The sequence below is a fragment of the Lichenostomus cassidix genome, chromosome 6 (assembly GCF_008360975.1).
Source record: "Lichenostomus cassidix isolate B80296 chromosome 6, HeHo_3.0, whole genome shotgun sequence".
Classification (NCBI taxonomy): Eukaryota; Metazoa; Chordata; class Aves; order Passeriformes; family Meliphagidae; genus Lichenostomus; species Lichenostomus cassidix.
In genome coordinates, this window is record NC_139487.1 from 8,931,679 (window position 1) to 9,003,767 (window position 72,089).

General features: G+C 39.9%; 1 protein-coding gene across 5 annotated transcripts; it reads left to right on the top strand.

Moving 5' to 3' along the window:
* Positions 1–20,789: 20,789 nt before the first annotated feature.
* On the top strand, positions 20,790–51,407 carry GPAM (glycerol-3-phosphate acyltransferase, mitochondrial). Of its 5 annotated transcripts, none has more exons than XM_085064857.1 (22): positions 20,790–21,020; positions 21,761–21,870; positions 23,287–23,417; positions 25,296–25,418; positions 28,383–28,456; positions 31,296–31,409; positions 32,654–32,803; positions 33,565–33,661; positions 34,687–34,823; positions 36,092–36,191; positions 36,903–37,115; positions 37,492–37,605; positions 39,532–39,617; positions 40,557–40,672; positions 41,465–41,535; positions 42,462–42,726; positions 43,225–43,367; positions 44,707–44,784; positions 45,572–45,712; positions 46,483–46,672; positions 46,782–46,840; positions 48,009–51,407. In XM_085064857.1, exons 1-22 carry the CDS (start codon positions 20,809–20,811, stop codon positions 48,123–48,125), a joined length of 2,841 nt encoding a protein of 946 aa, XP_084920983.1. In that variant the 5' UTR covers positions 20,790–20,808; the 3' UTR covers positions 48,126–51,407. The 5 variants fall into 5 exon arrangements, with proteins under 5 accessions (XP_084920983.1, XP_084920984.1, XP_084920985.1 ...); XM_085064858.1 differs by having other exon boundaries at positions 45,575–45,712; XM_085064859.1 differs by having other exon boundaries at positions 21,764–21,870.
* Positions 51,408–72,089: the final 20,682 nt, after the last annotated feature.

Genomic DNA, 72,089 nt, shown 5'->3' on the forward strand with positions numbered 1-72,089 from the left:
CCAAATAAATCTATTGCATTTTGATTTCACTCAGAAAAAACTTTTAAAAAATAACTCCGATTCTAACTCCTAGAAGAGCCTCCAGCACTTCTGAGGGCATCTTAGAGCTATTTTCCTGAGCATATTGGCAGAGAGGGACATTTGGAAAAGTAGTGTTCACTCTGAAGAGGATCTGTTGCCCTTAAGTTATTTAAAAATGAGAACTGAGGAGTAAGGAGATAATGCTCCACCCTGTCAGGAAAGTATATCTTTAGGATATATCCATATTTCTATAGAATTCATTTCAATTTTTCAACCAAATTCAACAGAGAATAAATGTGGATGTATTGTTGTGCTCTTCAGGATCGAAAGTCTGGTATTTGATCAGTTGTGCTTACATTTCTCGTTTTGGTAAAGTTTGGTAAAACTTTGGTAAAGTTTTCTGTCTCACAGAATTCTCTGAAGCAGAAGTCTTTTATCCCAGGAATAATACAGACTGAATTTTTTTATTCAGGAAGGGTGGAGGAAAACACCTACTTATTCAGTATGTGTCTTTTAAAAGAATGCTCTTTAAGAAATTGAAAATGCCTGAGTGTGTTCATGAAAATGTGTTTGAATACAAAAGACAGTTAATGCAGAATTGGAAATTTGTGTATGGGAATGTAAAGAAGCAGCAAATAGGCAGTTGTGGATTGGGTACACACATATATGGAATCCTAAGGAAAACAGCAGAAAAATTCAGGAAATATTTAATCAGTGGTTTGACCATACCTTTGGCTCAAGCTTGGTAAATATGTGACTACTCAAGGTAAGGATGCCAGAACAGGAACATTTTTAACAGGTCACTGACAACTGTGACCTGTTAAAAAGTCCATTTTAAAACAGTCCATTTTAAATGGACTCGTAGCTTCGTGGCTCTGTTAGATACAATGTTAAGAAATTCCTTGTGTGGAATGGCATCATGTTTTGTTGAAATATTTTATTATTTTTACCCGGCTGAGAAATCTTCTGATTGCAATTTAATTTAATTTAATTGCTACTAGTAGGATACCCTTCAGGAGCTTACTATCCTCATTCTTGCTGGAATTTCTGTTGCTGTAGTGATGATGTTTTTCAAACATTGTTTTGGAAAAAGAAATCTAGGGTTATCATTAATGTATAATTATGATAATGAATTATGATCGCTTCAGTTTGCCTTCCTGTAACACTCTGTGTGTATCTACAATAAGATAAGAGTCTTTAGGTAGCACTTACCTTAATTATATTAATTAGATATGTTGTTAGGGTAGTATTACTACTTTATAGCCCCACACTAACTATTTTGACCATCCATGTGCAAGGACAATGCTTCCTCTAATTTTGGTGGATAAGGACTATCACAGCTACCCAGGAAGAGGATTGTGCTTGTGCTTTGCAATTGTAACATTTCTCATTTTGCTTTTTTACAGTTTATCTTATAGTGCTCATACTTATTGAATTTGATAGTGTTAATTGTATCCATTTAGACAGAAATGAAAGTGAGGAGTCCTCTTGTTTTTCCATGGTATTGATAAGTTCTTTTTGTCACTGTGATGGAGGGTCTGGGTAGATATCTACATGGAAAATACATTATAATTTTGGAAGACGGAATTAATCTATTTTTTTATTCATTTCCCTCTTAGTGTTAAAAAGACTGCAGGATTAGCATAAACACTGCAGCTGATTGAATGGCCTTGGTGACTGAAGTGTCACCAAGGCCAGTCACCACGTTAAAACAGATTCTGTTACATGAAAGGCCAAGGAAAGGAAATTACAGTGCCTGGTTGAGTGAAGGATTTAAGAATGATACATGTATGCATGAAGAATTAGGGTGCCAAAGCAAGCTGGAGAATTCTGGAGTGGTCTGGTCAGCTCCAAGGCAGAACTGAATTCAACAGCTGTGTGCAGATCCTGATAGCTCAAAAAAATCCCTTTTTAAAATTATACAAAAAAGGTATGGTTTCCTTTAATCATTGTAGAAGGCTCTGAGAGGCAGAGGTGAAAAGGGGCAGGCTGATCAGTCCAGGCACTAATTAGGGCCAAGGTCTCTTTTGGAAGTTAATGAGTGTCTAAATAGCCAACTAGCAGCTGATAGGGAGTGGAAGAATGCTCAGCCTCTGCATCCTGCTTTGATTTCTGCCCTAAATTGAGAGATACCTTTAGGAGATACAGACAGTGTTTTGTGGTCAAAAGTCTTCCATAGGAAATAGCTGCTTCTCATGAGAAAATCTTTTTCTTACACAAAGCGAGGGAAAATTTCAATAAATTTTTAGTCTCCTGAGATTTGGAATTATTTATATGAGTATTTCTTGAGCCTTACTGCAGTGCTCAGCATAGGAATTGAGTGATTTTAACTGTTCTGGTCTCTGTGACCCTGCCTTTGGCTATGCTTCTGAATGTGTCTGACATAAGTGCTCTTGTTTGCACTTCTCCCCCATCCTTGCATGCCAGATAGCTTTTGCCATCTTCCTGACCTTGCCAGGTAAACATTGCACTAACACAGCTTTTGCATGGCATTCCTTTGATTTTGAAAAACATGGAAAGGCAAAAGAAATGCAAGCAGGTAAGTGAAGACAAAAGAAGATGGGAGACCGAGTGAGCACAAAGCAGTGGGGGGATCTGCTCTTAGGGCAGACCAGAGAGGGTTGTAAGGGTGTTACTTCAGTGTGAACATGGCTGTGCAGGCAGATTTTCCTGAGCCCAGCCTGAGTTGCAGCCTGGTGTGTGTGTTGAGCTGTGGGTGTGATACACCCTTAGCCAAGCACCCAGCTGTGGGTATGTGAATCAACTTGCAGAGCCACTGAGGATTTGCTCACTCGGGTTCTCAGCCTAGAAGGGTCTGGTCTTCTGACCTGCTTGCATGGCAGACCTAACTTCATCAATTTTTTTCCCCCACAAGACTCTCTGCTACTCATGCCTAATAGATATTTAACAACATGCATGAGTTAAGTAGAATATATTTTTATCTGCTCAAAGAATCCCTTTCATTTTCACCACCTTACCACTTGGTGGATCTGCATCAGGATAGACCAGTGCATTTCTTTCCAGTTTGAAATACTTGTCATTCCTGTGGTGGCTCTTTTCTGAGTCACACCTTTTCTAATCACTATAGAAGTAACACTAATATAGCAACAAGTAATTAAAAAAACCTGGAATCTATTTGGCTCACACTACCATTGAGTATGATTCCACAGCTGTAATTAACTAGGCAGTGTATGAAAGTGTGTTGCATCCACCACCTGCCTCCCCTGTGCTAAAGTTCTACTCCCAGTGCTGCTCCTACAAAGACTAATGCAAAACAAGGCTTGGAAGAGAGACATTTCTTGATTGAATGTTGTGGAAGCCAGGAATCCTCCTGTGATGTGTTGGAATGTCTTGTGCTGTTCTTGTTGAACCAACCCATGGTGGTAGCTTAAGTCTTGTGATCTTAACACTGAAGGCACTCAGCATTTCCAAAAAAAATTGCCTGCCACCTTCTTTTTGAAAAAAATTAATTCTCTCACATCTGTAAAACAGGTAGCTGTTAATTCACCAAAGGTCATAGTCTGCTTTTACAAGATAACTCTTGTTTTTCACAGATGTAATGGCCTAAAGATACAGCTTTACCTGTGCCATGCCCATCCTTCTCTGGTAACTGCTTTTGGTTAACAATCTTAGGCTCAGGACTCGGGTTAGTGGACAGTATACCTCACAGCCAACACTTATACAAACTGGTTATCTGAACAGGATATAGCTGTCTGTATGGGCAGAACTGGATCAACTTCTATATCGTTCGCTTTAAATTGGCATCTGAAAGGGAATTGCCAATGAGTCATGTGCTGCTCGCAGATTAGTGCTATCCAGAACCTGGTGCCAAGGAAACTGATTTATTCCCTGTTATTGCTTTGTTATTCATTGCATTGTGCAATACATCAATTGCAACCATAAATACATTGTGTAGTCCATGGATAGGAATAAATCCTGTTATGTTCAAGTACGTACATGCTAGGTGCTAGCCCTGGCACAGGGAATCACATGTATTGGGCAGTTCCTTTGGATTTTTCATATTCTGTTAGTAGTACTTTCATGCTTTTTTTAAAATTTTTTTTTTTGGCTGTTTCATTTTTGATACTAACTTTGAAGGAATGATTTGAACAGAATATTTCTGTTTCTGGACTTTGTTCTGGAACTCAGTGCTCACTGAGGGTCCCTTGTGTATTTTTGAACTCTGGGTGTCTGAGACTTGCAGAATCTTTTGGGAGGATGTAATTTCCTCTTGACTTTCCCACCAGGATCCTGCAGCTAAGGTATGTTTGTTTGTATGGTTTTTTGTATTGGTTTAAGGTTTGTTAGGTGTGGAAGACAGAAAGACTGTGTGGTATTATGTAGAACATATTCCTGGTTTTTACATCTCCTTGTGTTCAGACTGGAAGCTCTTGGGCAACTTTGGGGTAGCACAAAGCCTCCTTTCAGATCTGTGTGTCCAGTTCAGTAAGGACTGCTGCTTTGCCTTGGATCTGTCCTAAGACTCACTCCTGATTTGTGCCATGGTTTCTGTAAAACAACTTTCAGATCCAGTTGGAGACTTCTCATAATCCACTCCCACTGCTGGTTCCATCAGCCCTCGGTCGGTGCTGGTGGGATCAGTCATTTAACAGCAGATTTTGCCAGCTGTGCTCTTGCACTGAGGTGATCTTTGGCTTCCTGTTAACTTAACGACAGTGAAAGACATCACTCCATGCAACACTTCTTTTCTCTACAATCTCTAGAGGCTTTTTTCATTTGTACTGTCGTGCTCTGGGATGTATTTAAGCAGTGCTGAGGGGACAGAGAGCAGGCCCTGGGCACAGGCCAGCTGTGTGATCACAGACATGGAATATCACCCTGTGCCTTTGGCTGCCCTTCAGCCTCTGCCTTGTATTTTTAGCTTACAGTCTCCTTACTGGAAGAATTCTCTCTTCTTACAACATTCGTAGCACACTGGGTGGATTAGCAGTTCTCCTCCTCTGGTCTCTAGTATAAAGCAAATATTCAAAAATTATTCCTTAATTTTGATTAAGGAATAATCATTGGCATGACAAAGCATCCTTGTTTGAGGGAATTTGTTGGAACTGACATCCAAGCTTGGATGTCTCTGTCACACAGCAGGTGATTCAGATCACTAATCTCCTGCAGTCCAAGCTGGTGTTTATTCCTGTCCACTCTCAGATCCTTTTGCTTGGCATAGCAGAGCATACCATGCACCCCACAAATTGTGCTAGTGAGCATATTTAATTGTAAATCAGCAGATTACCTATAATTAGCTCCATCACAGTGAGATCCTTGGAGATCCTCAGTGGGAGGATTAACGTCTTCTCCTGGGAAGAAGCAACCCTGCAGGGAAGATGGAGCTGCAAAGTTCTGCTGGAGGAGATTAAGAGATTAAAGCCTTTGATGATCAATTTGAAGTTGTTTATAGTTTCATGTTTCAAAGTCCAGGCTTTGACTTCCTTGAGCTGTAGCACTGGATAACTGCAAATATCTTGGGGCTTCCTATCAGTCCTGTGCATCTAGATAAACTCTTCATTGATTTGCTTTAAAACTGGATTGTCAAATTGTCAGCTGAGATGGAGTTTGCCATCACTGGAAGTCAGTGGTTTGTCTATATTTGGAATAGTCAAACAAATTTTGTATTCAGTGTAGAGAAACTGGGTACTTCAGAGCCTGTTATGAGCAATTCATCTGGATGCTTGAGGCACCTGCTCGGGGATCAGAAGGACTGTGCCCTAGAAATGAATGTTTCTTTCTAGTGTGAGAGACAGATATAAATATCTAGGCTTAGCTGCATGGAGCTCACCCAGTGCTCTTGGGTCCTTCTGTCCAGTTCATCTTTTCCTTAGCCTCTCAGTAATCTGTCAGTATTAGCAGGACTCAGCAGGACTTAGGACAATTTTTCTAGGTTGCAGAAGGCAGAGAGAAAGCAGACAGAAGAGCAAGGTGTGGCAAATCATTTATGTAACTTGTTTAGACCTGTAAATTCACTACAGTTTTGAGTTAATAATGCTTTTTTTTCCAAAAAACTCCCAATTATCATCCTTTCTGACTATACTAGAATTCCTCCTCCTACCTTGTAGACCTTGTGGGTCTCACAGTTGCCCAGAGAGACAGAACCACAGCTTCTCTCAGGCTAGAGCTGGGACCACAATTGTGGTCAGTATTGCCTCAGATGGTTAACTCCTCTAGATTAAAAACCCACAATGGTTTTCTGTGTTGCTATTTCAGACTTTCCCACTTGATTAGCTCCAAGTCTGTTTTCACTCATCTGAATATCTACTAGATATATCAGCAACTGGATTTTCCTAGGTATTGGTATATAAATATCTAATTTCTTATAGGGATATATTTAAGAAAACTAAATAATGAATCTTCTAATTTGGAGTGAGCTGTGTTTGATTGCCATTGCACCTTCAATCTTATTCTTTCCAAAATGAATATCCAGGGGTTGAAATGGAAATTTTGAAGGCGTGTTATGAACACTTAGACATGCTGATGCAAAAATGTGAGAACTCCTCACAGTTTTTATCCTGCCCTGTTTCCTCTCCATGGAAAGTGTTGGTTTGAATGGCAACAGCAGCAGCCATCAGTTGATCCCAGTTTCTGTGGAGAGGTGTCTGCTTCAGTGCATTGCTGTTACACTGGTGCTGAATGGCTGTAGGGTTTGTTACTCCCACTGCTACACAGTTTAAATGTGTGTATCTGCGTGAGCCACTAAAGTACTGAAACCATGCATGCATAATGAGCTGGAAGTGAATTTCCAGTCTTGCACCACTGCTCCCATGAGTAACACATACACCACAGGCCTCTTCAGCACCACTGAGATTCCCCTCCTGAGAGGGAGCTGCTCAGCTTAACAAGTGTTTGAGGGTCAGGACTTTAATTTGTGTCAATATTATCTATTAGTGCTTCTCTGCCTCAAACTGCCCTGCATGTCCAAACTTACTGGAAATATTGCCATGTATGTTTGCAATACTGTCCATGTAAACAGAACAGAGAAATTGTAAGTCTGTGATCACAGATTTGTCCATAGATTTCAAAAAGAGAAAACGGAAAAGTTTTTCTATTCAGAAATATCACTGCAAAAACCTGGGGAGATGCATTATGGTGCATGAACTTCTATATCAGATAAAATCTCTCAAGATGCATTATACCAGGGCAGATATTACAGAACATACAACCTAGGCAAAGATTCTGGCATGGAGAGGAGAATGAAGGCAGGAAGCTGCCTTTGGACAGCATCTCTCCTGAAACACAATGACATTGTTGATATTAAAATATCACTATTAAACTGTGAGCTCATTCTCTCTCTCCATAAGTGTTGCAGTATTTCTAAGCTGACATCTTCATTTTTCAGCAAGTGACTGGGACAAAATTGCTCTTATTTTTAGATTAAATGAGAGATGATTAACAACAAAAATTCCCATAAAGACTATATGCAAAAATATCCAACCAGCTCGAGTGCAAGATGCTATTAAAACCTGTTAAGAACATTTTAGATTTGGTTGACTCCTACCTCTGACTGCACCATATTAAGGTTAATGTATTAAATTAGTCTTAAAGCTCACATTGGTTATACCTGAAATAGACAAGATATTTCATCATGAAGATATGAAAGATGGAGCCCACAGCTTTCCAGAGCCATCTGAACAGGTGCACTGTGTGAAACTCTCTAGCATTGTTGAAATCAGTTCCAGTCCAACCCCTCTGGTTTTTATTAACCTTGAATTGTCACCAGTAGCAGTTAAAATGTATTAAAGACATGCTGAAAACATCCTCCATTACATTGCTGCAATGGTGCTGCTGCAGACTTTGTCTTTGGCATCTGGAACTTCATGATATTTGTTCTTGTATGCATTTTCCTTGGTACATTTATTGGTTGCAGGTTTTCTGTCTTGAGGATTTTGTCTAGGCAGCTACAATATATCCTTGTGATTTTAGAATCAAGAATAAAAAATATAAGTTTGCTTAGAAAGTAAAATGATTTAAATAAATTATCATGAAATCTGAAGAAAATTCCTGCTGCCTAAGCTTATTGAGCATGAACTTATATTGGCATCAAGAAAGTCATTGAATCAGAGAATAGTTTGAGTTGGAAGGGACCTTTAAAAGCCATCTAGTCCAGCTTCCAAAAGATGGGCAATACCATAATCCATTGTGCTAGAAATATGGTACTGGATGAAAAATGTTTAGGTGAAACTGTAAGATGAGGTATTTTAATGGAAAATATGTCAACATACGGAACACATTACTTTTCATTGACAGGTGTTGTCCAAACCCATTATTAATTTTGAGCAATCCAGCCTTGCTTGTCTCTTGCTGTAAAGGCTGCACAGGTGATGACATACGTGTGTGTTAAGCAAGTGTGAATGGATCACATATTTCCCTCTCTTGCAGGACTTAACATTCATCAGTCTAAGAGCATCTCCAAATAACAGTTAATTACCCTTCCCAACATCCTACCAGGTTGGTAAGTATTTTGCTATTTTGCAGATAAAGACAATTATAAAAATATTAATAATTTCTGACTGTATGGCATCCTATGGGAATCCAACAATTTCATAAAGTACATTATCCCTCCACATGTGGCAAAGCACATGTATAGAATTTAAGGACCAATGTGTTACTCATCCCACCAGCAATAGGTACCTCTACAGGAGAAGAGCTACCTCTACCTCTACCTCTACCTGTGTCCCATGCAGAAATGTCACTGCTGGCTTCAGTAAATTAACAAGATCATATTCACATATTTATACTTTGGGGATAACTTCTTCATGTATGTAAACAGGGATGTTTTGCTTCCAAATCAGTTTCAGGTATAATGCTGCCTTAAAGTATGAGCTGATAGTCAAACTGTGAAAACCTAAAGGCATGAGTAGCTTAACGACATCTTCATCTAATAGAAATTAACTCAATTTTGTGACCACGTGGGGTCATATAGTCTTACTAAGCACTCTATGATTAAAATGATTGACTGAAATAGAGATTTAGAAACTTTGTTATGGAATATATTTACCTTGACAACCACAGCTAAAGAGCAGTCATTGTGCACTAAAAGAAGTTGCTACAAGTCACCTCAGCCATTGGTTCATGTCCCATAAAACCTCCAAGATGGGACTTCTTGACTCTTTTAGCATGAATGCTTGAGAAACACTTGGATGCTTTGGGAATGAGGCTAGGGAATGATTTATATAGGAATGGTCAATAAACACCTTCTACCCATCGAGAGCATGTGGAGCTTGAGCAATGATCTTCTTCAGCCTTCTGACCTGGGATAACCCATGGAATCTGTCCACCCCATTTGAGTGTTGTAAGAACAGCTGTATGTCCTTATATATTCTGGCATCACAGTAATGGGAGACATGTAAATGCCTCAGCAGGACAGATAAAATAGCAGGGGACAGAGATCATCTCTGGCACCTCTCCTGGGTACCTCCTCTCTACATATGAATCATTCTTTATCCAGGTAGATTTTATTTATGTCCTTGCTCATTACCACATATGTGGCAGGATTGGCAGGTCCTGGTATTACACTGGTTATTTTGCTGTATTTTTTGCATAAAAGAAAATACAATTAGAGGTGTCCATACAGCTCATAAGTGCTCAGGATACTTACAGGCTGGAAAATAAGTGTTTCTCACGTGTCTTAGAATGGAGAAATATGCAAAGCAAAGCAGCTTAATTTCTTTCAGAATCACTGCCTGTTTGAGTTATCTTTTTATGTGTTCCTTTATTGTTATTTTTTAATTGAGCATGAGAAATCTCTGGTTAAAAATAAGTGTGTGGAATGATGGTTGTATGTACCTGTCAGTTAAAGCAATACAATTAGAATGTTGTAGATGACAGACAGTTCTGGAATGACCAGTACAAGGAAACATTTCAAAAATTAAGATACAAAGGTCAGAAGATGATACATAAATGCTTCATCACATTTCCCAGATTTTTCTGTACTTATGGATGCTTCAGTTTGTATGTAGAGGTGTTAACTGAGCATATAGAGGTAAAAAGGCAGTTTGCCAGTAGTAGGCAAGAAAAGCAGCTATCCTATATGGCAGTTTGGTTTCCAAACTGTAGGTGGTAGAAACCATTTTGGAAACCTATTTCATTAAGAGAAGAATGATGTTCCTGTCCAACAGAATTAAAATGTTCTCAAGCACAGCTGAATTGGATGTAACTTGCAGCAATACTTGAGGAAAACACCTTGATCAAGAAAAGAATGCTTTGGTGATTAATCCCATTGACATTATTGTGGCCTAAAGGGCTCTGACAAATGTAATGTAGTTTTAATTAGGGAATTAATACAAATGTATTCTGGTTAATTGAATTCTTGGCATGCAAACAAACTGGATTATTATTTTTTTTAGTATGGGAATTTAAATGAGAGAAAAGGTATGTTATCAGTATTTAAGTTATTTTCCTTTTTTTACTCCCAGAAAACAAAATTAAGCCCCAACATGGATAACCATGTAAAGGATGTATTTTTAAGGCCGCGATTTGACCTCATTCTCCATCAAGTCTGTTTTCATTCTGGGGCTCTCCCTCCTCCATGTTTATGCTTTCCTTCAACAACAGGAAACGATGCTATTCCTCATGTGGATGTGACTGACTGAGCACAGCTCCACAGACACTTTAATGGCTCTGCTACTCTGCACAGCTCCTGCCCCTCCCTCACTTATTCCTCACACCCTTCCGCTGCCTCTATGGCTGGACCTGTGTGATAGTTTCAATGAGAACTTCTTTTTCAGGTGGAGCATTTCCCCTCTCTAGCTCACTGCACACCTCCCTGATGAGGGATATATTTTGCCACTAGCAGGTTTTAACCAAAAAATCCCACAGGAAAGGTGTGCTTTCTTTCTGTTGAGGGAGATGGGAAAAAAATGGGAAAGGTGAACCAGGAAGAGTCAGGTCTTCAGGTGATTCTTAAACCTGGTCTTTGGACTTTGTTGGGTAGACTTTTCAGGGACTGAGTGTATTTATTTCAGTATTTCCAAGTGACTGTGTTTGGAGAGATGGAAGACTAAAACAGGATACTCGACAGGGGAAACAGACTGGTGGGTTAGAAGCAAAGTTGGATGGGTGGATTCTTACCAGGCTGTGGAAAACATAAACTCCTGTTTTCCTTGATGCAGCCCGACTCCATCTGCCTTAGTTATCCAGTATTCCTATTTTATTGCTGTTCGAATATATTTCATTCAAAAATATTAACTCTTAATCCGTTATGAACATATCAGTCAAGGAAGAAAACAATGCCATAGACTAAAAAAAAACCACCTGTGTCTTATTTCAGGCCTGATGATGTTTTAAATACTTGAGTGTTTTCTAAAGATGTCATGTAGTTAAACTGTGATAAACTACTCATCTTTCAAATAGAATTTCTGACCACACAGATATATCTTGCAATCCATGTGCATCTTGGCTGAGAAAAACCAAAATTCTACTTTTTTATGCCAGTGGAAATTTGGAATCATCCCAATGTCTATTGATGTGAAAGGGGCCAGAGTCTGTCCCATATAGTACTTTGTACAGCACATCAACCTCTGCACTATAAAGTATCTAAAGTGGGTCTTGGAATACTCCTTTCATTAAAAATGAAACACATTTATCGAGAAATTACATCAACTTCAGAAATATTCTGAAGGTAGTACAAAGATAATAGGATATAATTTCTTCAATTTAGAACAGATGTTCTGTGGATAGCCATAAATGCTTGAATTTAGGCATACCCTGTAACCTAAGTTAACCCCTGAGATAAAAGGATTCCCTGAATTAACAGTTTTAATTAAAGGACACTAATAAACTTTGTGCACTGAAAACCAGAGTATGATCTTCACCTGTACTAAATCTGAGGAACTTGCAGTCCCCTGGGATCATGAAGACAGAGTCAGACACCAAACTCTAAGTGTCTGAACAGTGAGTGTAAAACAGGACGACAGGAGGACAGAGGCCCAAGTAACCTCAGTGCACAAAAGTACCTGTTTGCTAATGACCTGTTTGTTTTAGACCAAAAGTTTATTATTGCAGTCAGTAAAGATATGAGTTGAATTGCACACACATTTTCTGGTGGCATTAGCCAAAACTTGTATTAACAGGTTTTGAAGGATAAAAACTTTAAAATGAAAACGCACTTTGTGGCAGACTGTTAAGGCTACCAGCAGCAGAACTTCAGAGCATCCCAGGAAATATATTTAACATGAAAAAATGTTTTCTGCAGGTAGAATTTGCTTTCTGGCACTGCTTTGATGATTACCCAAGCTCCTGTCTGTGCCATGGATTTTCATCTGCCGGTGGTGTTTGCATTAAGTTGTGTAACTGCTCCTTAATGCCTGTTACGTAAGGATGCATAGATTGCAGCTCCATGAGGTGTCCTGCACAAATCACAACTGATAGTGTCAGCGTGGTTTCAAAGGTTACTCTCGGTTGAATAAATTTTATATTCATTAAGTCCTCCCCCTGTAAGTTAAATGCTTGGTTAATACAGAAGTGTAGAGTATAAGCTCAAGTAGGGCTCAGAAAGTAGATAGCTGTGGTTGTCCTGTAATATGGGATAGAAATTTTATGATATTTGTACCACACACCACTGTGATGCAGCTTTTCTGCTCAGGGTAGGAGATTTGCCATTTGCTATGATTTTACCCCTAGGATCTCAGGCTATATGAGCTAAAACACAATATGTAGACAGAGAAGACATCAGAAGACAAAGTCAACATTCACAAGAAGGATTGTTTAATTCATTGTATACTAACTTTTGTTTTAGTCCTTTTTCTTTTATTTAATTTGAATTAGGCTAAGTCAGGATCTGTACTGAGGAAAAAGAGTCTAAAGATGTCTTGGATGTTGCACTAAGTACAGAATTTAGCCTGAAATGGAAGAGAATAGAGATGAGAAAAGGAATCTCAGTTTTGCAAAAGTGAAACAAATTTTTAGGTCTAAATCAGGAGGACTGTATACACAGTTGGAATTTGAAATGTTTTAGCCATAACATTACCTCCTTTCCTCCTCTAACATTAATTTAACCTTTCTATATGATTCATTTGAATTCCCATAACAAACACCACAAGTTAGATTTAAAGCATTGCTTCACTGGAGGGCTCCACCAGAATAGTGTGGTCCTCTGAAAATGCACACCTTGCTTTGTATGGAGCCTTTTCAAATCCTGAATATCAACTGACTACAGAGATTTCACATATATCTACGGTCAGGAAACATCTCACATAGAGTTCCCAGAAGAACAGAAAAAGCAGAGAAGCAAAGACAGTGGATTATGCTACTGACCACAAAGTTGCAAAATGGCATACAGACTCTGTGCATCTTTCTGCTTCCAAATATTCTAAGTACAGATAGGATGACTTTTTCTCCACATCTGCTGACCCGGGTTTTATTTAACAATGCCTAAATTAGAAAATAAATTATATTTCAAAATATACTGGCTCTCATTTTGAGGGCGGATCAGAACCAGATAAGATATCTACACCAGTCCTTGAAGTATTAGTTAAAATATAGTAACCAAGTTATTTTTAGTAACAGGTATTGCTTGGGTAAACAAGCTATGAAATTTTGTTCCATGTTTCATCATACTGGGTAGGATTACTAATGGTACCTCCCAGCCCATCCATACTAATGATCTACCAGAGGAGCTGAAACTGAATGAGGAATGGTCAAAAATGTCAGATGATGCCATGATGTAGGTTGGACTTGGGGCTGATACTTGCAACATAATTCTCTTGGAAGACTGTTTCAGAAATTGCCTCTTAGGTGCACAGGAGCCTCCTCCAGTTTCCAATCTGACCAGTGTTTCCCAAGTGTTTTTTATCCATTAACTTAATGAGCACATTCTAAACATGTGTTATGTAAAAAATACTAAATACTAACTATCCACAAAAATGTATCTGAGAAATGTCACAAGTGAAAATGCACAGAAAGTTCTTTTGTGAAAAAAGCTGGTGGGGAAACACAACTGAGCTTGGTTGGGGAAGCTCAGTTTGATCTCAGATACACTGCAGTAGCACAGGTAGAAAATGAGAAGAAAACTTTTTGCAAGGATGAGCCTGAGACAGATGCATGCACAGTATATTCTGACCATTAGAGCAGATTTCTGAATGCTCATTCAAAGTGCACCGATCTGCTCATTACTTTTTATATTTCATGATATATTTGTTATTTAACACTTATAATTTATATTCTCATAATAATAATTATATAATCATAATATTAAAAAACTGAAAGAGGGGAAACTCTGGCTAGATATTAGGAAAAAATTCTTTACTGTGAGGGTGGTGAGATAGTGGAACAGGTTGCTAAAGGAGGTTGTGAATGCCCCAGTCCTGGAAGTGTCCAATGCCAGGCTGGATAAGGCCTTAAGAAATTTAGTCTACTGGGAAGTGTCCCTGCCCATGGCAGGGGGATTTGGGACTAGATGATCTTTAAGACTCTTAAGATTCTATTCTACTTAAGATCCTTAAGATTCTATGATAAAATCACACCAGGATAATCAATCCATAACATTAACAATTAAAAAGTTCAGTCAGAAAATGCAGAGGTGGTTATCTGCAGTTTGCTAGTGTTTTTCCTCAGAAGAAATAAGACACTTGCTTCAAGAGGCTTCTCATCTTTCAGCCTGAGTTTTATCACCTGTTAACACCAATTCTAGTTTACCTGAGCTACTGTGACACTTGCAGTAAATTTTGCTGATAAGTAGGTGATCAAATTTTTATGTTGGATGAAATGTTTATTCTTTGCAACTTTATGACTCTGAAAGACAGGGCTCTTAATGCCAAAATCTGACTTAATCTTCTCTTGTACCTCAGGTTAAGTTGATGAGGTTCTAATGAAAAGCACCAATCACTTCTCTTCCTCAAAAGACCTGGCTCAAAACATCCCTGTCCTACAGCCTGGGGTACTTTGCTTCAGGGAATATTTAGTCTCTCTTTGTAGGTAAAGGTAAAATAAACAAGAACTGTCCAGAAACCACTATTGCTTTATTCATCCTGTGGAAATAATGAAAGGGGAAAGTGTAGTAAGAATAAACAAGGCAGGTATGACCCTTCATTATCCTAAATCTGTAAGAGCTGTGGGATGACTTAGCCCATGAGCAACTTTATGAATCCAGCCTGTCATGCTGTGACCTGTGTAATTTTCCTGAAGCTAAATGTGTGAAATACCAAAGTAGTAATATGTTCTGTTCTTTTATAAAGGGAAAGACAGGACCTGCAAAAAGATCATCTCCTAGAAAGAGATTATATCCTTTTCAAGGCCTCTGCCATTTCAGGCGAATATCCTGGAATAACTAGGCAATTTAAGAGTTTAGGGTATACAAATAAAAAGAGTTCTGCTCTCATGAAGGTATAAGGTGTTTGTGAAAGTATTATGTTATGCCTCAAACAGTGAAAAAAACCCTATGTGAGATTTTATCATGTTATGAGTTGAATATCTGTAATTTAGTAACTGAAAAAGTATGCTTTTGCTGGTTCAATTGGAATCGTTTTGGTCAAATGATCACCCATAGTTTTTGAAATCTAGCACTGCAGTACAATGGTTGGCTGGATCTGAGGACTTAAGGACATTTTTCTGCAGTCCCAGATGCAAGAGGCACATAAGTGGGAGTGGGAAAAAATGCCTTTGTTTGGGAAACACACTGTGGGAAAATTGCTCAATGTGATTTGAGTGTCAGAATTGGAATGTAACAACTGGTGTAGCCAGATTAGTGCAGAGAGAAGGCCAAGAGCAAAACTGCTTTTTGTCAGGGCTCTCAGTTAATTTTGCCATGCTGAGACAAAATTTATAGTTTACTCGTTGATTGTGTTTATAGATAAAATTTCAGTTACATGAAATTAATTATATATATCTACAGTAAACTAAAGCCTGGAGAACTTCTATTTTTTTGCGACACTGATTTACAAAAAGGAAATATATCTAGACATCTATGAGGATTTTTAGTTCTTATGTACTTTTTGCAGAGCCAGAAATCAGCAAATCCATTTTGTTTGCTTGGATAAACTGGGGAGCAGGGAGTGTTGCCTTTTGGAGGTGTCTCTCTGTTCTTCTATATAAGAGATAATCACATAGGGGATTGGAAGATAGTGGGATTGGAAGATAGTGGGAGTGTAAAGCCTGCATTGGAATATATGGCAGACTGCATCAGGACCATTGCATCAGAGCAGAACAGATGCCCAGACACTTTCCTAACTCTCCCAAGGTGTTTCAAAAGAAGTCTCCAAATTCTGAGATGATTTCCCAACCAAAGATCCCTTGTCTTTCACATCAAAAGCATTAAGACTCTTCTAGTGTCCCACCCAGCAGTGCCTTGATTATGATCCCAAATACCTGAAAATGAGGGGAGGGAGTGAGATATCATGTGATTCAACACCTGGGTCACACAATCTCTTGCAAAGCCTCTTGTGCACTATTGTTGAAAGAGCCATCTGTAATCCCGACTTCCAACATCTACAGTAGTTTACAAGATGTGAAAAGTCCTTCTAAAGCCAACAGCTGCTCAACAGAGCAAACCTGAGCAGTGAAAAGTGCCTCCTTTTGAGAAACTGATTACACACTTGCCTAGAACCTCATAATAATTAGGGATTTCATTATTCCAGAACAACTTGCAGTTCTGTGACTCAAGGATGAGTCACAGCAAATTTGGTAAGATCATGATTTTGTGGTTTTTCTATGAGATGCGATTTTTTCAAAATTGCCCATACTGCCCTTAGCTCTCAGATTTTTCTACTTTCCATTATATTCCTTGGTTTCTTTTTTGGAAGGGTAGAAAGCAGTTCTGGATTCCTGGAGGGGGAACTAGATGAGAAGAAAGTCTTTGCTTTCTGCATAGAAGTTGATTAGTAGACATTTATTTGGCTTGACAATATTGTTAGTGAAACTTGAAATACCTGCAAATGCAATGTATCCCTTACACACCGGAGTCCCTCACACATACTAACTTTTATTTACAAATGGATAATACCTTTGCGTACCCAGCAGTATTTAGGGACTATATGCAGTAAATTAGTTACTTCATCAGTTGTTTTTCAGAAAAAAAATCAGCTCTTGGCTAGAATGTCAGCTTTGCAAATACCCTCAAGAAACAGAAGTGGAGAACTGAACTAACCACCCTTACAACATGTCCCCCTTGCTCACAGCAGGCACGGGGAAGCTTGCATTGTTATGGCAGATAATTGCTCAAGGCACGAGTATGGGAGAATCTTGTTCCAAATTCTGCCATACCATATTACTAAATTAAAAATGCTGGCAAATTTCTTTGGATAGTTAGGATTTTCTGATTTGTGCAAAATGCCTGTGTGCAATTTCTTGATAGAAAAATAGTGCTAAGTTTGGAAGTGTAGAAGTTAGTTATACTGGGTTTAAACCAGTTAGTTATACTGGTTTCTTCTGTTAGAACAAAAGCCTTTTTTGTACTAATGTGAGTAACAAGTTCAAGGGAAAAGTAGGAACAGCTTAGGCTGAAATGCCCTTATCTTTTCAAAATTACAGAAACACGATATGCTATATTACATTGGAGAGAGTCACTGTACTCTTAATGAATTTTGTATTTGTTCTCAAGATAAGGGGGATGAAATTGAAGAGAAAAAAATCATTTGTATTGGAAGGAGATATAAAGTATACCCAAACCATTTCTACACACAATATCATCAGCCCATTTTGTGGCCACTTGCCACTCTCAGATGCTCTTAACATATTGTATACCAAAGGCAATTTTGCTGACACTGAGTTCTGCCACTGCCAAACTGCATATTCATTATTGTTCATAGTCATGTGAGGTCACGTTCGGTCACTGCAAACAAAGAATCTTTGTCTGGATCTTTACTCTCTCCTCACACAGTTTTTGGTTTCCCAACTTTTGTAGCACTCCCCAAGTTGAAAGTTTCTTTCTAAAGAGGATGCTGTGTACTCTTTTGTAAACATGTCTCCATCACTAAAAGTGACATCATGGGAATCGCTGGAAATGAGCTCGGACAACAGACCCAGGGTAGAGGCGATGTAAAAAGAAATCCTTTTGTCCCTTCTCCCTCCTCCTCCCCACAGCATGGTCCAGCAAACAGGTACTTTGTTGAACTCCACTGGAAGCTTCATGAGGAATTTAAACATAGGCAGGACTAATCATTATTTTAGAAAAAAGAGTCCTGCCAGCTCTTTCTCCTCTGCAGGCTGCTATGCACGAATGTGGTCAGCAGCTTATTCACACAAAGCCAGGGCTCTGCTCATTTGCCATCATATGCAAATCACCTCCCTGGACTCATTGGCACAGTAAACACTTCGGTTTAAGGACTTTAAAAAGATGGATTGCAAAACTCAGGCATGCTCCTGCTCCTACTGAGATCAGTGGCAAGCCTCCCATTGGCTTCAATGGAAGCAGGATAGAATCTCCCTTTTCTGGAAGCAAAACCCAGCGGTATTTGAGCTTTTTGGAGCACATGCAGCTCTGAAAGTCTGTTCCTCTGGGGCATTCCAAAATTTTTCCCATTTGCTTGATTCCATGGCAACACAACATCCCTACCAAGCTTTGAATACTGAAATGAGATTTTACTACTAAGCCTGAGGATTTATACAAGTGTAAAAAGATCTTGCTAAGCTGCCATTCCCATTAGACTAATTCAGGATCCTTTTTGAATGAGTGACGAAACTATCTCTGGATTTATTTTTACAAAAAGCCAAGAATTTTTTAAGGTTAGAAAAACAAGAAAATCGCTCTATAATCATACAAGAAACATTCTTTTATTACTACACAGAATCATTATGTTTGAGTAAAACACTGTATCTATTTACTATCCTTTTCAAAACAGTCTAAGGAATAGCCTAAGTAGTTTTCTCATAAATGATACTAAAATCTGACTCCAGAGACTGCATAAAATTATGATAAAGCCATTGAGGCTTTTCTTCTTATTTTTGTATTACCTATATCACAGAAATAACTGTTTTGCAACCAGAAAAAATAAGCCAGTATAAAAGTGTACAATAAAAAAACATGGCAAAAACTCCATATTAGCTTCTAAATGTACTATAGCTCATCTTTTATAGAGGGAAACAAAACAGATAACTGGCTTTACACTCAGAGGCTGAGAGTTTAGTCTGAGTTACATAGCACACTGAAATCGAATGCCCTCTTTGATCCCCTATTTTTCTGAGAGGAAAGGGAAAAAAATCAAAGTGATTCCGTACCTAGAGAAGGTTGCGTGTGAGCAGCATTGAAGGTCTTTTATAAAGTATCTACTAAGAAGTTCCCAAATAACAATACCCAGTGAAACAAATGAATTATTCAACGTTAGTAAGAATTTTAACTGCCCTAAGTTTAATGCATTTCTTAGGCTCGATAGACAAACGTTCATTACTATCTCTGTTATATTCAGTTTTCATGTAATCCAGCTGTCGAATCATCTCTTCCAATGTGACTTCTAAGATGATTCAAGCTCTGACTTCCCTTATTGCATGTAGACTCAAGCTGGAAGCAATGATCAGGATGTGGGCTGCAGCATTTTATTGGGACTTTGACTATTTCTGTGATCTGCTCCTTATACAAAGAGAGTTACAAAAACACATGATGTAACACTGGATTTCGCTTTTCTGAGTGGAGCTCAGAGCTTCCCCTTTCGATGCTTCCAACACCCCTGGGTTGAACACCACGCAACCCTGAGTGTGGGATGTGGCCCTGCTGCGGGTCACAGGATCAAAGACAGGCATTTCCTCCTCTGGCCTCCACTGAGGCAATGAGCTGCTCATTGAGCAAGCAAAGCCGAGGTGAGGATGCAGTGACAGAGAGCTCACATGTGACAGTGGCACTGTGACTCTCGGTGAAACATAGCCTCCTGGCTCGGCTGTGATTAGCAAAGCAGCTACAAATCCTCTTAGCTGCAGCAGAGCCAGCTGAAAGCAGAATCTGCCCCCTCTTTCCCAACTGACCTTCAACAAATCAGTCCAAGAAAAAGTTGACATCAAGTCAAAAGCTTTTTTATAAAGCTGGACAGCTACAGGCTTGTGTTTCAGAAGTGGCCAGAGATTCTGGGTACTTTTCTTTTCAAGACCAAAACTCCAAAGTGGGTGTTTGGCACTACTTCACCAAAACGGACAAATTTGAAATTCCTGGCCCAGATTATGAGAAAACTGGGCGAAAACTTTAGTATGTGAATGTGCTCTAAGAAATACAATTAGAGATTGTCCTTTCTTTATACAAAATGTAATGCTTTAGAAAACTATTTGCTATATGCAAATACTGCACTGCTTACTACACAGAAATACAGACCTTATATGAATTGTACATTTCACTAGCTCATATCTTACTGTATTTTTAATTTGCAAAGTGGTGTCTTTCATCGCTAAAGGAGGAAAACTCAGACTCAATATCCCCGCTGACCCACAAACTGCAGAATGCTTTGTAAACTATCAGCTCTAATACTCCAGTGGTATTCCCTGGAGGCACTCAGCTGTGGGAACTAGGGCAGTTCCCTTATGGATGCAGCACTTAGGTTTTAGTCTATCACATCTTATGCATTTCTTTTGCCTGTGAAAGGCAGATGTAACTCTTACAATTCTCATTTGCAATAATTTCAAAACAACATCTAGAAGGAAGCACCTCGTGCTGCTTAAATTTGTATGCAGAGTATTTGCATTAGAATAAAAGGTATCTTGAATTTTGTCACTTTATTCCTGCATTGTACTGCTGTGATTCGGACATTCAAATACGAAATGTGGACACGAGCCTTTCTACTGGCCTGTTAACTCACGCCACAGAGAAACTGTCTTTAAATAGCCCAAGAATGCCAAAGCCAAAAAATACTCTCGCCCTTGTTTGGTTACATGCAGCAATCTCAATCAACATTTACTTTTGCACTCAGTAAAAGGCAAACTGGCACTGCCGCAAGGCCGGGCAGGCAGATCGATACCTGTCCCGAAATTTCTGCAACTCTCAGAGGCAACTCTGAGTCGCTGCAAACCCATTTAAACACCATTTCACATCACTTTTCCAGCGTTTTCCCGTTTTGCAGCTCAGATTGGAAAGCGAAACAGCCGTGAGTCGCTGCTCTGGCTGGGCTGGGGAAGGGGCCGGGGAAGCGGCTGTTGAACCATGCGGCGGCTGCAGCAGAGCGGGGGCGGCCGGAGCGGCTCGGGGCTGGGCACGGCGTGAGGGCAGCGGCGGGGCTGGGCTGGGCTGGGCACGGCGTGAGGGCAGCGGCGGGGCCCTGCGGCCGGGGGTGCCGGGGCCGAGCAGGGCCGCGCCGCGAGCCGGGCGCTCAGGAAGTCGCGTCAGGCGCGGCGCCGCCGCTATGAGCCCGGCGGGCGGGCTGGGGCAGCCGCGGAGCCCGCGGTGCGTGCGGAGGCTCAGCGGGGCCGGGGCCGAGGGCGGTGCGGTGCGCACGGGGCTGGCGGCAGCCGGGCCGGGCCGGGCGGGCGGTGCTGCCCCCGGCGGCGGGGCGGGGCAGCGCAGCGGCTGCCGCGTGGCGGAGGGGCGGTGCGGCCCCGGCAGCGCGGGCAGCGCGGGGCAGCCGGCGGAGCGGCGGAGCAGCGGTGCGGGGAGCGTGGGGCGGCTGAGGGGAAGCTGAGGGGAGGCTGAGGGGCAGTGCGGGCCGCGCGGCGGGCGCGGGGCCGGGTGGCTGCGGGGAGCCCCGGCCGGTGCCGCGGCGCTCCGGGGGCAGCTGCCGGCGCCCGCCCCTCGCGGCGGCCGGGGAGGCGCGGGGCGGCCCCTTGGCAGCGGCGGTGCCCGGGGCGCTGCGCATCCGCACCGCGCTCAGCGCCGCGGTTTTATTTATAGCAGGTCTGGTGAGCGGCGGGGCTGGAGCTCGGAGCGCTGCGGAGCCCTGCTGAGGGAGCCTGGTGAGCCCGGAGCGCTGCTGGAGCCGCGGGGATGGCGGTGGCCGGCAGGTGAACAGCGCCAGCGCCGCAGCGGGCAGCGGGCGCTCGGGGGGCGGGTTGGCTCACAGGTACGTATGCGGCGCTGCTGCTGCTCAGATGGGCTTTTAATTGCGTATTTTTAAAAGTTCCTCTTTTGTATATACCGGTGCAGCCAAGGTCACCTTGAGCACGAGGGGGACGCATTTCGCTTCCAGCGTTTAGAGGTTTACGGGCATTTTTTTTTTTGTATGCACTGTGAGGGTTAGATAGTAATTTGCCTGAGGACTAATTTAAATAAAAGGCGGATTGAATGTAAAAGCCGGCAAAGACAAAGGGATGACTTAGGTACTTAGGCTTGCAAGGATATGCATGGTCTGCGTGGTGATACTGGCTCAGCCTCCAGTTTGTGTTGGGAGCTCCCTCCGAGGAGGTATCACTGAATGGGTTTGTGGCAGCTTGGGGAAGACACTAAGAAAGGCAAAAACGTTAGACTGAAGTTTTAGGTCTTGCTGTTGCAGATGTTAGCTTAGTATACGGGGTGGGTACAGTCTCATTCCTGATGGCCGCAGCTTGGCCAAGATAGAAGTTTCCTTGTAGTGACAGATGGGACAGGAGGTGTAGCGTCTTTACAGTTTTTCTTGGTGAAAATGCTGGGATTCCTATTTCAGTGGCTCTCAATAACAAAGCAGCTTAATTTGTAGTCTTTTGCAAATACACAGTACAGCACTAAGTTGTTTTATTATGTTTGCTCTTCCTTTTTTCTTTGGCCAAGGGAGAATTATTTACTGTGCTCGTTATATGAGCTACGAAACTTCCATTTAAAAATAATAATGCAAGTTTAGATTTCTTTGCTGCTCTTTAATCCCACAAGACTGAAATGTCGCTTGTCAGCAACGTGTTCACATTTAGGGGTGTGCTTTTTTATAGAGCACTCCTTCTTCCCGAGGAATTTGCAAACTGGTTTGACTACAGCTAGACTAGACACATAAAATATACTGTGAGATAGGATTAGGTGAGAACATTAATGACAGATTTTCTAGATCATAGGTGTCCTTGAGAAGCAAATTATGAAAGAGTGAGGTCACAGAGTGCAAGTGAATAGTAAACTTCTGAAAGTGTCTGACGTGTGTCCTTATGGCTGCATGGTTTAAACCATGCAGTAAAGAACAGTGGAAAATTACAAAGGGGCTATAGTGACCTGTAATGGGAAGAAGAGCAGGGAGAGAAAAGCATGCAGGAAGCTGATTGGTGTGCTCTGCTTAGGGAAGTCAAATGTGCTGGGGTTTTTAGCATATTAAAATCATGCTGATTTCTAGCTGCAGTGAAGCTTCTTTGGAGCTGAACTTTTGCTGAAGGGTGAAAAAACACCAGCATGCTGATTTATTGCTAGATGCCCATCCCTGAATTAGCTGTGTATGTATATACATATATGTTATTATTTTGCAGTTTGTGATCTTCAGTTCAACTCCTGTGTCATGGATGAAACTGCTTTGTCCCTTGGAACAATAGATGTTTCCTATTTGTCTGCCTCAGCAGACTGCAGCATCAGTAGATGTAAGCATTCCAGTGAAGAGTGGGTAAGTAAAAATTGTGAATGTTACCAGACATATTTATCTTATTATTTCTTCAACCTGAAGGTGGACTTTTTATTGTTATGAAGAATGAAGATAAGGCTATTACCGGTCTCATGCATGATACAGTTTGGTTTTAATTTAACTTGACATGTAAGGAGGAACCAACAGTTCAGTTCTGTGCCAAAGAATAATGTTGCTAGAAAAGAAAAATCCTGTCAAACCTTACTGATAGTCTTACAGTCCTCTGGTGTAATGTTGCTAATCATTTTATATAGCAGTTAATGTACAGAATCCATTGTGGAGTAGCCAGAATCAAAGTCAAAGAGGAAGCTTGTTGCTCTTCTGAGAGATGCAGTTTAAAATGTGCAGGTGAAAAGGAGAGTGATGCTGAAGTTGCACAGTCACATAGGCATTGAAGCTGGAGCTTTCCATGCAGTCCAGGGGGCAGAAAAAAATTGGTGGATATAAATAAGGAGCCTATTAAAAGTCTGTGTCCTCTGTTAAGTGAGTCTTGGGATTTGGAGGGGACAAAGGAGGCAGTGAACAGAGCGGTCTGGGTGGAGCCTAGAGAGCCACATGGGGACTGAGGTGGTGGTAGTTGGTTTAGCAGCATAGGTCAGGAAGAATTAGACATGGATCTGGAGAGGAGGAGTTTGAACTTGATACAGAAGAAGAATTGGAGACATGGTCAGAGTTGAGGGAAAGGACAGATGTCCTGGCAGCTGGGATTTCTATCTAGCTAGATCTAAGTTACACGGAACAGCAAGCTGCAATAACCAAGAGGTCTGTGAGAAAGTGGAAAAGGCAAGAAAAAAAAGATAAAAAGGAGGTTTTGTAAGAAAATGCTGGAGAGTTAAGTCAGGGGCTGGAGGCAAGGAGAAGGAATATGGTATAGTTACAAAGTTAGTTTGTTTTGGAGTTAGCATTAAAGAAGGTGATAGAGGAGGGATTAGCCTTGGAATATTTACCATTTCATGCTGCTTGCCAAATGTGGTATATGCACCGTTTAGTTTTTAAGTATCTTTAGCATTGCTTTTGACTGTCGTTTCTCACTGGGCTGAGTATGTGATGATCTGTTGTGTCTTCCAACCCTTATGGTTGTTTAAGGTATCAGTTCTGTCCTGCTACTCTTTCACTGAAAAGTGCTATTTTAAACTTTTAGTTTGGCTTTGGATTGTTTCTGTAACTTTTTTTTTCCATACTGAAAGTAACTTCCCTCTCAATAAAATACATGGTCTAAAAATGGCAAACCACCTCTCATTCTCAGGCAAGCAATAATTCAGTAGACTTTAATGGAAACAATCAATGTCTTTGAAAATATACTTAACTACAATTTTTACATTATGTCCTAACATGGAGAATGTTACAATACTTCTGTGAATGCAGTCTCTCTGGGTTTTTTTGGTCTGTAATCTTCAGTTAGACAATGTAACTGGGGAAAGCACGGGGGTTCCTTTGTCGTATCACTCTGCATTGAACTGCTGAAAGTGCCTACAGAGTCGATGGAGTTAATGTTTTGGATACATTGAGTCTTCTTGCAATTTTACAGGGCAATTTTCAAGCACCTTTACATGATTGAGAATGTGGTGTATTGTTAATTCCTTTCACTTTTCTCAGCTGGCAGTTTTGTTGGTGTTTCTTAATTACAGTGTCAGCACATGCAGCAGTGCTTAGGTACATAAGTACAACACTGAGATTTTGCTTTTATTTTTTTAAATTTTAGAAAAATCTTGGAAAATGTTGTGCTTTATACGACTGAGGGGTAATTTTTGTGTGTGTGTGTGTGTGTGTGTGTGTGTGTGTATGGCAACCTCAAAGTTTTCCCATACACAATAAAACACATATTTCTGCATATTTACATAGAGGTCTTTTGTTCTGCAGGGAGAATGTAACTCTCGTCCCACTCTCTTCCGATCTGCCACTTTAAAATGGAAGGAGGCTCTGCTGAGCAGGAAAAGGCCGTTTGTGGGACGATGTTGCTATGTATGCACTCCCCAGAGCCGGGTAAGAAGATTATGGAATGGATTATGTTTGACAATAATGCATAGTTGCAGCGTAATGAAGTTGCAGTAGTTTGCTTACTTTCAGAATTGAGGTCACAATGTTTTTACTTCATAAAGTACTATAGTTTTTCACTGTTGTTTCTGGGTTATATTTAGTCTTGGAATTAAAGGATGGCACACAGCTTTTGTGATGATTAGTCTTCTACCTTTCAGTGCAGACTTACTCCTTGCACAAAACTTTCCAACTCCTCAGAATTATCACTAGGAGATGGAATAGCAAAATTATCTGGTCTGTTAGATGAATAATGGGAATTTGGTGCATATGAAAGTGTGAAAGTTTGCTTTTAGGATGCTTTAATTCTCTATCCACAGAATAAATACAGTTTTGAAGCTAAGCAGTATGCTTCCTTTCCAAGTTGCTCAGTCCTGGACTCGAGAGAACAAGTTAATTTTCTACACCTGGCTGATTCCTTGCCTCTTGGCTTGGCCTGGAAACAAGGACTGCCAGTTGTGATAGTGGGGATATTTGTCTGCTGGGAACAGTGACAAGATGGTGGCTCTAGAGGGGTTGCGCAAGCTGATTTAAAATGTGAGCTTTATTGAACTGCATTGGGCAGGCTTTCTGTAAGCTCAAGATGCAAAATACTGATAAATGGCATAATACAGTTTGCAACCAGTTCATCATGTAATTTGACTACGTGTACACTCTGGGCTTTAGATTGCACTCAGTTACACCTTCATTGGCTGGGCAAGAGTGAAAATTTGCTTGTCTCTTTGACCAAAGAGGAATTGTTATTTCACTCTCTTCCTCTGCCAGAACAGAAAATTGTAGCAATGATATAGAAATGTGGTATAGAAATCCAGATGTACTGTGGAGGCTCTGTATGATATGGGCAACAAGCCAAGCAATTAGATAAACTGAGACTACTTCAAACAGACAAGTCAAATGTTTTGACTTACAAAAAGGTGTGTGTGAATCTTCAGTTTAGGGCTTTATACATTTGGTAATTAGCCTGTTAGTAATTAGGCTGTTCCTCTCAAACTGGGAATCCTGCTTTAAAAATAAAAATCTTGTTCTGTATTTTGTCCATTTAATAAGAGACTAATTAACTATCTTGAGATCCCAGTTAAGAAAGGGGCACAACCTATTAAGCCCTTTATTGCCTTCTGCTATAAAGAAAAAATACCATCCTTGCACAGATAGTAACAAAGAAAATCCTCTCATTAGAGTCCAAAATTTTTTTTGAGCTGCCCTTTTCATTATTTTTCTTAAGGAAAAAGAATGAATGAGACAAATTTATTAAGTGTTTTGACCAAATGAACAACTTGTCAGTGCTGAGAGTGGGAAGTCTTGCTTCTCCCTCTCATTTTCCTTTCTGCTGTCCTGAGGGCTGATCAAGTTCACTAACCAAGCAGAAAACTACCTGCTTTATTAATTTAGTCTGTCTTAGTTTTTTTGTCTTGTCTGCATGAAGTTGGCACATTAAAGGGCGTAATGGATGCTAGGGCTGCTGTAAGTTAAGAGGTGAGAAGTAGTGGTCAGCAGGAAAGGTCAGGATGTGGTGGGGGGGAGCTGGGCTGCTTCTTTGTATCAACAGGGAGAACCTATGTTGGCTCAGCTGGTCTCACAGAACCACATGCTCTGCCTGAACCAGGATTGGAGAAGAGTTAAACAAGGAAAAGCTAAAATATGACATTACAGCTGGAGGATGAGTTGCACAGAGTGAGGTTGTAATCTGATGGTTGGAGCACTGGTATAGACTGGCATTCAGTGGTACTTAACTTTGTCGCTACTTGTTTGAGACAGCAAGAATAAGTAATTTTGCTTCTCTTTTCATAAACATTTCATAAGTTTATAAGATCCACAAAGAAATCACCAGTGTATAGTCAAAGAAATTAGCATTACCTTGAAGTTTCCTCTTAGGAGCTTAGAGCAACAATTGGTTGATTTTATGTACAGCACAGTTGTGCATTAGCAGGGAGCAGAAGACTCTCTGCTCCCACTGTAGCACATAATTTCTACCTGATTTGCAAATGACATAGGACAGTCATATATTTTAATTCTGTGGCAAGTGGTGTGTCCTAAACAAAGTACAAACAAATGACTCTTACCTGACTGCCATTGCAGAACTGGTGGTGAGGCTCTTCTGCAACTCTGCTGTTGCTGGTGACCATCTTTCCCCTTTGCTTTTTGTCTTCTTTGACATGTACAATTCCAGTAGTTTTAGCTATTTAGTAATTCACTGCTGGCAAGGTACCAATTTTATAATTATGTATTCTTTGGGTGGAAAGAAATCAGCCTCTTGGTCAAGGTATTTACTTGGAATATAGAAGAGTGGAGTTTAGGTCTTCCTGCCAAGGAAGATTTATGAAAGTGCTCCTAAACTCATCCCAGTTAATACCTTGGCATGTGGAGTCTGGAAGGCTGGACTGAGTTTGTTGTTCAGGCAGAGCAGGAATGTGGAGATTTGCCACCTAACCATGGATGGATATCCTGACTTCTGGGCTGCTGTTAAATGATTCCTGATCTGCTGGCAAACTGGATGTCACACACGGAGTGTCAAATGCTCGTGGTTACACTAATGCTCAGTGTGACTTAATGAAGTTCTGTCTCAAAGATGAGTTCTGTATTATGACAAGTCCTGGTTTACATTACATCAGAATCTGATGAAATGTTGTGGCTTGAAGAGTGTAACCAGTACAACCACACAGTAAAGCCTAGAGAATGCTTTGAGTCTGTTGGAGTCTATTAATGCTATTGGAGTCGGGAATAGTGACTTGAATTTCATTTTCATTTCAGAGCAGTTTGTGTACTTTATAGGCAGGTGCTGCACTTCTCTGGTTTGGCTTTGCTATAGTACAAATGAAAAAGATTGCATTATCTTAAATGCTATGGTGAATGTAACAGACAAAGCTGATCTTACGTAATGAAATAGTCCATCAGTCTTTTTTTTTGTTTTTACAGGATAACTTCTTCAATTCTAGTATTCCTTCTTTGGGTCTACGAAATGTCATATACATCAATGAAACACATACAAGGTAATGTAGCAAGTTTTTATTTTGCTTTAAAAATTCAATGTGTTCTGATTTTATGACAGATAAATCTCTGTTATAGTCCAGAATGAGTTAATATATCTTGTAGTCCTAAAATCCAGAAATTTGATGCTGACTTCAGGAAAGTAAGGTACTTCCCAAATCTGGCTGTGTGTGCTTGGGCAAAGTCCTTTGGAGTGTGGGGCTCAAACCTGTTTCACAAAAAAACCAGAGTCCCTTTAAACTCTTTCTCCTTTAGTGCATCTGTAGCATAATGTTGAGAGGACCCAATTTATTCCCTTGTGTAGAATGACTTCAGGCTGCATTTTATTTTACTGAGCAGATCTGGCTCACAATTTAGGTGTTGACTCTTACCACTAATGGCAATTAAACCTGAATATGTCTTATGAGTCTGTCTCTTCTCTGCCTCAGTGGCAGAGTGCAGCTTCTGAGAAGTTGGGTATAAATGAAAAAAATGTGAAAAATGAAGATGTGTCTTTGCGCTATTGGAATCATATCTTGTGTTCTGGGATGAAGGTACTGGAATTGCACAAAAATATTCTGGTCTTTGGACAATTAATAATGCTTGCTAAGTTTTTTTTGACAGTAATCATTAGCATAAGCAGGTCCTGCAGTGTTTGTTGTAGAGTCAGAGCAAACAAAGAGAGGCCAGCAGCCTGAAAGAAATGAGCCAAAGTGTCTGAGTGGAAGAAAGGCAGCATTGTGTATGCTTGAGAGGGAGGAAGCTAATGTTAGGGGCTGTTCTTTATTAAATTTGAATTAATTATGTTTTTTAAGAGTTGAGCTTGTAGTTTAGAATACGGAAAAATAACAGAAATACTGTTGAACTTTTTAAAAATTAGTTTCAAAAGTCTAATGCTTGAATGATTTTGAATGGTTAAAATTACTTGAATTGGAAATATAGGGAGAAAAAAATACGGGTCAATGAATTGTTCTGAAATAAACGCATTTAGCTCAGAATGTAGTTACAGTGTGAAAATGGACAATTCTAATGAAGTTCTGAGGTCCCATGGAGCTACACAGTCGCAGTTTCCTGGCCTTAGAAAGCAAGAGAGGTTCTCTTTAACTGCTAGCATGCTGTTAACAGTATTGGCATGTTATCAGAGCCTTTATCTGAGGTACAGTTTTAAATCTGTCTTGGCTCGTCCATTCTGTGTGGGTTTTGTCTTCTCTCATTGCTGCATGACCACTAAACAGATCTTTCCAATTAGACTATATTGTGTCTAAGCTGTAAAATGACTGTAGAAGCCTTCATACCTTGACAGATGCCTGCAATAGCTGTTTACTGTTGTGATATGTTCACAGTCCCCAAAATCATTGTCAGAAAGAAGCATATCCTTATCTTTGCTTTCTAAAAAAATCAGTAAAGCTCTCAAACTCCAAAGAGAAGGGGGGAAAAGGAGAAAAAGCAGTTTAAACAGAGTCACCAGTTTTCTTTGACAGCACAAACAGTGGGTCTGAATGTTTGTGTAGCTGTTACATGTCCCTCTGTGCCCATGGCTTGTGCATGTGCACCCATCTTAATTACAGTGCACTCGGGGGCTTTGGCCTTTTGCAGTGTAAAAGTTCCTTCTCATCTTTCCTCGCTGCTTTTAACACATGTATAAATTTACTGAAATGTGGTAGGGAGGTTTAACAGCCAAGATCAGTAACTCGAGTGATGACAAGGGGTGAGACGTTGGCGTCACTCCAGCATGGAAACCACCCTGAGCTTTGTCATCCACAGTTCAGTTTGGGACACTCTCTGGAGCAGCAACCAGGCATTACACCAGCAGACCTCAAATCAGAGGTTTTACATAATAATTAGTGCTCTGGTCTCAGGAATGGCCAGAATTTAGTTTTTCATCCAGCTGTTAATTCTGCCCTGTCACATCAGCTCTGCTGTTTCAGGGTCCTAGGTGTTTGGTTTGTGTAAGTGGTGCTTTGTCCAGTCCTGGCCTGGTAAATGAGGGAAGTGAGGAGAAAAATAGTGAGGAATATCCACTGCTGGGGATGGGATGTAAGCCCTTCCTGTGTCACATGCATCTACTGTGATGTTTGACATTCCAAATTACATTTTCTCAGGTGATTGCTGCTTGTATGATTTAGAGAGTAGAGGACAGGGTTAATTTAAAAAGAAGAGATTGTCTGCATAAGTTAGCTTAAACACTTGAATTTGTAGTGAGATTTACTGATTATTTAGTGGTTCTGCTCCTGGTAAAACTTTGCTAGGACAAGGTATGGAGAAGACACAATGGACTGGGTGTTTGAAAACACTGTAAAGGAAGAAAGCTAACTAAAAAAATGCATTTCATTTTGGTGGCAAATGCAAACATATTTTCAGAAGTGTTTGTGAGAGTTCACCCTGTGCTTACGTGAGCAGCTTTCCCAAGAGGACTTGGCGTTCCCTGAAGGAGTTGACAAACCTCTTAGCTGGACGTTTACTTTCCTCAGGGGAAAGGGGCACCAAATTGGAAATCAACATTACCCCTTCTTTTGATCTCGCTGAGCTGGGGAGTTGGTTCCAGTGGACAGACAAAATGTATATGCTGGTTTGTTTGCTACTTCCCTGTGATTCTGTGGATGTTTTAAGGCTGGTATCACCTTGAATTGAAGGGATCCAGACTCCAGTTGTCTCAGATGCTTTGTTCTATGCATCAGTGATTTCATCTATAACATGAAGATTCTGGCAATTTAGCAGAAGATACAGAAGATTTTAGGCAGCCATTCATAAAACTTCACTTACTTTTGCTTCTGAGTTGCATTTTTGGTTGTTTTTAATGCTGTTTTTTTGGCAGTGAAATATTTTGAGGATCACACTGAAATACCCTTCATGTTTTTGTAGGTACAGAGGGTGGCTTGCAAGACGCTTTTGTTATGTCCTTTTTGTGCAAGAGAGGGATGTTCATAAGGGTATGTTTGCCAAGAACCTGACAGAAAATGTGCTGAATAGCAGCAGGTAAGGTGATGCAAAATTAACTGGTTTTTAAATTATTAGCATATTAAAATATGACTTAATTTAGAAATTACAAGTTTTGAAAATCAGACTGCTAAAAATATTAGAAGATGAAGCATCTTTAGCACAGCTTTTCAGGACCATAGCTTGCAGTTTCTCTTGGAATAGTAAAAGAGGGGCATTTAAGAATTACAAGTCTCTAAATGAATGATGTGTTGTGAGGAAACAGCAGACAGTACACAGAAGAATAAATTGGTACATGGGAGCTCTTCAAACTTCTGTTTATCTAATTCATGTAAATCATTACCACTGAAGTCATACTGCAATCATCAGAAATTGTCAATGTTTCAGAAATAATAGGAGACCAGCATTTTGGAGTACCCTGAATGTACCCTCGGAGTGTGGCAAAAATGGAAAAAGGCTGTAGAATGGAATAGCCACCCTTTGCTTTGTTGAGCTTGTTTTCTGTTTCATATGCCTCATTTTAAATGGCATTTTGACCCCTGGGCAGCTGTTAAGGTATCAGTTTTCCTTGGACACAAAGAAATTCAACCTCATGCCCACTCCTTGAGGCTACTTTTGTCAGAGGGCACACACTGCCTACATTAACATTCCTAATTCTCCTGAATTTTTAATGTTTGAGTCCCATCTGAAGATGATAGTGTTGCTGTTAAAAAGTAAAGCAGATTGTGTTGTGCCACATGTGTGTTAACACAGTCATGGTGTGTTAAACCACTTACCCTCTCTCAGGTATGTTTTAAATGGGAAAATAGCCTTTTACAAAGTTTTGTTAGACTTAGTAAAACTGAGAATTCAAGGGGAAAAATACTCCAGAAGTTTAGAATAGCAACTGTGTAAATCTGTCTAATGAGGCAAATGAAATTGCTATGGCAGGAGAAAGAAAACATTAACAAAGATGAGATTTCATCTGTTCTCCCTGAATTTTTAACCTTATTAACCATTTTGGAAAATTGGCAGTCAGTTGATACTAGTACCTGTGACCTGTGCATACTGTTTTATATGCTCAACTTTGAGCCCATTCAACCATCATCTGCCTGTTAAATCAGAGCTTAGAAAACTGCTGAATTAAATTTAATGCATTTGGAGTGCACAATAGTTCAGTGTGGATGCTTTTTATCTTTGCAGCTTAGTCCTGTAGTAAAATACAGCTCATTCTGAGCTGTTGTTGTCTCTCTTGGACTCCTCTGTTTTGACACTGTCTCATACACTTTACTTTTTACTGTTAGAGTCCAGAAGGCCATTGTAGATGAAGCTTCTGAACCAAGTATTCCAGGTAGTTTTGTTCAGACGGATCCTAAAGCTATCAACAAAGTGAAGAAAAAAGCTAGGAAAATTCTCCAAGAAATGGTAGCAAATGTGTCACCTGCTTTGATCAGGTAAGAAAAATGTCTCATTGATATTGTCAGTGAGTGGAAGGATGGACAAGCTCTTTCTGTATAATGCCAACAGAGCTTGTAACACACTATGCAGAAATAATAATTATTCTAAAAATAGTACATTATTCATAAAAATACCTTTTTTATATTAGCTAATAAAATAGTAGTTATTCTTAATTTTCAGTTGCAGCAGAAACCCTCTGCCTTTCCAAGGAATAAATCTTATCATAAGATCAAACACAAACTTTTTCTTTTCTCCCAAAACAAGGTTTGGTGCTAATGCTTAGACCAGTATTAGCATCATTTGTTGCTTCAGGCTCATATGGGCAAGAGCAGCTATCTGCAGCATCATAGACTGAAGGATAATTTTTCCAGTGGCCTATACAATATTATAATCTGTAGATATAAATATCTCAGAGAGAGAGTCTTATTTTAGATAAAATCTTCTACTGTGGTGTCTACATTTACTACTAAGGATGATTTTGTAGTACTAAGGATACTACTATGGATGATTTTGTCTCTTGTCATGTTCCTATTTCTGAGCCTTCATTGTGGTTGATACAAGATTAGTGTCACAAGTGCAGGAGGCTGCAATGTGGCTACTAACCAAAGGCAAAACTTTTTACCAATTGGATTTTATAGTAATTTTGTTTGAATATAAGTTATCAGATTAAATGGCTTTGCCTTTAGTCATACAGAATCAATATAACACAGAGGCAGAAATAAATTAAGATTTTTTAATTGTATTTGTTTTCCCTTAGGTTGACTGGCTGGGTGTTACTGAAGTTGTTTAACAGCTTTTTCTGGAATATCCAGATCCACAGAGGTCAAATAGAAATGGTCAAAGCAGCAACAGAGGTAAGGGAGGGTGGGAAAAAATCCAGTAGGGTAGATTTCTGAAATAGTTTCTAATAATGTTTGCAGCACTTCTCTTTTTATGAAAGTTCTGCTAAGTCTGGATGAAATGAGGTTGTAGGTACAACTGTCCTGTATCTATGAAATGGTGTTCTTAATGACATAAAATGCTCTTAGTGTTATGTAACCTAAAATAGTATGTGAACTCTGGGTTTACCTTTGATTCAGGATCAAATTTGAGCTATCAGGTTGAATGATTATCTCAGATAACCTGCATCCAACATCATTGCCCTTTTTTTGAGCTGAGGCAGCCAGTAATGAATTAGTAGACCTAGTCAGGATTTTTCACTTTTACTTGGTTTGGAATAGAAATCTTTAAGAAAAAAATTCTCCTATTTCTTAATAGCAATCTGTTCCCAGTCCTTCAATATTTATTGAAATTGGTCAAACAAACTCCTAAAATGCTACCATATTCTTTACACTCAAATTAATTTACTCTTACTGCAGGATTTACCTTAAAAATATTGATTAGATAAATAATTAAAAAAAAAAACAGATAAGAAAGGTTGCTATTATTTTTTGTTGGTTTTTGATTACTGTATTTGGGAAACCCACTATTCATAAATTCTTACTCGTATCTAATAGAAATACCAGTACTTTGGTGGCAATGAGGATTTTTCCACATCTCTTTAATTGTTTGATAAGTGTCTTAAAACTGTGAGTCTGAAAAAACTATTTAGATCTGATTAATATCATTGTTAATGTAGTGCATACAACTGAAAATTATAGTCCGTGAAAATTAAGAATAAAGACTTGTCTTTAGTTGACTTAAGAAAAGTTGACTACAGTGTTCTCATTGTGACAGCTGAAGGAAAACCAGGAGTAAACAAACTCAGTGATGGTAACTGGAAAATACCATCAGTTCAGATAAAATGATGCCAACGATCTCAATGATGGATTTTAGAAAATGAGTAATATTCCGTGTTTCTTACCAACTTCTTTCTTTTTTCCTTCTCTCCCCACCATAGATGAATTTGCCTCTTATCTTTTTGCCTGTTCACAAATCCCACATTGACTACCTGCTTCTTACATTCATCCTTTTCTGCCATAACATCAAAGCACCCTACATTGCTGCAGGAAACAACCTCAACATCCCCATCTTCAGGTAATAACCTCTCCTTATTTGAAAATAGACTGAGGTAGTAGGATCTGACCTATTACACAGAATGTCTAAGTGTAAAATTGTCTGAGTATTATTGGGCAATCATGTAGAACTCCTTTGCTTCCTGTAACATGTTCAGAGAGAGAGCATCACAATGTCCTTCTGAGAAGCTCTGTTAGAACCTTAGTAGGGTAAGGAAGGATATTCCTTTCTTGGAGTCTCAAAGTGGGTAAGTGGCTAAGGAAAGATATAGGGGAAAAAGAGTTGTGAGTGGACAGCTCTTCATGCAGTTTAGTGAGTTGGCTGATGAGCAGCAGCAGTACTGGGTGAATAATACTTTGTGGAAAAGTATTCCACTTGAGTCTGTGTTTAAATTATTTCTCTGGTGGCTGAAGAACCTGAGGTATTTTAGGTAATATTTTGCCATTGAGACAGAATTTGGGCATATTTGATATCTAAAAATACCACTGGATATTATAGGAAATTATGAGGGAAGAAGGGGAATAGCTTGACTTTGAGGGTATTTTAAACCAGTAGGTGCTGGCTGGTCTGTTATAATCTCAGTGAAAAAGGGATTCATATGAATTGTCAATTAAAATGGTATTTCTTAGGGCCAGCAGTGTAAAGAAAGAGAGTTTAGTATAGATAATCTAACATTCCTTTAGGCACTGGGAACCCTGAGTTCTGCAGCATTCAGCCCATGATCCCACATAGCACTCTGTCTGCAGAAAGGGGTACCTTTTGGTCTTCTGAACCAGTAAAGGATTTTCTTGCAAGAAAGCAGCCCTATTCATCATTGCTTCTGTCAAGCAGAAGGGATATTCTTATGGGACCTTCTCATTACACTGTGAGATAAATGCAGGACCGTGCAGGTGGTGGAATTGCTGGTGCCAAGTGGGAGCTGCCTGCAAATTGCTCTGTTAAAATGAGCTGAGCTGAGCTGATGCTGCAGCTGAGGGGAGTGTACAGCACACCACAGGCATGAAGGCCATGCTGTCTGTGCAGCACAGCATGGACTGAGGCCTTAACTCTTACATGGATCACCAGTGGAAATATCCTGTCAGTGGTCTGTCAAGGCAGTGTAAAGAAGTCTGTTCCATAAGTTAAACAGAGAAGTATTTTGTAGTCCCATCATGTGCAAGTAGTGTAATACAGTTCAGTCTTGGAGAATTGCAGTTGAGCCCCTGTTGTGTGCTAGGAATTTTGTTGTGGATATGTAGCAGTTTCCTGCAAACTGAAATCAAGGAGTGTAATCCTTCTTTGGTGTGCAGCACGTTGATCCGCAAGCTGGGAGGATTTTTCATTCGTCGGAAGCTGGATCAGAATCCTGACGGTCGGAAGGATTTCCTGTACAGAGCTTTGCTTTACGTGGTGTGTATTCCTTGTCTTTCTTTCTGTAGGTAGTGTTTCAGTTGGGTGGCAAGTGGGAAAGTGAGTTCCATCAGTCTGGGCATGTATTTATTGCTTTGAATTTGTCTTTAAGTTTCATGCTGCAAAAAGGGGATTCATTTTTGTTTGAAGTTTTGAATTTATAGAATAAAGAAAACTGCATGCTCAGCCCCTTTGAGGATGAGCAGATTTCCACCTTGCATAAGCCTTACTAAGGAATGTAGAATTAATGCTCTCTGAGTTAACTTAATGCTTGTTTCTCTGATGTCTTCTGTTGTGAGGTATCTGTACCCTGATTCAGTTAACACAGTAGAAATCTCTGTTCATTATGGGTTGATGTAATCCTTTGTGCCATTCAGTACAATGGCTGTATTTACGTCTTGGAAGATGGGATGTGTTGGGGAACCAGAAGGAGAGATGAATGTGAATCAACTGCATCAACTGTTGCCAGAGAGGCTTTTTGAACAAATGTCATTATACTGTTTGTATATTCATGCAAATTTAGTTGGAGATAGGTCTGGGTTTGTGTCAGGCATTCATTAATTACTGCTTTTTTCCCACAAGTGTACATACCAAGTCATGATCTTCCAATGCTGTTAGAAGGAAATCATTGCTGACAATATATTTGAAATGGGAATTTGCCAATATAATTAGATACTTATTTTTTCTCTTTTCCAACCTTTTTGTATTCAGCACATAGAAGAATTGTTGAGACAGCAGCAGTCTTTAGAAATATTCTTGGAAGGCACACGGTCTCGAAGCGGAAAGACATCTGCAGCTAGAGCAGGTCTTCTGTCCGTGGTGGTGGATGCTCTCTTCTCAAATGCTACTCCTGATGTCCTAATTATACCTGTGGGAATCTCCTATGATCGTATAATTGAAGGTCACTATAACAGTGAACAGCTGGTAAGAGCAACCAAACAACTTGTTTTGCCTAGGGCATTTTCTGCTTATGTGCAGGAAAATGTGTTACATAGTTAAGTGTTGTGCTAGTCCTCTGTCCCATGGACTCAGGGTTAGTGTTGAGCCATGAATCACAAAACCTCTCTGGCAAGGAGTGCTAAGGTAGAGGTGACATACTTCTAAATGCAAATTCATGACATAATAAGTAATATGTTCAAGTGGATATCTATGGAGAAGTAGTTCTCTAGATTTCCTTGAAATTATAAGGTGTGTCCAAAGCTTTGGCTTTGCTTTATCTGCTGTTGCATGCATTTTAATTTAAACACAGCATTTTAATTGCAAACTGGAAAAAAGCAAAACAACCACCTATGTTTTCTAGGGCAAGCCTAAGAAGAATGAAAGTCTTTGGAGTATAGCTAGAGGAGTCTTCAGAATGTTGCGGAAGAATTATGGATGTGTCAGAGTAGATTTTGCACAACCATTTTCCTTAAAAGTAAGTTTGGTACCTCACGGGTATTTTTGAAGGTTTGACATTTTTCAATAGTGGGACACATTTATTTCCATCTTCTCTTTGTGGGTTATCATCATTAGCATTATCTGCTGCAGTCCATTCTGGCAGGACAAAAGTATCCCTGTTTTTGATGAATGTGTGAGTCTTTGGACACGTTTGTGTTAAACTGAAATAGTCTCAGACTTGACATGTTAATTTTGAAATGGTCTAAATATTCCTACTGGTGGGGTTCTTTGTTTAACAAGCAATCTTTAAAATGATCCTTATACCATGTAGTAATTCTTTGCTTTGTAGAGACATTTGGAGTTGAAGGAAACTGAATACTGTTTTCCAGTTTAAGTAATTTAATGACATGCTATGGTTGAGGAAGGGCATTTATCTCACTGGATTTTTAAAATTGCTAAGCAAAGTAGTAGCTATAAAAGTGTCCTGAATCATGTGTCATAAAAATCTCTATATTCTCTGAAAGACATCATCATTATTAGTTCACAAATACTACCTACACTACTTTACCATATACTGTTCTGTAGCTTCTCAGAGAATGGGGTGGTGGCAGTATTTGCCTTCACTCTTTAAATTTTCTCTGATCTCTTTGCAGAATCTGCTGGTACTAATCTACATTTCACTAATCTGTATTCTGCCACAGTATACCTTATTTTTAGTATGACTTTAATAAGGTTAAGCACTGTAATAGCAACTTACTAGAACATTATTCAAATTAATTAGGTGTTCTTCTTTCTGCCCTACTTCTCTCAGGAAAAGCAGTAGGTTGGAGAGCATTGGAGGGTTCAGTTACCACAGCATGAAATTATTGTGACCAGCTGCACTGCATTATAATTAGTGTAGTAGGGAAAGATACTAATTCACTTCCAAAGGAGAAGGCTTGAGCTATTCTTGGTAGGGAGTTAACAATTCTTCTTGGATCAGTGTAAGGAAAAGAAGGTTATCTGCCCTCTTAATCTAGTGAAATGCTAATCACTCTATACCTTCCCAGCAGCCTCTGTCAGGTCTCATTTGTACCTGTGTTCCTCATTGTACTCTAGAAGGGTGATAAATTACGTAAATTGTTCAAGTGTGCCTTAGCTCAGAATTGCCGAAGTGTAACTGTAGTTATGTTACTTCAGGTTTTTCTAAAGCAGATGAGCTTTGGGGGTTAATTTTGGGCATCTGCAGTTCTATGAGCACAGGCTTGGAAGCAGAGTGTGAAAGAGGCTGTGAAAGTCTTTTAAGCAGCTTTCCTGGGAGGGAACTGTTTTCCTGACCAGCAGGTTAAGTGGCTCTTTAGTTTCCCATTCTTTACAGAAACCGAAGGAACACGGTGTCCTGAAAACAGAATAATGTAAATTTTAACCTATAAGCAGAGGAGTTTGGCTTGGGATTCAGGAATTCCAAGCATGTTTCCTGGGGGCTTTAGTTTGTGTCTTGCAAGTGGAGTTTTGTACACTGCCGTTTACTCTTGGAGAAGTTCTCTGTCCTGACATTTGAGGGAGGCAGGAGCAAGTAATAATTACAGTCTCCATGCTGGTTCTGAATGGGTGCTAAGCTTTGCTCTCACTCATGTTAATGAGGCAGTTCTCATTAATTTAATCGTGGAGCAGCTCATCTCAAAGGAGTTGTTCACAGCAGGGTGCTGACAGGGGTTATGTGTTGTTTTCATTGCAAGTTTTTTCATGAAGTACAGATTCCTTGCTGTGGGAAGTCTGCTTTTTGCATAAAATAAAGTCAAAAGTGAATAAGCTGTTGAAAACTTTTAATATCTCTGACCTTAATACTGTTTTTTTTCGTGTGAGCTATTTTTAATCATGGTTGCATTTTTGAATAATTGCCTTTCTCCTGTAATAGTATTAGCAGTTGAAGGCAAGAATAAGGTGGAAGAAGTACAAAAAATAATGAGTCTTTTTTTAACAGGAATATGTAAACAGCCAAAGCCAAAAACCTGTGCCTGCTCCTCTTTCTTTGGAACAAGCTTTGTTACCAGCTATACTTCCATCAAGGTAGAGTTTTTTTTTTGGGGGGTATTGTTGCTTTGGGATTTGTTTGTTTGTTTGTTTATCTTTTTAGTGTTCTGTATTATATTCCAAGCAGTGCTGCAGTGCTTGAGATCTCCATGGGTAATCTAATTGTTTATAGAAGAATGTGAAACTTAGGCCATTATAGTTGTGCAGTTTATTATAAGAGTTACATTCTTCCTGATGAGCTCTGTTTTTAAGGAGACTTTTTCCCCTTTTATTTTTCCTAGTTTGTTTGTGATCTTGGTTTTTTTCTTATATATTTTATGGAATAACTTAGGGAAAAAATGACAAATGAAAAGTGAAGGATTTTTTAAACCTCACAAACATTTTGCAAGATTTTTGGAGTAATTCCAAAGCAAATAGGAGCTGGGACCTCCTTGTTTTCAAGGAGGTGACTGGCACTCAAAACTGCAAAACTGCTGAGGGCTAGCTCTGAATTTTTAGTCTAAATACACATTTTAGTTGGTCTTTTGAAGAGTTATACCAGCCTGTGTGGTCCTGGTAGAGACAAAGTCAGTTCTGTACCTTTAGAAAGTTGTAAGTCCATACAAAAGATCATTTCTACTTTGTAGAGACTGGACTCTATCTGCCTCTTAGGCAGATTTGCTTATTCTACTGTTGTCCATATTTATTGAAAGAAAAAGAGCAACTGGTGTTACAGCAAAGTCATGAGTAGTCATAGCAAAAGGTTGCACTTTTTCTTTCAGTAGTCTTATAATGGATTGTTATTTAGTGCAAAGAAATAATCAGGATATGTTGGTAGAGCTTTTTGCTGATAACATTTTTCTGCCCTTACCAGACTGTTAATGGTGCTTTGTGCTGTGGTTCAGTTAATGTATAGTAAAAAAAAATCAGTTTAGATTATTTTACATTTTGATCAAAACCTACTTATGAGCATGTTAATTTTTATTCTGTATTCAGACCTAATGATACTGTGGATGAAGGTGCAGAGGGCTCACTGCCCAACTCCAGGGATATCACCAGTGAACCCTTCAGAAGAGAGCTGATAGCCAACTTGGCTGAGCACATTTTATTCAGTAAGTGTTAAAGAGTATCACTACCACAGAATCACAGAGTGGTGTGGATAGGAAGGGACCTTAAAGGTCGTCTAGTTTCAATCCCCCCTGCCATGGGCAGGGACACCTTCCACTAGTCCAGGTTGCTATCAGTTACCTGTTTTGTTTTGCTGACTGCATGAATTTTCTGTGTGGTAATGTCACACTTCCTAATTGTCTACGTTCAGGTGATCATTTCATGGCTTCTTACATAGTCTTGATAATTCTCTATCCTTTGCCTCCCTCCTTCCTCTCCAAAGTTTAATAAACTTTTTTCTGATTAAGTAGATGATTTTTGTTCTGTTTGCTGTACTAGTACACTAAACTTGCTGTACTCTGAAGTGCTTGATTGTCATGTTGATACACTCATTTTTTGTCACTTCATGTGTGAAGTTATTGGAGTGTATTAATGTCATTATTTAAGGTCATACTCACATGAACTCATCTAGCTGTATGGACCAGTGGTGCTAGGTTTTATAGGTTATGTGGTATATGCTTCAGCCAATAGCTCTGTGGTTTGTGGTACAAGAGATACACAGAAAGCAGAACTTACCTTAGTAAATATTTAAGCTTTATTCAGCCTTTTTAGTTCAAGTTACTTTGATTACTTTAATGTTGTTTCTACATAGACATAATACACTTCGTATTTCATGCAGTAGGTACAGTTCTGTGCCATATCACTATTATTATTTTTAAAATAATGAGTACTCTTTAATTTGTAATGATATTCTGGATGTCTCAGGTGCTTAACAAATTTATCTTGTTTACCTCTAGCTGCGAACAAGTCCTGTGCTGTGATGTCTACCCACATTGTTGCCTGTTTGCTGCTGTACAGGCACAGGCAGGTAAGGCTTCTGTGCTGCTTAAATAGCCAAACACTGCTTTGGCCTTGCTAGCTTATTAAGAAAAACTGGTATGGATTTTACTATTGCATGATACTGATAAAAGAAGAAAGATGCATTTAAATTAAAGTGGATTTCGGGTGGTCTGAGTGCTGATATTTTAGTTAGCAGTGGGTGCTTGAAGACAAGCCTTTATTGATAGGATGCTAATAAATGCTCATGTGGAAATAGATCTTTGTAATTCAAAATGTTACACTTTTTTTAAAGATTACATGGGTGTCATTTATCGTATTCAGATTGGTTTTTTGATCTCTAAACACATTCACTGTTGAATACTCTAGAAACTGTTCCATTCATTTCCAAATAGATTTTGCTCTTCCTCATTACTAAAATATTATGTCACAATGGATCAATGATACAAATGTTTACCTGAAGTCTTGTGCAAGGGACATGGAAGAATTTTTTTCTTTCTACAAGTTTGTTTTGCATTTTTTCTAAAAGTCCTTCTCTTCCTAAACTGAAACTTTTATTTGACATAAATCGAGAATAAATGGGAAAATATTGGTGAGATATGTAATATTCCTTGTGTAAGAAGCATCACTATTCTCATCAGTCCAGTCTTGATCCCTCTGACATGTAATGAAGAGCAATTCAGGTCTCTGCAGGCTGTGAAATAAACCAAGAAGCAAAGAAAAACTTTGCATTCCCAAATGGTTGCATGGCTATAAAATACAATTGCATGTAATTCAAAACATGTGTGACTACTTCACCAAAACCACAGCGAAAATCAGTTTTTCTTATATGACTGTTTTCCTTTTGGTTATTGACAGTTAGTGTATTTTGTTTGATATATACCTGGTTATGTGGTTTACAGATAGACTCCTATTCAGAAAAATTGTTTAACTGTGTGGTTCTGTATTTATTTCTAGGGAACTGATCTTTCCAGGCTGGTAGAAGATTTCTTCTCCATGAAGGAGGAGGTCCTAGCCCGTGACTTTGACTTGGGATTTTCAGGGAACTCAGATGATGTTGTCATGCATGCCATCCACTTGTTGGGGAACTGTGTAAATATCACAAGCACGAGCAGAAACAACGAGTTCTTCGTCACTCCCAGCATCACAATACCTGCTGTCTTTGAGCTCAACTTCTACAGCAATGGAATACTTCATGTATTCATTAGAGAGGCTGTTATTGGTATGTTTTGGGGTTTATCAAGGAAAGACTTTCTTGTAACCCTTGAAGTCAAAGTATCTGCACAAAAAACCTCATCACTTTCTCATGTTATTTACTTCTGTATATATTTTCCCTCCCTGTTTCAGCCCATGTTTACTTTAACAAACAATTTTAAAGCAAACTTGTATTTTGTTTGTGGGAAGTTTCCATTCTTTTTTGTGCTCATCTTTTATCTTTCTTGCAAGTGTTTGTGTATTGGTCACTGCCATAGGCAGGGCACTATCAGAGTTCTGAGCCAACCTGGCAAAACCTGTGCTTTCATGTGCAGTATTTTAATGAGATTTTGTTTTGATCTGACATTACTGGACACAAAATAGCAGTGAATTCTGTCTTTAGTCCTGAATGGCATGTGTAATATTTGACTGCTTTGAGGCCCAGAAGTAGACAAAACAGTAGTTTGATGTTTCTTTTGCCATAAAGCTCTTTGGAAAATTAAACTTGTGTTTGTTTCTGCTCCAGCCTGCAGTCTTCATGCCATTCAGAGCAGGAGATACAGAAATGGCACCAGCAGTGCTTATCCCAGTTTGATCAGTCAAGAACACCTGGTCCGAAAAGCTGCCAGCTTGTGCTACTTGCTTTCTAATGAATTTACTGTATCTTTGGTGAGTAAAAAAGTGGATTAATTGTCCAGGTTTCAAGCTTTTGTTCTGCTTGTTAGCTTAAAATTAATGTCTGCTTTCTTCAAGTGTCACAGCTCTGATGTGTTTGCTGTAAGTGCAGTCTGATGGTGTTGGCTGTCAATGGGTGTCACACACTGAGTGCCACCTGCTGCTGCAGCAAGTGCTGAAGTGGGTGATGCTGGGCTGGGCCTGGAACATTTCTGCTGTGCTGGCTTAAAATCTTTCCTGAGAAAGGAAACTGCTCTCTCAGCTTCCCACTACTCAGGGTGGGCTTCTTAATGTCACCTAACAGATTTTGTGTTGCTCATTAGATCATCACAGCCAGATATGCCTTCTGCCCAAACTATTTATTTTAATTTTTTTTTAAACCGACAAAAACACAAGTCTTTGGGCTTATCCAGCTGCTATGAGTTTGCATAGATGATTGAAATTATGTTGGGAAGTAAGGCTCCACATTCTAAAGATATTCCTTATTTGCATAGGAGTGCAGTACTCATGTGCCACACCTAGTACTTAGTTGCAATTTTAAACATGGCCTGGCTTTAGTTTTTGTTGTGTTACAAAACATGACAAGAACTGATGTTATCTCAATTTTCAGACACTGCATACTCTCAATTTTAAGTGCTACATGTTCTTTTTTCTTATGTGTAGAAGTTACTTAAAATTCTAGAGATTCTTGAATTAGTTCTTAAATTTGTACTCATATTTGACTCGTGCGTTTTTACTGAAGCATAAGCCAAATTTAGTATTTTTGTCTGAGCAGTAATGTTCGTTAATATGGTGAAGTTCTTTAGTAATATTATCCTGCTTTCAGAGTTATTAATTTTCTTTTTAACTAAGAAAATATTTCCTAAATTATTATGAATAATGTAAAAGAGGTTGGTTTTTTAAAATCAGTTTTAAAACACAAAAGGGAATTTCTTGAAAGTGTAGTTTCCTTTAAATTACAGATAGATCACTGTTATGAGTTTCAGTAATTTTAATTTTATGATTATTTTATTCCAGAATTGTTAACGAACTAAGATTTGGTTAGAGGCTATCAAAAAGGGAGAATATTTAATGTGGCTTTCTACCAGAGGTAATGCATTTGGGAAAAATCTTGGATGTGTTTTAAATACACTATTTCACTATAATTTTTTTTTAATGTCTGCCAGGATAAACACAGGAGTGGTGCATTGGGATTATGCTGATAAAAGTTTAACTTGCAGAAAAGGAATAATTCTGCTTTATCTAAAACATTCATCGTGAACAGGGAATGATGTTGCTATAATGGGTGTAAAGGATGTGATTTTTTTCATTGCATTCCTTTTATGTTGTGCAGCCTTGCCAGGTGATCTATCAAGTTTGCCATGAATCTGTGGAAAGGCTGATCCAGTATGGCATTCTTCTGGTGGCCGAGGTAAAGTGACAGAGATACTGTAGGAGCAGTGTGCTGGACTATAGGTAGCTTGTGCTCCTTGGTTGTGAGACTTGTTCTAAATCTATGGATTTATTCTAAATATAGGTTGTTACTGAAAGCTTGTAATAGCATGCCTAGGACTGAGACTGCTTCATTCCTCTGTTTATAAGCATCAGACATTGGGTGCAGTCATCCTGTGATGCTTCATGTGTGTAATTTCATTCTACCAATAAGGCTACTAAGGAAGAGGCATATTTTTGTACTGTCTTGAAAATTGGGGTTTATTTTATTATTGGAGCCCTTTGAAATGTAGCATAGCTACGTGTTTTTTTACTTTCTACTCTGCAGGAGTCAGGAGTCCAGACCTTTTGTTATTCTTTAATTCCTTTGCATTGATCCTGGAATTACTGTAAAACTCCCACTCTTGTAGTTTCAGGGCTGCAGGGGAGTCACTGTGTGGTGCAGTTTGCCAGAGGTGCACAGTGCAAAGAAAACTTGAGGAGCAGAGGCAGCTGATTCAGCATATTTTTGCTTCATAAACTTCTTTATGTGCACAGTAAATAAACCTTGGCACCCAGGAGGAAGCAAGGAAAAAACCTAGTCTTTTTCACCAAATGTCTTTTCTCTCTCCTTTTCCCAATGCTGCTTATAATTGAGTCTCCCCTGCTTCCACTAAATATTGGTTAATAAATGCATTGATTAACTCTGATTAGATTATGAAATAAACCTGCTGCTTGCCTGGATCTGGACTTCTTACCTATTTACCGCCTTGTCTTTGAAATTTAAGCAGGATGATCAGGAGGATGTTAGCCCCAATCTTACTGAACAGCAATGGAATAAAAAACTCCCTGAGCCATTATCTTGGAGAAGTGATGAGGAAGATGAGGATAGTGATTTTGGAGAGGAGCAGAGAGATTGCTACCTGAAGGTAATATTTTCCTAAGGCTAATAACATTGAACTCTCTTGGGAGAGATATAAACTACTTTGCTTATTCAGGACAGGTAATGGTATTTTTTTGCAGGGAGGGTGGGGAAGGTAAGAGGGGGGTTGTTGGTTTGCAACATCAGTCTAGTGTTTTTGTACACTCAGTACAACACCTTTGTCTCCTTCCCCTGAGGAAAACAGCTGAAGAAACATCAAACAATCTTACAGGGAAGTGAAGGCAATGGTTAGAGTAATAGAAATTAATAAAGACTCAAGTATCTTGATTTTATTCTTTACTGAGAGCATGCAGTCTAAAAAGGGAACATCCAGCTTGTATTTACATTCAGCCTATATTTCACTTTATGGATTGCTGATATTGATTTTAGATATATTGCTAGCTTTCTCAGAGCTGACACAAACACTCTTTAGGATATCTTGTTAACACTAGAAAACTTCTCTCCATCTCTGTGAATGTATAGCAGCCCTTCTGCTGGCTGCACAACAGCATGATGTCTTTAATTTTATCTTGGGAAAATAGTAATACCCTGGAGGAGCTAAAAATTGCATCAGTCTGTGTTCAGTGCCTGTTGTGTCCCTCATAGTAAACTTTTTTTGCTATGCCCCCATATCATGCTGTGCTCCCACACTTGCTTTTGTACAAGTTTTTGTACTTTTGTTTTTATTTTGGATGCTGTTTTGCCACGTTCTGTCTTGCAGGTCATTTCTTGTTTCCACTGGTCTCTGTCACTGAATCTTTTGTTGCCTTTTCTTAGGTGAGCCAGTCTCAAGAGCACCAGCAGTACATCACTTTCCTGCAGAGGTTACTGGGACCTTTTCTGGAGGCATACAGCTCTGCTGTCACCTTTGTGCACAATTTTAGTGGTCCTGTTTTAGAATCTGAATATATTCAGAAGCTACACAGGCACTTGATAAGCAGGACGGAGAGGAATGTTGCTGTGTATGGTATGTTAAACTGGTTTTGGAACTGGATTTGATTAATTCTGTTCTTTCTACCACAAAGTAGCTCGAATTGAGCTGCAGTTTGTTTATCTCTGGGTTTTCTTTCTTGCAGCTGAGAGTGCAACCTACAGTCATGTGAAAAATGCAGTGAAAATCTTCAAGGAAATTGGCGTAAGTGTTTGGTGCTCAAATCTGGCGACTGTTAAGTTTCATTTCAATAATGAGCATAATTTTGACATTTCAAGGAATCTGTTCAGTGTCAGTTTACAATCAGTGAATGTATCTGTGGAAGTGTATTGTGGGTTTAGAGCACTTTGATTTCCTTCAGGCTGAGGGCTGTAAAAGAGAGCACAAGCTGCAGAACAGGGCTCTTCTTGCCCCTGGGAAGGCCTGTCTGGGTGGCTGGGTAACTAGACATTTTTATTCACAGCAAATGCAGTTCCTCTGTTCTACTCCATGCCCCTGTTGGACAATATTGAAAGACTGAAAGCATGTTCTGTGCTCAGTAACAGCTAAATTTAATTTTGAAGTCTTAAATCTTAAAAAAAACCCATTAGCTACTGAATTTTGGCTAAGGATTGATGCTCCAGAAGAACCATCCTTTATACACCTTCAGTGTCCACCATAAAGGTTACAGGTGTTCTTTAAGATAAACATTTAATTTTGTATTTTACCACTAGTATTTTAAATTTTGTATCACCTATCTAGATTTTGCAGGTGTTTTTCTTTCAACAGAATTGGCATGACTTCCTGAATGCCAGATAAGATCTAGCATTATAATTTTGGATGTATTGACATTTAGGCAAAGTGTTGGTAGATAAGGGTTTTGAAGTATTTGTCTTTAAATTCTGCTATATTGTGTAACCCAACAATAGTGGCCTAGTAAAGGTATCTTCCTGTAGACTCTTAGCAGCTGTGAAGAAAGCACTGATTGAATCCATCATTTTCCAACAGCAGGATAAACTAGAATGAAAAGTGGAACTAGATAATGACTGCTGAGCATCCATTACAGTATAGCATCTGAATTCTTGTTTTTAAAGTGCTTACACGTTCAGTTGGATGCCTTTGATTGTTTGTTTTATCCCTCACTGTTAAGATTTGGCTGTTTGTCACATACTGTACCTAATTTCTCAATTTCTTTTTTTCCATAACCCTTGAAGGGCTCGAGCACTGATTGAATTCTAGTAATACCTAAAGGTATTGCCATCTAAGCCTTCAAGAAAGGAAAAAAGTCTTACAAACAAGGGAAACTTTAGTATAGACCATGACATTTTAGTCTCAGAAGAAAGGGGATTCCTTTCACATGGTGATACTTCATTGTGTTCATGCTGTGCTTTAGGTTTTCAAGCAGACTAAGCAAAGAAAAGACATCATTTTGGAACTCAGCCCTACGTTCCTACCTCAGCGCAACAGGCAGAAACTACTGGAATTCGTCATGAGCTTCATGGTGTTATAGACCACACACAGCACCTTTGTCCAGGGACACAAGGACAGCTTTTGAGACTGTGGCAAAGCCTGGGGACATTTGCTAATCCTTCAAAGTGTAAGGTGCCACTGTCTGGGGTAAGGCCTTCTCTGACTTGAACTACTGGAAGACAAGTGCCTTCTTACGTGTGCATTTATGGGTTTCTTACAGTCCCAGTCCTGTTGTAATACAGCGAAACTCAGATGACACTTTGGATACAAGTAATTAAACATGTTGCAAAAAATAAGATGAATTATTAGGATTAGACTTAAAAAAGGAGTTTTATCAGTGTTACATTTTAAATAAACTTTTAAAGACTGTAACAGATGCACAAGTACACATATTGGCTTTCTGTAGCTAACCCTGAGATCTTGAGTTTAGTGGCAACACAGCTTACAGCTTAACCAAGTAACTTTCATTCCAATTCAGTTTTATTGTTTTACATAAATGGTTTTAATATGTTGCTTAGGCAGGCTATAAACTTCATGGATAAAGCCATAACTTTTCATAAATATTAACATAAATGCCAAAATTCTAATGAGAATTACAGGTACAGACATCTGAGAATAACAATCATGTAGCAGGTGATTGTGAGAAATGTCAGCAGGCACACCTTGCACTATTAAAACTGTGTAGTGCAGTGGTAAATTGCACTAATCACTGCTGTCAGGAAGAATGTGAGAGTAGTGTTCTTGTTTTTATTATGGCATCTGTCATTCAGCTGGATGAAAGTCAGGAGACAGTTGCCTGAATGTGAATATCTTGTAAAATCTTAGAATATTATTTAAATGAAAAAAAACCCCAACAAATTATTAAGTTCGGGTTGTTTTTTCTTTTTGGTTGTGGTTTTTTTTGGGGGGTGGGGATTTTTTTTGAGGGGTGGTTAATTAATAGGATATCAGATTTTTTTTTTGAGTAAAGACTTGATTTGGTGAAATAAGTTTTAATTTTTGGCCCTAAAAATTTCAGCAATAACTTCTGCAATTCTTTGGAAACAAGTGTTCATATTGTATTCTGTTGCTGAGCAGACGTAAATTGGCATGAAATAGTACCTCTGGAAACACAGAAATGTAAACAATGTACTTTTGACTGTGATCTAACTGACTTAAAAAAAATTTATTCATAGGCAAAACTGAATGATGAATAAATTCTGTCCTATGAAACAGGACTCTGGTCTTGCAATATGATCCTTTTGCATGGAGGTCTTGCACTGTAGCTTTCATCTTCTCTTCATGTGAGGGCAGATTAGATTGCAACCTGTAGTCCTGTATTTTAGTACAGCTGATTTAGCTGAAGCAATAACTTGGTGGTATGTGAAGCTGATTTGCTTGTGAAATGCGTTTTCCCTCCTTTATGCCTTCTAGATGAGGGAAATGAAACATTTCCATTGCTGCATTGCTTTGCTTGATTCTCAAGTCCTGGCCTTGTGAGCAGAAAATCCCCCAAATTTTATCATGTAATCTCTGTTGCTTAAAGCAAACATGGAAAAGCATACTTGAATCCCAGCACTTGCACTGTTATGCCAGCACAAAACTGATGCACACAATTAGAGTTTGTGGCCAAGGAGCTTGCATTTGTACTGCACATTTGTCAACAAGAATATTTCTGTAAATTTTTTTATTAAATGCTATTAATATTTGAAACCTGCAGTTTATAGTTTATTAGCATTATACTGTTAGCACTGTGAGATGCATGTGTTCTGTCACTAAACCAGGTGCTCTACAACACTTAAAGAATTTCTGAACCAAAGCTACATTAATATGGATAAACACTGACCCTAGAGTCACTTGTGTTCTTATGTCCTTCTGCTGTCTCAGCAGGACAGTGACTATATCACACGTAATTTGTTTTGTGAAGGCTACCAGCTGTTTAGAAAACAGTTTCATCTCATACTCACTTACGTGCACTGTTCATTCACCTGATGAATTCTCCATACTATGTTTGTTGCTGATGGCTTCCATTTAATATCAAAAAAATGTCTAGGTGCTTCTGAATAATGAGCTCTCATAGTTTACTGCACTTCAGTAAATCTGAAGTGTACTAACAGCAAAGATTGTACATAAAAAGAATTCTAAAAAATGAAGCAATATGAAGCAAACAAAACTTGAGTCATTTTATTAAGAATGTTTTGCCAATGGAGGTATTAGTTACCATAAAACCCAGGAGTACTGTGGTCACTGGAGTGTTCTGGCTAGGTGTTGCAACTAAAATAATTTATGGCTTACCTTTAAAAAAATCAAAAGATAAATCTGGTTACCATAAATCAATGAGTGGGTAATAATGCATGTGAATACACATTAATGAATAATTATATATGCAGGGGGAGGGGGCAACCCTAAAACTGTTCTGGTTTTGTATGAAAAAAAAAACCTGCATGTGAGAAATTGGTACAATGAATCATATGCCACTGGAAGCCTTTGCATTCTGCAGCAAGTGTGTATGTATACATGTATATATGCTAGTGTGTATGTTCTGACACACATCATCTATGCTTTTCCCTGAAATTAAAGCACAGAATGTAAAATTATCAGGCTGTAACAGTCAAAAAAACTAAAACCAACACTTGCACTGTATTTACACCTTCAGTGTCTTCTGATTTTATTAACTTCTCATGTTTCCTTTCCTGTTAGAATTCCAGGTCGAGTTGATTTCAGTAAAGTTAATCAGTAAAGGAGAAAGGACTGGCCCTGAATTACCACAACTGTATTTTAAGACTTTATAAAAGCTTACACGAGTCTCGTAATCATTATGAGCATAATACTCAGGTGTGCAAATCTTTTTGGGCCAGGTTCTTTCATGCGATGGGAAACTCAACCTTTCCATGCACATCCTGTAGATCTCCCGTTTTTAGTGATGCAAATGTAGAGCTCCCCTCGCCGTGCAGCTGCAGCAATCCATGTCCTGCCTGCCCGCAGTCATGGCAGCAGCTTGGCTTTGTTCTGACACTGACAGTGCCGGGGCAAAGCTGCCTTCTCTCGGCAGCACAGGGCTGTTCTCACCATCTCTGATCAGGAAACATAGACACACACTTGCATTCAGCTGCCTGCCTGCTCCTCAGAGAAGTGCCCCAAGCACCCCGTGGAGGAAGGTTGAGCTGGGAGGTGATGTAAGATACTGTTGTTGTGTTTCTGTGCTAATGAGCCGGGAACTGCTGACTGGAGAATGTTACTGTGTTTTACCTGTTATGTGTAATGCGTGTCTGTTGTAGAAGCACAGAGGTGTACTGGAGTCATTTTAATAAATTAAACTGTTTGCTAATATGACATTTAACAAGCTCTTCTAGTGTTCATTTCTTTCTTTCTTTTTTTTTAATTCTTGTTTTTTTAAATAACTTCCTAAGATAATTCATTCAATGGCTTTGTCCCACTGCAGGTAGTTTCTGAAATTAAACCACAAAATCTTTCATTGTAGATGTATCTCTACCACTGTATATGCTGGAGCAGAGACACTTAAAAAGCAGATTGAGGTGACATCCCAACTCCTGAGTCACTGATTTATTATGAAGTCAAGATGCCATTTTGATTCTCTCTTTCCCCATCCCCATAAGGCTCTTGTACATGGAGTTCTTTTGGAGTTCCTCTCTTCTCGTGGGATGTGTGTGTCATTCAGGAGCCTGGGATAGCTCTGATGCTGCAGACTTCCCTTATGGTGATTTCAAGCTGACCTGGAGTGCAATAAACACCTGTCAGCAATTGTGACAGCATCTGGCAAATGTGAATTAATTGGAATGGGGCTTTAATACAATAAAACCTGCATAGATGATCATTACCTAAATTGAGAAGGAGAGATGCTGCTTCACTCTTCGGGAAAAAAGAGTTATAATCAGCTGATTCTATAAGAGGCCTCTAGCAATGTTCACATGCAAGCAAGGCTCAATTAATTGACAACTCTAGGCTGAAGCAGGAAACTCAGAATTCAATTATTGTCAATAGCTTGAATTAAACCCAATTCTTGTTGGTGATGACCTTATATGTTATTTCTGTAAATGTCTTCCTATTTCTCAGTCGTTTGAAATCCCAGATGTCAGATAAAGCACTTACCTCTAGTTTTTGCTTAATTCAGTTTTTCTATAATAAAAGCTTGTCAGTCTTATTTAGAAGGATCACTGCTTTGAGCTCTCTGCTTTGTTCTCTTATGGTACATCATGTTTTCAGTAGCCCTGTGTTTTCAAGGTAAGATCCACATTGATCTGAGTTGCTGCTTGAAACATTTTCTTTTCAGTCTTTATTTATAGATGTTCCTTGTGTTTTGCAGTGCTGGGTGAGAATTATTGTCCTAATTTATTCTGTAAGTTGGCCAACCTGTTAATGTAATTATCCAAAATGTAGTATCATAGTTGATGCTATCCTTAGAATGAGGGACTTTCTGTCTTTTCTGAAGAAACACTTAGTAAATATTCATTGCTGTGTGTTGTGCCAGAGTTCAGACCTGAGAGACCATGAACTCCACAAAGACTTTCAGATTTCATCTGTCATAAAGCATTGGCAGTTACAGAAACAGAAGCTATTTAATCAATTACTGTGTAACTATTATACAAATATGTGTGTATGTGACTATGCAGTGCAAAATTTCATTTAAAGACACATAGCATAATTTCTATGAATAATTTGCATTAAAAGCTTGTTCTCCAGCATAGTAATAACAGTGATTGTTAAACTGATGGTATTTGCAATGTCTTGGTCTCAAATGTTTTCCAGATCAACAGTCCCTGACAGGTGAGGAAAACCAGATATGGAGATCAGATGATGTAAATTAGGCTCAAAGATTCACTGAACCTATCCATGGCCTTAGACACATGTAATTTCTATTTTCATTAGGAAGTAATTTGCAGAAAACTGCATGTGTACAGGAATAAAGTGGATTTTTTCCTCTCCTTGAAACCTAAGTCACAGTCAGAATGAAAGAATTCTGGAGTTAAAGGATTACTATTAGGAGTGGACACAACTCTACATCTGTTTTGAGTCTTCATTAGTATCTTCATTATCTTCATTCAGTATCTTCATTAGTGACCTGAGGAATGGAAGAGAGTTTGATCTTCACATTTGTAGGTAACAAGATCAGGGAGAGCCAGAGGTGGAGGTCATCATGATCCCAGTGGTACTGATACATTTTGGAAAGATGTAAGGGCAAAAAGAAGAAAGCAATTCCAATCAGGGAAGTACAGTGTATTACATCTGAGAGAACACCAAGTGATGTACAGGCACAGGAGAGGAAATAAACCAGCTGTGTAGCAATTCTTTGGACAAAACTCCAATTTTGTGGCAGACCACGAGCAGAATGTGACTCAGAAGGGTCCTGCTGCTGTGGAAAGGGCAGGTGTTGTGTAATGATGCCCTTTACTCCTGCACATGAGTGACAAACATGGCAAAACTTCCCAATCCATAAGGTCTCAGCTGGGACACCACATTCTGTCTGAATTCTATTTGAAGGATGCTGTGGGCAAGATGGGGGAAAAAGGCTTCCCCTCAGCCCCCTTTATGGAGAAGAATCTGGATTATTCCCTGGCTGTGGCAGTACCCAGATTGGATTAAAGTAGTGAATTTAGCCTTCAGTTTCAGTGAAAAGAACCACGGTAGAAAATGCGAAATCTTTTTACAGTGATCAAGGAGAAGTGCTGAGAGAGATGGGCTGGGAGGGCTGAGGTTTCCTTTTTCTGGGAAACATTGTGTTCTTGTCCCTGTTGGTTGGATCACAGTTGGACTTTGCTGTGGTGGGGAGCAGAACAGAGAGGCAAAGCTCTGCCTTCCTCGTCTGGGCATCTTTCCTGGGCAAAGCAGAAATGGGTTTGTACAGAAACAGCTTGGTCTGGCTGCTTTGTCTGGTGGTCTGACTGATTCTTTGTGTTTGAGATCAGGAGCAGCTGTAGTATAAATCACACTTCTTGTTACTGTAATCATTCAGGAATAAAATATATGAGAGCTTTTTTAAAGTTGTTCTCTAAATATGTTTGCTTAGTGTCTCTGCTGGTCAAAAAACAGATGGAGTGCTAGCAGGGAGCAGGAAAGGACTGGGGAACAAACCAGACATCACAGTGGCTCTGCATTGTGTCATCGTGTTGTATAAGCATTTTCATAGAGGTGCAGGAGTCTCCTACCCCTGCCAGTAGTAAAATCTCTGGTGACTGGAAAAGGTGAGCAATCCTGCCCCTGGCATTTTCATCTTCCAGAGTGTTCCTGGAAGATAACAATAATAAATTACAAATTAACCTTGTAATCTGTTACCAGTTTACAGTTTAACTCTGGCACTGCTTTGGCAATACTGAAAACCAGGTGGTATTTCCTGAGCTTTGGGTTTACTGCTGGCTTGACTATTGCATTATCTCAAGAGTTCAGGCTCCAGTGATTGTATCTACACAGAGAAAACAACTCTTATAAATGCCACAGAACTGACAGTGGCACTACTTTAATGCATTTGCATTGGAGGAGTTTCCAGGATCCCCCCAAAAGTATTTAAGCAGCCTCTTTCAGAGCTCTGTGCTGTGTGAGGACTGCTGTGTCATTGGTACCTGGGATGGCTTCTTAACTGCTCACTGTGACATGTCTGTAACACCAGTGTCACACCTTGGATTTGGTGTCCCTGTCCACATGAGGCTGAGGAAGGGCTGAGGGATTGGTTTTGTTCCCCAACTGAACATTTTGTACATCTGTGAAAAGTTTCAGGGCTCACCTCATGGCCCATGTTCATGTATGTGTTTTTCAAATTTAGTTGAAGCCCAGTTTTAGCCATGGCATTCAGCTCTTTTTAAATCAGACTTCCTCTTGTCTCTGCAGGATGGAGAAGGCCAAATAAACTCCTACCTGTCAGAAGGCAGTAAAAGCCTTTTTCTGTGTTGATATTTCCCCTTCATTACACTAAATTATCATAGTTCAGCACCTTTGCCTGCAAATCTCTCCCTTTGTCTTGCTGGCTATCTGGCCACGTATAGCCTCCAGTTTCCTGTTTATCCTTGGAAAAATGTCTTTTAATCCCCCAAAAGAAATCACTGCATATGATAAAACAAATGTTCCCTTGTCTAGGAGATGAGGAAGTTTAGACCCATTTGGTGCTTACATTTTTGTATTAGTTAGATATAATGTGAATTAGTTCTGGTACTGGGTTTTAAAACTCCTGCATTCTTCCCTCAAAACTGCAGATTCTGTCCCTTTTACCCCAAAACGTTTCTTTTTGCCCAAGAGTCTAAGAAAAGTGGTTTAGACGTTAGGAGAATTCCATCCTTTACCAGCTGTAATCATTAACCCAGGTTGTAGTTTACAGATGTCTGAAGCAAAGAAGCATAGAAATATTAGAAGCTGGTATTTCTGGATATACTCCAGGGAACTGGGAGAGCAAACCAGGGCAGTAGATTGTGTGTATGTTTTTGTCTTTTAATTGGTTTATATGAATTCGTTTATATTGGTTTATATTTATCCCTTTGTCGATCCAGAAGGCAGTAAAAATGAAAAAATGTTGGAATCAGTGACACACGTAGTTAATTTTCTGAACTAAGTAAACTAAGTACAAATTGGTTATTAATAATTCAAAGCAAGATGCTAGATAAGAAATTGGAGCAGCTTGTCTATCATTTTCAACCATTAAAAGATTAGTCTGAGCACAGCAGTCCAAGGCTCCCTTATCTCTTATTAAAGCCTCACTTCTTCATTTATTAAAGGATCAGATCTAAATGATGCAGCAGGCCTGAGATGTTGCTGCTGCAGTAGCCTGGTGTGTTGTGCCCTGCTGTAGACTCAGCAGAAGCTGGAAAGTGGGTTTGTGCAGGGAATTTTGGGCATGCAGGACCTGCTGGGGATAGCTGGCACAGTGAGACTCCTGGTCCAGCTAACTCAGGGTGATTTTCTTCTTCAATACAGTCTCTTTCTTCAGTTCCCTCTGTTGCTGTGTGACTACAGCAATGTCCTCTGTCCCACCTGATACACTGATTTTTTGCTCCCAACTCGTTCTCACACAAGGGGTTAACCTGGAGTCTGACTGCTCAGTGCTGTGTAAACAACAGAAGGGGGTTCTGTTTAAATTGCCTAAGAAAACACTCTTTCCCCACTGTTTACCTGCTTTAGCATTCAGGCTGTACTTTTATGATTTGTTTCTCAAACTTATCACAGCTACAATAAAAGGAAATAAATTCAGACTTTCCAAAGGAGATGTGTAGTTGCCACCTATGTCCATGGGTAGAAAAAGTTCCTGATGGCTGGAAAACAGAGGATTAAGGACTTTGGTCCCAGCATTTTAAACTTTTTTCTTTAGAGAATTTTGTCATTTTGCTCATAGCAAAACAGAGGAGCCCAGCTCCATCCTCAGTGTGTCCAGCAGATGGTGGTGGAGTTTCATCCACAGCTGCGATTCCTGCTGAGGCTCCACCAACCCCAAACCTCAGCCCCCAGACCGTCCCTTCGAAACAAAGCACCATTTCCTTGGCGGCCAGGTGCCAGATTTGCTAGACATGGAAAGCACTTCGTTTGGAGCTGGTTTTATCAGTTGCTGCGATTGATTTTTATAGCTGCCAGAATCAGGCTGTGTTTGACACCTGACACAAATACCACCTGGAAAGACTCTGTGGGGTTTGCTTGGCTTCAAGTGAAAATGTGCATCAGGGCAGAAGCTCTGCAGTCATCTTCCTCCTCTGCTCCAGACAGGCGTTTTAAAGTAATGAAGCCATCACTCCAAGATAAGACCTGAGCATGGCTCAAGTTTGGAAGTGTCCCAGATGCAAGGCCAGAGTTCTGGGTTGAAGATCCATCTCAAACACATCCCTCACCCTGCCCTGTGCAAACCAATGCCCCTCTACAGCTGTGGGAGGCAGAGAGTGGGATCTTCTGCAAGGTAGGTGGACAGGAGAGGGACTGGCAGGGCTGCCAGCTCAGCTTATCCCCCTTTAGATATAAACCTTCCTCTGATGCTACAGGGCAACTCTAAGGCTTTTTCTGAGTATGGGTACAAGGTGTTATCACAGTATCACAACATCTTCATAAATATTCTGCAAAGCATTACAAGCACTAATTTAATTAAAAAATATTCTGCAGGCTTTTCCTTATGAAGATAACCTTCTTGATCTCAGGTATCCCAGAAAGAAGTCATTAAAACTTCTGTGAACATGCTAATTTATCAGCACACAGAGGTTTTTTTACCAAAAAACCCCTCCTGGTGGCGCCTCTAGTGCAAAGTAGATTTGAACCTGCCCTCACTAAAAACTGAGGAGTCCCCTGAGTTTAGAAAATCCTTCAGAGCAGGGGGGACAGTGCAGTTCTCTGCTGCACAGCTCATGGTGTGGGTCTGGACAGGGAGATGCCCAGGGCCCTGCTGAGCTCTTTGTCAGTGTCCAGGTGGCTTTGTGGATCTCAGCAGATGTCACTCGGGCGCGTCTTGACAAGAGTGTTGATGCCAACAAATCCTGCTCTTTCCCCTTCCCTCTGCCTCCTCAGTTTCTCCCCAATGCTGTGTCTCCTGTTCCTAGGCAGCTGGTTTGAGGCTTTGCTGGGAACACAACTGAATGAAGCTTTGCACCTTCACCCCTCCATCACTTTTCCTTATGGATTATATTTCAGGCACATCAAAGTCCCAGCCCAGCTCCCTGCAGAGCACCACTGGTCATTGTCAGCATGTTTCTGGACCAGAAACACTCGAGCTGGCACCAGGGGAGGGAACTGCAGGCCAGATGGGCCACATGTGTCCCCACCTCAGTCAGAGTGTGGTGCCAAGGCACCATGGTTGGGGAGCTTGGTCCTAAGGAATCCTTTGACTTGATACAGAGCTGGGACAAGACCATTTGAATGTCTGCAGGAAGCAGCTGCAGGCATTGTATGCTAAGAAATAAACCAACTTCCACTTTTCTCTCTTGGAAGTATCTCGTGCCACCCCTGTGCAGGAGCAGGTGGCTGTGGGGACAGGCAGCCACACCCCAAGGAGCCCTGAGGAGCCCCTGAGGAGACCTTTTCTGAGGTGTTGGAGGATCTCAGCACAGGCTGCTGTGGGGGCAGATTGCCTCAGGTTACTTGCTGAATTGTGCCATATGCCATTAAATCATCCCACATAAGACAAATCCACAGACTTGATGATTTCCCTTTTCCAGCACAGCTGAGTGGAGATGCAAACACACACAACACACTATAATTTTCCTCTGCATGGTAGATGCGACCTGAAAAATAAACACACATTTCCCTGTGGGCTGGGATGTTTCTCTGCCTGGTTCTTGTTTTTGCCAGCTGTAACACATCCCTTCCAGCCCAGTGCCTTTGCTGTTGCCACTGTGGTCCCCACTGCATCTCTGGTTCTGCTCTGCAGCAGGCTGGGACTGTTCCCACTCTGCTCCAGCCTCAGTTAAACTGTGTTTGATTTCTCTACTGCCACCAAGAGCTGTTTGCAAGTGAGGCAAAGGTGGAAGCCTGACATCACTGAGAGGCCTCAAGAGCCTCAGTCCAGTCTGATCTCCTCGTGGCTGTGCTTGGCAATTTTAAGAAATTAGGTTCTTCAGACAGCTGTGATGTCTGTCTTCTTTCCCAGACAATTTTCAGCCAGCTAGCACAAGGCAGGGTGATTGCAGATGTTCTAACAAGCTCTCCTGTCCTCACGACAGTTCAGCTCAGTTGCCCTTTCTGGGTGCAGCTATGCTTTGGCTGAGCTGCCCACCCTGCCTGCCCCTCAGCACTCCTGAGCAGCTCCTGCTCACCCACCCTGTGCCTGTGCCAGACAGCACAGAGCTGGGGGCATGTCTGGTGAGGTGGTCAGGGGAGGCAGGACATGGATTCACAGGAAACAACATTTCATTGGTTTTGCTGTTTGTGGCCTGCCATCCTTTACAAGTATAAATAGGTTATCTGCTCTTTTTAAATTCCCTCTGTTACTGGCTGCTGGGCACTGACTGTTTCCACACAACTCACAGGGGACACAATTGCTGCTGGAAAATGAGGGGGAAAAATGAGTCTTTAATTTGACCTGCAACATCAGAGAATTTGAAAAATTGTGAGTGTTTTTATAGAGCTTTTATATCATCACCCTTTTCAAGTGAGCATCCTGAATGCTTTATAAATATTAATTAAGTCTCATGTGGCTCCTCTGAATTACGTAAAGACAGAATTGCCTCATCCATCAGCAGAGAGGATTCAGAAACTGCTTAACAATTTGAGACACCATTAAATGACACCAGTTCAGTGAATAAGAACATAACACCCACTTGAAACTTCTGGGCAGGAGAAAAAATGAAGTAACTGGACTATATCTTCCCCCTCCAAAAAGGTAGTGTTGGGCCATGAAGGGCCACTCTGGATAAATGGTTTCTATGAAGACAACAACAGACCTGAATAAAAGTAAAGTACAGAGTAAAAAATTGTGCTGAAAACTTCAGGTATTTGGGGTTTTTTTTGTAGTATACCAGATACACCAAGGCAATCTCGAAATGTTCTAAAATTCCAGTAAGTATAGAGGCAACATACACAAGCTGCAACCAGAGAAATTCCTATGAGGTATCAGGAAAAAAAGCCAGTGAGGGCAGTGAAATCCTGCAGCAAGGGCACATTGAGGCTGGTGAGTCTCTGCCTGTGCAGGGGTCAAACACCAGAGTGGACAAGCCTGTCCTGAGCTGACCCATGGCAAGGCAGGGTGGGTGGTGTTGGACCACCTGACTTCCAGTGGTCCCTCTCAACCTAAATGATTCCATGATTTTGTTTCTGTTGGGAACTGGAACAAACCTGGAGAATGTCTATTTTTTAGTTCTCCAGGCCAGCCTTAGACAAATTGACACAGGCAGCCTTTGAGACTGTTTAACTTTGTGTTGCTGCGAGAATTATGATCACTGTAAGGTCATGATTGCTCTGCTTGTTTAAAAATGTAAAAGTGAAACCAGTTTTCTTATTGTATTTCCTTTCTTCACCACATATGAATTCACCCCTGCTGAGTTTTAATTTACTGTGAATTTTCTGGCTTTGTTTCCTCCAGAACTTCTTCTGAAGAGCCCTTGTAAAGAATTGTGCTGACTTGGAATGGAAATGAAAAGTAATTCAAGGCATAGATCTGTTAATCCTGAGAGCCTCAGTGCTACTTCTTCATACACATGGGTAAAATATGCAAAGTTACAGCAATCAGTTACATGGCTGCAATGATTCTGTTATTAGCTCATGCAAGGCACAATACATGAAGACTGACGAAGGAAGAAGGAGGTGAAAGTGATTTTTTTTTATTTAAGTTGTTCCAGTTCAATCAGTTCTCTGTCTTCTTGGAACAATAACCCAATCATGATTGTCTGTGTGAAACGAGAGGATTGACACGACATTAATGTATTTCATTTTACAGAAGTTGTTTTCCTACACATAATATTTGTAGAGGAAAACTAATAAACTTGTCTAAGTAAATGAAAATTAGGTTAATTATTTGGTAGATTTCTCTGACTTCCTACTCTATAGGATCTGTATGCCGTAGGAAGGCTCTTTGTTGTTTGCAGAGTTTTTTTATTTTTACTTTTTAAAGCAATGCTACATAACTATCATCTAATAAGCACCAATCTCTAGCCTTTCCAGCAGGAAATAAAGGAGATTGTCAGTACATTGCAAAGAAACAAATGGTAACAACAGAGCGCTGGGAGCAGCTCAGTCAGGTTATAACTTTGTCCCCACTCAAAGGAGTTTGTGAAGAGCACTATTAATTTCCAGTGACATGAAGGAGGATTTCAGCAACGATTTACCATTTCTCTTTGTTTCAATTAATGGTTTGGCTCCCAGGTAAAATAACAAAAAATATAGATGTACTCAGAGTACCCCAGAAATTCTTTCTTTTCCTTTCTTTCTCCTCTTTGTTTTTAACATTTCAAGCTTCACGTGTAGTTAACAATGTGTCAACACTCTCATTAAAAACCACTGGTTTTGTTTTTATATATGTGAACTGTAAAAAAATTTGCTTCAGGCTCCACATTATGTTTCCAGGGTCTTGCTCATGAGATTGTGTAAAACATTTTATGAATTCATAAAAATGTGTTAGACTCTGCTCCAATTCTTGGATTCAGTCTCTTGACTCTCTATCAGAAAACTTTAATAACATGTTTTTAATACACTTTTAGTAGTGCATTTCTTACAGAACCTATTATAAAATTCTTATCAGAGTTTCCTTGTAGCTTTGTTTCTTCTTATCGCAAATTAAAAAGCAAGCTTGCTGTTTCTGCTGCTTCAGAAATTGATTCTTGACTCAGGTAATCAACACACTGTGTGACTCTCAGAAAGGTTATCACATACTTGCACACTTGCACAATTCTCACATTTCTCTCACTTCCACCTCTCTACTCCACTTGTTTTAAATAGTTCCGGAAGGGTTTTGTTTGGTGTGGGCAGGCTGGCAGGGATCTTTAAACAGTGTTACTGTACCTACAAAATCTCCCTGGGGAGAATTTTAATTCTGCAGAGTACCTCTCCAAAGTGGTTGAGGGAATTAGGTTTCCAGATGGGAAGAACCCAGGATTTTCATTTGCTCAGCAGAGCTGAAATAAAGTGATTTAACTGTGATATTGTAGAGTTAATAAACACAACCCTAAACATAACTCTTTAGTTTCTGTGGAGTGTCAAAATGCAGGATTTGTCCTGCTGTAAGAAAATCATGTCTGTGTCATCCTGCCCCTGACATAAGCTTCAGATATGGGCAAGACACAAGAGAAAAACCCTCACATTTAAATAACTCACCCCAAAAATTAATTTTCAAATCTCCAAGTTCATGCCTGAGAACACAGGCTGAAATGCAGAATAGCTTTTGTTGTGTGATCTTCTGTATCCCTCAGTAGTGCAGCATCATTGAGTTTCAAAGGCTCATTCATGTTTGCATGAATTGCTCCTGCAAACTGACAGGCATTTCCTTTGACCAGCTTGCAATGGGTTTCCAATTCACATTAACTGGATTATCTCTTTGCTTTCGTAAGAATCTGTGCAGGAGAGCTCTATTTCTATATCCCACTTGATATTTTACAGCTGTATCTCCCCCTCTTCTCTGTCAACTGCTATTCCTGCTCTGCAGCTGATTGTTTGGATTAGATGCTGGGGTGTCCATCAGTGTATGTGCAAGAGATATTCAGTATGGAATAGGCCTTTTGGTGGTCTAAATAGATGTGAAGTTTATTGTTTATTGTTTCTGATACTGAATTTTGTTGTAAAGTTTATTTTTTCTGATGGTCAAGTCTTCTCATAGGCTGTCTTTTAGTTGAGGGGCACTGGATCACACACTGTGTCAGAACAATTTTTCTGGCTGCTGGATAATTTTTAAGCAAATGTCAGTATTATCCCTCACTCCTACAGCACAGAAGCAGATAAGTAGTGGTAGGCAGTGAGACTCAGCCAGTCAAAGAAAACAGAACAGGAATCAGCTCCTGCTCCATGGTGAGATTTGGGCAGTGTGGGTGTGCCCTGCCTGTGGTATCTGTGTGTGCAGGAACAGAGAGTTCCTCCTAATCCCTCCTTGGCAGAGTTTACTGTGACCCATAAACCTGAGCTATGTTACACTTTTGCTTTCATAAAGCTGATGAGATTTGGGGAAGGAATTAAGACTTTCAAAATTAGGACTTTCCCCTCAAAATTTAGGTTAGAATTCAGAAACTTTTTGTTTCATCCTTTTATTTCCCTCTGTCCTAACAGCCATTCAGAAAACCCTACTTTATGTACAACTAATCTCTCTGCATCTGCAATGGGACTGACAAAAGTATCACAGTCTGACTAAATTCCCGTAAAATCTCCTGTGACTGACCAGGCAAATTATGTTTACCTGGTTAATCCCCATCTTTAGAACAAGCTGAAATAACATCTGAGGCTTGAATGTTTGTGCTCCTTGAATCAACAGGATAAAAATCTGAAGGTTGTGGTAGTGCCTTGGGTCCATCAGTAATAAAATACATGTGTGAGCTTGTGCTGTCGTTTGTTTCATTTCTAGTAGCACTTTACCTGGTAGAAGCAAGCAGAGAGAGAGAGAATGGCCAGAAGTGATAAACTGCTGTGTCACAGAGTCAGTAAACCTTAGCCACAGAGTCCTTCTGCTTGTCATAAGCAAGTGATTTAAAACTTTTACTCTTTAGCTTCTGCCAGCACATTTTGCACAGATCGTCTTTCTTCACCCCACCTTGCAGCTGTCACCTCCAATGGAGAGCTTAGAAGTGATACAAAAATCACCTCTACAAACAGGACACAGGACTGAGAAACCACAAAGAAAACTCATTAACTCATTGCTGGTAGTAATCAGTTCTCTTCAGCAAGAGCTGCAAATCAGTGCTTCACCCATGGCACCTCTCACCAAAAGCTTTCCTTTAAAGGAAATCATAGGCATCAAAATGAGGGTAAAATGCTTGATGGTCCCTAAGGTTTTGGAGCATTCAGTTCCTTCTACAATTAATGGAATTTGGGCCTGTAAATGCCTTATGTGGCTTTGAACATCCTGCTTGACTAATATTTAGAGTGCTGGAGCTCATTGCAAACTCCCAGGGGTGAGCACTGGCAGAGCCTCCCGGGAGCTGAGAATTCCTGCAGCCAGCAGGAAGGAGGAAGATGTGAAATGATTTGCTTTCATAGCTGCGAAGCCACAGCAGTTACAGATCTTCAATGGCACCTTCAAGCCTTCAATTTCACGTCTTACTATGTTCCAGAAGTCTTCAATTAATTAATTAGGCAATTATCTTTTAATAGCTCTTTTCTGCTGCTCTGGGCTCTACATGTCCCTTTGGTTGGCCGCTACATGACTTTATCCAAGGACCAAACGTTCTATTTTTAACTTTAGCAGTGCTTAGAGACCTCCTTCAGCCCAAGACCACCTTGTCTGCACTGCTGGCAGTGTCTGCACAGAGCAAAAAGTGGTGTTTGTGGTAGTAACTGGGATCTGCAGGGTCTGGTCCAGCTGGGGGAATCAGTGGGCACCACAGCCACAACAAGCAGTGGGGCAATTATTAGGGTTACATTTCCTGTAATATTTGGAATGAGAATTCAGATTGGGGATATTTGGGTACCAATTGGTAACTCTCTTGTAGCTTTTGTGAAATCTACTTAAATGCCCAAAAAGATGGTTGATATAAGTGCTCCAGCTTGTTCCGTGTGAAGTGGGAATATATCATGTTTGCTGTGATTCCTGCTGATGTGCATCCAAATGCACTGAAGCTCTGGGAGGTGTGACAGAACAGATTGTGTCTTGTCTGATTCCCACCGCTGGAGGCTGCTGCAATAAGAAATGTGATGCTCAGAATCACTCACTGTAGCACAATGCAAACTGCAGGATAAATCCTGGGAAAACTTGGTAAAACTCACGGACTTTCATCTGCAAGCTGATATGTGTTTGTTTTAATAGCTGGCCTGGGACGCACATTTTGAACTCCTTCTTAAAACGGGTTTGCATTAAAATTGTGAAAGATTGTACTCCTGCAGATTTAATATTGATCTTCTGTCATTTGGGGGTTTAAGAATAGAATTGTTTATTTTTGTTAGTTATAGAAAATACTGATTTGCTACTTCCAGAAAATCCAGGGGCAGAAAAATGCAACTGCCCTAGCATGGATCATGCTGCCAATAGCAGATTCTAAATAGGATATTTCAAAAATGGAGTTGTTTGGACGCCTGAAATTTGTCTGCTCATACCAGGGAGAATATTCTTTGGTGCAGCTCTCTTAGGAAATCTTACAGTATTAATCCCACAGTGCTAGACATGATTTTTCTCTATCCAAACACTGACGAACAATTTGAAAAAAGCAAATAGACTGTGATGAACTGTACAGCATCATCCCTGTAAATGATAACTTTGTGTTCCACACTTACTGGGAAAATAAAAAGGCAATAGTTTTAGTTACCATTAGAAAACACTGTGGACAGGAATGGTGACTGAGGATTTGTCCGTGATACTTAAAGCAACATGTGGGCAACCTGATGCATTTCTCTTATGTCATCAAAACCATGCACTGTGTTTTAATTCAGCAGCAGTAATAACAAAAAAAAATCTTTGAGAAATACATAACGTGTCACAACTTTCCTTTCTGATAGCAGTGGTGTTAGTTTTGCTACAAGACTAAGTAGTTTATATTTATTATCAATTCTCTTTTGTGTTCTGCACATTTGCCAGATAATATCCAAAACACAAAATGCTATTTAGTAGAAAACAGCAATAACATTACTGTATAGCTTCCTCTGTGTGTTTTATTTCATCAAAGAACAGACTCTGGGTGGATCTTAACACAACCAATTCTGGCTAAGAGACAAAGATGCAACATTTAACTACTCCGTTAGATAACCTCAACGAAGAGGAACATGATGCTGAGTGAAGGAGATGGGGAAAGCTTCACAATAAGCACAGGAAAAACCTAAAGTGAGAGTTAGATGAAAAAGAGAGTTGTGTGTGTTGAGTCTAGAGGAGAAAAATTGGTAACTCTAGTTTGTGGGAGGCTTTAGGGTTCTCTTGGTGTGGTGAGATCTTCTGTGCTTCATATTTGGAGAGCAGTCCTAACCAAAACCAAGTTGTCTGATATGAAAATGCTTAAGCCATTCCTTACTGTATATATAAACTGATAAGTAAGAAAGAAAACAGCTTGGTGGATTTTAAGAAAAAGACCCACTGCCATGTTCACAGGTGGAGAACCTGAGCCTTAATCTGAGATCCCACAGGCAGCAGAGAGTTCAGGGAGGTCACAGGGTCTTAGAAAATCTGAATAATTTTCAAAGGGTTTCAAGGAGAGTAAAAGACAGCTCAGAAATCCTCGTGGTTTATTCAGGACTAAGGCCCAGAAGACTCTGTGAAAATGCCTGTGCTTTCTGTAGTGGATTCAGAAGGACACCCAAAATATTTCTTCTTACAAAACCTGTTCATGGCACAGAAAAAGAAAGCAGGAAGCTAACTGAATAGCTAACTGTTGGAAGTAAACCTGGAGAACAAGGATTTACAGGGTGAATCACAGCCTGCCTACTGCTTGTCTCCTCTCTCTCATGACTGAGCCTTAATATCAAAAATATAGTCAGACCACCTAACCTGAGCTCTGTCATCCAGCTATTCTTATTGAACCTGTGAATTCCATCTGATCAGCCAGTTTTGTCACATTGCTCTGATTTAGCTGCTAATTTCATCAAAAGAACTTCTTTCCTGCAGAGCAAAAAACTTACAAAGATTTCTTTTGCTAGTTTTTGAGTGATCAGCTGCTCTGGGAGCTTCTTTCCCTTTAGTCCAATCCTATCCTTCAATTAATCCTACATTTCCTGGGAAGGGTACATCTATACCTAAATCACACTTCTTCGATGCTACAAATATTAACCCTGACTAACCCAGTCCTTTTCTCCTAAGGTCACCTTCCAAAGCACTTTGTCCTTAGTTCTGTGAAAAGACTCATGTTTTTCCAATGTTACATAATTAGTGTGATTTGGTGTCCCAGATTACCTCATTGCTCTCACCTGAAATATGAGAATTTCCCCATTTGCTACAGGTGAAGCTGAGTTTCTGGCTTGATTAGCTGGTTCAGTGAAGATAAAACCTGAAGGAGAAGCTAGACTGACAGCTGTGAAAGAGTGATTGTGTTTTCTCTGTGGGAAGAAGATGCTCTTTGGATAAGATGTTGAAGGCAAGAGATTTTCAGTATTCTGCTGGGGCAGGAGAAGAGAAATCTAGAAGTTAGCTAAAATGGTTATATGGCTGGAGATTAGGTACCTAAATATGTTGTAACCGTATGCTCTTAGCAGCTACTGATTTCTGGAAATATGGAATTTGTTTAGTGTTTTTTAATGGTATATGTATAAGTACTGTGCTTTGGTTAGGTGATAGGGGTGAGCTACATTCATCATTAGTCCTCAGGAAAGTTAGATATCAGATCTTGCTATGGGATCCTTTTAAAGGGCTGGCTTGGGAGCTCTTTATTCAGTGTCAAACTACTGATACAGATGTAAGCTTCCTACCCTGCTGAGCACAGGAGATCTAGCTCACTTCTTCTTTCCTTAGAACAGTAACTTCTGCAGAAGGTGTGGCGCCTGCTTTGGGCCCTAGTTGCTTTAGATCACGTGTACTGGAGGATAATCCTCTCACAGGAGATGCTGATGCCTGTAACAGGGCTCTAGGCAAATGTGGCAGAGCTTTTGAGCATTGTATTTTGTTTGTTTGTTAATGTGGAAGAGATTCTGTAACTAAAATCTATTTGTCCCTTGGTGCTCTTAGTAGTCTACTTAATGTAAGCATTTTCTTGTTAGATTACTGCTTGCCTCTCTGCACAGTTCCAAAATAGTGATTAAAACCTGAAGAGACTCAAGGCTTTCCCCTGGGAAAAATACCTAATTCCAATGAGAGTGTTTATACCAAGATTCATTGACATAGTGTTGAGTCTTAGCAAAGTGCAGCTGTAGAGGAGATTGTGAGCTTTACCCAAAACTATGTGGGTTGTCAACCAGGATTAGATGTGTTGAATCCCCCTCTTAGGAGGGTACACCAGTGCTTCTGGAAGAAAACAGTGGATTTTTAATAAAAGTAATGAATGAAGTTCTTTTTCTGTGAAGCCAAAGGTAGGAATGTCATAGGAACTTTTTGCTGTCCCACATCCTTTTACTCTCCCTGCCTGGGGTTTGTGACAGGAACTGCAGAGGTTTTTCTGTCCAGTGATGTAAGCCTTACTTTCACTGTAGCTTGGTGGAACTGCTGGATTTGCACTTCAGTTTTCTCTTGCAGCCTTTGATTGGAAGACAAAAGATGCTGGAAGATACAGGATGACTTCTGAGCTGGAGACTAACAACAATTTATCTGTCATATGTTGTTGCCTGAACTTGCTAGGCTGAAACTTATTCTAATTTCACAGTAGGGGCTGTAAAACAGATTATGTTAAGCTTTATAAGATGTGATGAGCAAAGAATAAAAACTTCTTTTCAGAAAGTGGAGGTAGAATTCATTTAGTGCAGACTGCTTAATTAGTGATGGACTATCTTCCTATCAGTCAGATAGGAAGTCTGTACTGTAATAGAGATACAAATTTTGTATTTGGGCTGTTAATTGTTTTCCCTCTTGTATGTTAAATGACACTTTGCTTTCTTATCAATGTATTTGTGAATCAGTAATTCATAACCAGCTAAATGCTTTGTTTTATTGTCATACTTGTTATAGTAGTAGCCAGAGGTTTTTGTTTAACGGAAATATGAGGCACCAAAACTTGTACCCAAGTTTTAGTTTGGGGAAATGTAATAGACATCTCTCCTATTGGTTCAATTTGAATTTTCAGACTATTTACAGATGAAAGGTGATATGTTAAATAGTTATGTAGCAATATATGTATTTGCACTACTCTGTTATGTCCAGGGCAGACAGTGGGGTGCTGCAGCACAGAGCCAAGCCCTGTGAGAGCCCTGGGCTCTCTGCAGGTGGTGATAAATGGAGTGTGTTACTCAGCAGGGAGTGGCTCTTCCTCGCAGAGCTGAAGGATAATGCAGTGAGAGTAGGGGAAATAAGGTTTTTTTGTATGTGTATGTGGTAGGTTGCCTTTTAGTCTAGTACATATCAAATGGCCTCAAAGAGTAAGTCAAAAATCTCAGCCTTGTGCCCAATTTCAGGAAAATGCTGTGCTAGACTAAGTAGGAAAAATGAGGTGTTGGAAGGGTGATGGTTGACTTAATAGAATAACTCTGTATGAATAATATATTGTTTTGGTTTCTAACAAACCCTGCTGTGTGAATAATGGTCTTTCACTGGATGAAGACCTTATTCAGCAATCCAGCTTTGAAAAGTTGAGCAAATAGGTAAATGCTCAGTGATATCTATACACAAGTGTGCTGCATGAAGAAGTGAATGGGTGTGGGTGTGGCTGTTGGACCTGCCCAGGAAGCTCGGCAGACATTTACATGTGATCAAGAGGGGCTTGCAGAGCTTGGGGGGCACCTGTCCTCCCAGATCTCTGGGAAGGAGCATGCTGGAGCTCTCCCCTTGTCCCCTACTGTGAATCCATACCTCTTCTGGCTTATCTACATGACATCCCTGCAGCTGCTTCCATCTGATCATCTTCATGCTCTTTCACCAAGAGGGAACAATGAAGATCTGTATTCTTTCCAGTGGAATACTCCATATTTTACTATAAAAATGTAGGTAAAAGCCTTCTGAAGTATTTTAATGATCCTCCATGAAGGAGTGTAAGGCATCAACTGGCCTATGAAAAACTTCCTGGTAGTGACCCATGAGGTCTGGCTGAACAGGCAGAAGACAAAAGCTGCAAGAATATCTCCAAGTGCAGTGTTGGCTCTTGGTTTGACAGTGAGTCTCTGTTCCAATGCATTTAGTCAACTCAAGCACCCCAGAAAATGATGCCTTACCAGTAACCATGCTGTATGTGGTTCTTGTGACTGCCAGGCTCAACTGAGTGTGCCCAAAGTGTCTGTGGGATTCTGGGCACAAATTCTGCTCAGGCATGTCCAAATATCCACAGTTAAGATCCAGCGTTTTAAAACTGTCTTTAGTGCTCACAAAAAAAAAAAAATCCCCTTAGGGTGTTGTGTATTCCTGCAGGCATTCAGGCCATTCCAAAGACAAGTGAATCCTTGCAAGTCTGGTTGGGACAATGCAAAAACCCACATTGTCTTCACTGCTTTGGTGTTAGGAAATGTCAGTTCCCTCTGTTCTTTGTGAATTCCAAGGTGCAGCATTGCTGTGTAGGATTATTTTTATCTCAGACAGTGCCTTTCACTGTGGGAGATGGTCCTGCCCATGCTGAAAGCAAATGTGGCAGTTGCCTGCAAGCTCTTGGAGCCCTTTGCAGGTGAACTATTATGGGTTTCTTTCCCCTTGAAAAAGGTGCTGTGTTAAGGATGCATCATGTACCCTGTCAGACAAAGAGCATGAAGTGACTCATGAGAGCTCTGCTCTGAGCTGATATGGAGGTTGGGGTGAAGAAACATGAAAATAAGCCATTGTGTTCTGTAATGGTTTTGTTTTTTTATTTTAAAGTAGCCTGCCCTGTTAATCTCCTTTCCCCGTATTTTTTGAGTTTGTTCTATTCTGTTTCTCATCTGGAATTAGTCTTATATGACATCAACTCTCAGATTTATGGTTCAGATTTGTGTGTCTTTGGGACCCTTAAGCTTTCTTGCAGCTGAGTGTGTTTTGAGGAGATGCAAAACCTGCTTGAATGCAAGTATGCTTTAGGGGGTTTGATTAGAGCTGAGGCAGCGTGTGGCACTGGCAGTGATGTCCATGATCTGCCTGCTCCTATGGGGTGTTTGATATATAATTCTGTTGTGTTCCTCTGCTGGGGACTTCCTATTCCCTTTCTTGTTTTCATGCCCTAAAAATGTGTTTGCCTTGACTTTGAGAGCAGTTTTTACTTTGTTCATTTTGCAGTCTCTTTCATCTGATTCACAAGTGATGTATGTTATTGAGATACTCTGATGGCAGAGCCCTGGGACATGTGGTTTCTAATGTACAACAAAACCTGCCTGTGTGTTTAAGGGAGTTTTGTTCTTTAAATAAATTAAAGCATTTCAGGCTCCTGTGGTGCCTCTGTAGGAAGGAGTTAGATGAAGAGTCAGTGAAATACAAGTTGGGAGGTGATCAGGAATTCTCTAACACTTGACAGCACTGAGTGCATGGAGTTTTGCTGTGATGGTCAGGGATGATGTTTAAAATACTTTCACTATTCCTAGCAGCACAGCTCTGTCTGAGGAGAGATGATCACCACTGGAGCAGTCTGATTATTTCTGGGTGCAGCACAATTTGACTCAATAAGATGTGAAGGCAGAGGGGACAGATCCCTTCCCAGGTACTTCCAACACTTTTTGTGTTGGTTTGCTTCAAAGCTGAAACGATTCAATACAGGGGATAGACATTCAGGGATTATGTGGGTGTTCTCCCCACATTTGACATTAAGACTCGTGGCCTGAGTGTTCAGTACAAGTTTGCAATAGGAACTTCTGAATCTGGGCTGAGGGAGTTCTGGTGGATTAGAATTTTCTCACATCAACTGCCTTGGTTTTGATGAAGTTGTCTGTTGTCTTTAATTGCAATAGGATAAATTGCTTTGATCCTGGCTGTATGGCTTTGTTACAGATGAACAGCTCCATACCAGTATCTTGCTTGCAGTCTTGCCTTTGTTGTTCTCTAATTGGTCTCAATCATATCATTAAATAAAGGATTTTTTTTCCCTTTTTTCTCCTGAAGAGACTGGAAACAGCTGCTCAAGGCTGTTTAGCACTACAGGTGGAACTTGTAAAAACCCAAACCCACAGGACAGCAAACTCTTATTTTTTTTTCTAGCCTTCAGTATGAGAAATTGGCCAATGGATTATGTTCTGAAAAGCCTATTTGTCTTTCCTTATTTTAACCTACCTCATGGGGAATTTAGGTACTTGTCTCTTGTGAGCTAAGAAATGTGACTCAACATTAAGCAACTTAGAAAACATCATGTTTCAGCCTAGTCTACAGTGAGTAGACAATTGATGGAGTTTCTTAATTTTTAAGAAAGTAATTCCTGTGAGAGGTAGCCCTTGTTACTTGGCTAGGGGATTGGTCTTTACTTGTTTTCATCAAAACACTCAGACTTTCTGAATAATGTCCTGAAGGGAAATGGTTCTTGGCAAAAGAGTTCTTAATTACATTCTATTTCACATTTATTTTACATTCTGATCTTTATAGCAAACAAGTGTAATGGGTTACTTCTGAGAAACTGGCATTGTGGACTTCCCCTTGGGGACTTCTGGGGCAGCACAAAGAATTACAGCTGCTATTAAACTTCTTGCAGTAATCACAAATTGAAAGCACAAGAAGCCAGGAAAAGTGTCTTGCAATTATCTTTGAGTCACAAACTTGCAGCACTGCCTAATTCACCTCTAAATTAGAAAGGAGATGTTCTAGTGCTGAGAAACATGCCTGCATATTTTAGTGACATGATGAATTGCTTAGATGCTTTCAATCTGGTGTCACTTAGTGTTGACTCTATCTGCTCTATATAGTATATACTCTATACAGTATTTTAATTAGTACAAACAATAATTAGGTGACAATGGTGAAGCCTTTAGCAAGTATGAATCA

Coding starts and splice junctions, on each gene's coding strand:
- GPAM (XM_085064857.1), top strand. CDS start 20,809: ATGCAGCAATCTCAATCAACATTTACTTTTGCACTCAGTAAAAGGCAA. Junction 32,804..33,564: donor GTGTCACCTGCTTTGATCAG/GTAAGAAAAATG, acceptor GTTTTCCCTTAG/GTTGACTGGCTGGGTGTTAC. Junction 36,192..36,902: donor ACAGAGCTTTGCTTTACGTG/GTGTGTATTCCT, acceptor TTTTGTATTCAG/CACATAGAAGAATTGTTGAG.